Raw genomic sequence first — 72,089 nt, forward strand, 5'->3', positions numbered from 1 at the left:
GGTCAGAATACTGGAGTAGGTAGCCTTTCCCTTCTCCAGGGGATCTTCCCAACCCAGGGATGGAACCCAGGTCTCCCACATTGCAGGCAGAGTCTTTACCAGCTTAGCCACAAGGGAATCCCAAGAGCAGAATAAAGAATGAGGTGGAGGTATCGGAAAAGCAAATTTGGGGACTTCTTGGTAGTCCAGTGGTTAAGACTCTGTGCTTCCACTGCAGGGGCATGGGTTTGATCCCTGGCCTGGGAACTTAGATCTGGCATATCACGCAGCCAAACAAAAAGAATGAAAAACAAAATTTCCCACAATATAAAATGGATATTTCTAAAGATCAAAGATTTGGTTTTCCTATGATAAGTCTTGTTCCAGCAAAGGCCGGTCTCTGTACTTCGTCTGCTATAAAGGGTGTATTCCTGCCCTGGGAGGAAGACTCCCTTTAAAGGATTCTCAAATTTTCTAATTTCTTCCTTATTGCTCTTTGATTTGGTTTCATTCAGCTATGGAATATATATGTAGCTTATGTCTTAACCATCAATGAACTGATCTACTTGGAAATTATGTCAATCAAACCTTTTATAGATGAAATCATATTATAAATATACTTAACTCACTATTTAGAGGAAAACTGAATATAAATCTTTTGTTAAGCATCCTTTTGAGGTGCAAATAATTATTTCCAAAAGGAAACATTTTGATTTCCTTGAATTGGATTTTCTTACACAGAGACATCTGTATAACCCAGCAGTGTGGGATGCCCCACAAGTCATTAAGTGGTAGAGAAATTCTGATTCTGTTGATGTTGGGGATGAAACAGTGAGGCCCCACCCTCCTCCTCCTCTCATTGAATAAACACTTCATTAAAATGTTTCACACTGGAAATATTAACACCAAATTAATGAAATTCAGGGCCATCAGAGAGCTACAACATTAACTTTTTGTGCCCTGTGTGGGAGTTCAACGTCCTCTTTGCCTGAGTTCTATCCCAAGTCTCGTGTTCATTAACTATGGATCTACTTCACCTGCTTGAACTTGAATTTCCTCATCTGTAGAATGGTAGTAACAGCACTGTGTGCCCTTGGCCAGGAGGCTGGCATTCAAAGACACGATCACACATACAGTGTGTAACTTCAGCATGCCCCGGAGGAGCAGCTGTCCTTCTAATCAGAAACAGTTGAATATAGAATCTTTCATTTTTTTTTAAGATTTTTTTTTAAGTACACCATTTTTTAAAGTCTTTATTGAATTTGTTAGAATATTGCTTCTGTTTTATGTTTCAGTTTTTTGGCCATGAGGCATGAAAGATCTTAGCTCCCCAAAGAGGGATTGAACTCTCGCCCCCTGCATTGGAAGGTGAAGTCTTAACCACTGGACCGCCAGGAAAGTCGCTAGAAGGAATCGTTAAAGAAATCTTAAATCCAATGTCAGATACCAAAATATCACCTGGCCACACACTGTGGGGCAGTCATTCACCTCTCATTTCTCCAAAAAGATTAGGAATTAGAAGTATAACCCATCTAGAGAGATGAGTGACAATAAGTTCTCTAAACTCATGTTTAGAGAAGACATTTAACAATATTAACTTCTACTCAGGCAGAAGTTAATATTTGAAGGGATTTACATAAATAAAATTTTATTACATAAAATAAAATTTACATAAGTAACATAAAACCTTTTGATAATTTATAAAATCTTATTTTGGGGGGGGGGATTTAGGATTTTGCTCAGTGGCAGAATCACATTTTGCATGTTCTTGGCACCATTTTTTTTTTTTAATCTTTCTTTTTCTGCTAAAAGGTCTGCATGGCCTCAATGTTGCTGTCTTGGTGAGGTTTCTAGTGAGGGGCAGGTAACAGTATTTTCACAAATATGAATATTTACCCCATCAGATTAATGCCTAACTGGTCTTTGGAATGTCCACAATCACAAATACATCCCAGAATATACAATTAGTTCTGCAACCCAACATTTTATATTTCCAACAACCCAACATCTAGAGTTATTCTCTCTGAATGATGCCTCTCTTTTGTCCTTTCTTGAATAGAACAAGTCTGCTCAGGAAAAGAAAATAGCCATCACAACTTGCTGTGTGATCCCCAGCAGGCCACTGCCTCTCTGGGCCTCCATTTTGTATCTGTAAATGAGGAGGTTGGATAAGACCAGGTGTTGTCAAACTACAGCGTGGGCAAATCCAGACTCCCGCTTGCTTCTATACAAGCTAAAAAAAAAAAAAGTTTTCATTTCAAGGTTATTGATAAACAATCAAAAGAAGAGTATGTTGTGACATGCAAAAATTATAAGGAATTCAAACATCTGTGCCACAAATAAAATTTCCCTGGGACACAGCCGGCCCTGTTCATTCATACATGGCCTACAGCTGCTCTGATGTTGGGCTTTGCAGGTGGCACCAGGGGTAAGGGATCCACTTGCCAATGCAGGAGACATAAGAGATGTGAGTTCAGTCTCTGGGTCAGGAGGATCCCCCTGGAGAAGGGCATGGCAACCCACTCCAGTATTCCTGCCTGGAAAACCCCATGAACAGAGGAGCTTGATGGGCTACAGTCCATGGGGAAGCAAAAGAGTTGGACATGACTGAAGCAACTTACTATACACACTCACAGGCATTCATGCTAAAATGGCAGAGATGAGTAATTATAATGGACCTCATAGGGCCTGCAAAGTCAGAATTATTTACCATCTGCCCCTCTGCAAAACAAGCTCATTGACCCCTGTACAATTACTAAGGCACTTGCCAACTCAAGTCACTCATAACTTCTCACTACCTTAATCTTAACTCTTTCTTTCCTTGAGCTTTAGATGTTAAGAATTATAGAAATAGCATCTAAAGTGAAGAAATACCAGCAAAGTGATACGGCCAAGCCAGGGATGTCATGCAGCCCTCATTTAATGCCCTCCACAGCTTTCTGCTTTTATCTCCACTGGGCCATCTTTCCATCTGAATCTCTGCTCCTTGCCTTTGACTTTTATTGCCTGGGCTCACCAAGGTCACTTCCTATATACCTTTTGTACTGTACTGCAATGAAAGTCAACCCTTAGATTTCTATAAATGTGTCAGACAAAACAAGGGAATGTTATTTTACAAAGATACAGGCACACCTGAGAGATACTATAGGTTCATTTCTAGACCACTGCAGTGAAGGGAATATCATAATAAAGTCAATCATACAAAAATGTTTGGCTTCCCAGTGAATATAAAGCTTATGCTTACACTATACTGTGCAATAGCATTAGTCTAATAAATTAATCAACCTACATATCTAATGAAAAAATACTTTATTGCTAAAAATGATAATGGTCATTTGAGTCTTCAGCAAGTCCTAGTCCTAAAGTCAAAAGTCACTGATCAAAGATCACCACAATAAATACAATAACAATGAGAAAGCTTGAAAATTTTGTGAGAATTACCAAAACACAAAGTGAGCAACTGCTGTTGGAGAAATGGCACTGATAGACTTGCTCAATGCAGAATTGCCACAAACCTTCAATCTGTCAAAAAACAAACAAACAAAACACAAGCAGTGTCTTCAGAGCACAATAATGCCTGCTAAATCACTTCAGTTGTGTCCAACTCTTTTTGACCCCATAGACTGTAGCCTGCCAGGCTCCTCTATCCATGGAATTCTCTAGGCAAGAATACTGGAGTGGGTTGCCATTTCTTTCTCCAAGGGATATTTAGACTTGCTCAATGCAGGATTGTAACAAACTTACAATTTGTTTAAAAAAAAAGCAATATCTTCAAAGCACAATAAAATGAAGCACAACAAAACAAGGTATGGCTGCAATAAACAAAAATGTCAAAGGAATAGCAGTGGGATTAAAATCCTAATCTCCTATACACAAAGGTCCATCTAGTCAAAGATATGGTTTTTCCAGTAGTCATCTATGGATGTAAGAGTTGGACCATAAAGAAAGCTGAGCGCCAAAGAATTGATGCTTTTGAACTGTGGTGTTGGAGAAGACTCTTGAGAGTCCCTTGGACTGCAAGGAGATCCAACCAGTCCATCCTAAAGGAGATCAGTCCTGGATGTTCATCAGAAGGACTGATGTTGAAGCTGAAACTCCAATACTTTGGCCACCTGATGGGAAGAGCTGACTCACTGGAAAAGACCCTGATGCTGGGAAAGATTGAAGGCAGGAGGAGAAGGGGATGACAGAGGATGAGATGGTTGGATGGCATCACTGATGAGAAGAACATGAGTTTGAGTAAGCTCCGGGAGTTGGTGGCAGACAGGGAGGCCTGGTGTGCTGCAGTCCATGGAGTCTCAAAGAGTTGGACACAACTGAGTGACTGAATTGAACTGAATGGAACTGAACTGAACTGAACCTCATCTGAGGCTATTACCTTTGCCTCTTTTGTTCATGACCCCTTCCAGCAATTCAAATGATTATTTTTAATACTCACTGAGTATTCACTATTAAACAGCAAGAAAGTCTTAAATCTGGAAAACAGTCATTTTGGCCATGACCATAGCTACAGCCGGACATCTCTCTTTTCCATCACTTTCAATGCCTTTCTAACTGCTTTATCTGGGGGACAGTTGCCATTAAAAAGCAAACATTCTCCTGTAGGTTGTATAATCAGCTATAAACTATTGCCTGGAATCTTTTACTACTTATGGCATGCAGGATCAAGTTCCCTGACCAAGGATTGAACCTGGGCCCCCTATCGTGGAGTCTAAACCACTAGACCACCAGGGAAGTTCCCGAATATCTACTCTTAATGTGAGCTGAGAGAGCATCTCTGTCAGTGTGTCACATGGATTTTTCCCTGCAAGAATTCTTTTAAGTGAGCAACCAGATTTTTGTTTTGGCTGATGTATGAGGGTCATAAGCTTAAATCTCAATAAAACTCAGTTTTAGACCTTTCTCAGTAATGGGGGAAAAAATAAAAAGAGAGTATATATCATCTCCTCAAGGCCATGAGAGTACATTTGTAACAAGAATTTAGTAGGTCATTGATAAATTCAGCAAAAGCTTATCTGTGGCTTCTGGGTTCAAGATCATATGCCAAACACCATGGGATGCAGAGAACAGTCTACAATGTGAAGGGCAAGGCAATGAAGACAAGGAAGAAAATCACAAGATAACCGTAAGGGGCCCAGTGAAGAAATGCCTATGGGAGTTCAGAGGTACATTTTCTGGAATGAATACAGACTGCTTCTTGGAGAGGTGGCATATGACCTGGGCCTTGAAGGCTTGGGAACAGTTCACCAGGAAATAAGAAACAGGCACTTTCTGACCTGGGTGGAGACACAAGGCCCCAGACAGAGACCCACTGAACTATGTTTCTGAAAATTCCTCCAGTGGATATATTTTTTTCCTCAGTTTATTACTAAAAAAGAAAACGGCTATAGTTTTGAAGTCAGGATTTTTCTACAATGCTATGTCTCACTTCATATCTTTAAAATTCAAGTGTCCTTTGAAGACACTGCTCTGAAGCTTTTATAAACTAATCTGAGGACATTTGTACTTAATTTATCCAGAGATGGTAGGTCCTTGTACTGTACACATGGTCTGCATATTCTGGATTGCTAAAGCCATTTGGATGATTATTTTTATTGTTTTTACGATGGTGATAAAAAGGAAGTGTGTTGCATTTGCAAAGACTTTTTTATACATTACTTATACCTAGACGATCTGGTTGCATGCTCCTAAATAATAAAAATGAATGGATTTATCTAAACTCCTGGCATAACACAGGAGTAACAGAGGAGTTTTCATCTGTCATTATGAGAACTGCTAGGGCAAAAGGATTAGGGGAAAAGATTTTGAAAATCAAGAGTTCTTGTTCAGTTCAGTTCAGTTCAGTTCAGTCACTCAGTCGTGTCCAACTCTTTGCGACCCCATGAATCGCAGCACGCCAGGCCTCCTTGTTCATCACCATCTCCCGGAGTTCATTCAGACTCACGTCCATCGAGTCCGTGATGCCATCCAGCCATCTCATCCTCGGTCGTCCCCTTCTCCTCCTGCCCCCAATCCCTCCCAGCATCAGAGTCTTTTCCAGTGAGTCAACTCTTCTCATGAGGTGGCCAAAGAACTGGAGCTTCAGCTTTAGCATCATTCCTTCCAAAGAAATCCCAGGGTTGATCTCCTTCAGAATGGACTGGTTGGATCTCCTTGCAGTCCAAGGGACTCTCAAGAGTCTTCTCCAACACCACAGTTCAAAAGCATCAATTCTTCGGTGCTCAGCCTTCTTCACAGTCCAACTCTCACATCCATACATGACTACTGGAAAAACCATAGCCTTGACTAGATGGACCTTTGTTGGCAAAGTAATGTCTCTGCTTTTCAATATGCTCTCCTCTTCCAAGGAGTAAGCGTCTTTTAATTTCATGGCTGCAGTCACCATCTGCAGTGATTTTGGAGCCCCAAAAAATAAAGTCTGACACTGTTTCCACTGTTTCCCCATCTATTTCCCATGAAGTGATGGGACCGGATGCCATGATCTTCGTTTTCTGAATGTTGAGCTTTAAGCCAACTTTTTCACTCTCCTCTTTCACTTTCATCAAGAGGCTTTTTAGCTCCTCTTCACTTTCTGCCATAAGGGTGGTGTCATCTGCATATCTGAGGTTATTGATATTTCTCCCGGCACTCTTGATTCCAGCTTGTGTTTCTTCCAGCCCAGCGTTTCTCATGATGTACTCTGCATAGAAGTTAAATAAGCAGGGTGACAATATACAGCCTTGATGTACTCCTTTTCCTATTTGGAACCAGTCTGTTGTTCCATGTCCAGTTCTAACTGTTGCTTCTTGTTACTGCCTCTCAATGGACTAACAATTTAGACCTAATTGATCACAGCTTTAATTGTCCATAATTTCCATATACCAGGTTAGCCTTATGGGATGTTACTAATCAAATTAAAACTCATGCAAAGCAATCCCCAATTATAGAATGTTTTGTCTCTTTTTCAGGCTTGGGGAATCAGGGGCAATGTGGTGCTGATGTCGTTTTGGCCGTGACCATAGCCACAGCCAGACAAGCAGGGCGAATCACAGGCCTGCACAATTGAAAAGACTCGTTTTCACAGAGCTGCCCTGCCTAGCGGCCTTCTGAGATTGAGTGTAACCAAAAAAGGAAAAAACGATGATATAGTTGTGTTTCCAGTTCAGATGGATGGTCTGCTGAACCCTTCACACAGGGTTTGTGGGCTGGCCTCATTCATCCCCAACAGAGAGTCAGTGGAATGTTATGGACTGAATGTTTGTTGCCCTCAAACTTCATCTGTTGATACGCCCCCCTCTCCCAGTGTAAGAGATGGGGGTCTTTGGAAGGTGATTAGAAGTAGATGAGGTCCTGAGGCTGGAACCCTCGTAAATGGGATTGTGTGCTGTTGTTCAGTTGCTGAGTCATGTCCCTATGGACTGTAGCCCACCAGGCTCCTCTGTCTATGGAATTTTCCAGGCAAGTATACTGGAGTGGGTTGCTGTTCCTTCTCCAGGGGGGTCTTCCCAACCCAGGGATTGAACCTGAGTCTCTGCATTGACAGGCAGACCCTTTACCACTGAACCACCAGGGAAGCTCATGGGATTAGTGGGACTAGTGCCCTTGTAAGAGTGCTGGGACAGCCTACTTCTCTACTCTCTGCCACATGAGGACGCAAGGAGAAGACAGCCGCCTACGTTCCAGGAAGTGGGCCCTCATCAGACACTGATTTGTTCTGCCCAGACCCCAGAACTGTGAGAAGTAAACCTTTGTTGCTTAAGCCACCCAGTCTACGGTAATCTGTCATGGCTGACCAAGGCAGGGAGTGATGACAATCCTTGTGAGCCCTAAGAGCACATGCTTTGCTTCTGGTCAGTGTGGAATCATGAGATTTTTATTGTGTTAGGTTACAGACCAAGGGAAAGATGAGTTGGCTTTCAGGACTCTTTTTTTTTTTTTTTTAATGTGGACCAATTTTAAAGTCTTTATTGAATTTGTTACAGTATTGTTTCCTTTATGTTTCATGTTTTGGCCCAGAGGCTTATGGGATCCTAGCTCCCCAGTCAAGATTCAAACCAGCACCTTCTTCATTGGAAGACGAAGTCTGAACCACTGGACCACCAGGGAAGGCCCTGGAATAATAAACTTACCTGCAGTCCATAAGAAAACACACCAGCCTTTCCCACCCCAAACTCACGGCCTAATCCACCCCCATAGCCTTTCTCGGCACATGAAAAATGCTTGTCTATTCAAAGCACTTTCACCAACAAAGGGAGGGACACATTTTGAAAATCTATTCTGCAGTCACTAAAGGCTGCTAAAAACGTCAGAAAGAGCTGCAGGCTTCTACCACATATCCGCTGGCCTTCTGTTGGGACTGACAGCAATTCTCATACTATCCTTAATTGTTCTCCACAATGGAAATGTGAAAGCACCAGTCTCCACAAGCCTCCAAATTCATCAGCAACCTCTTAGTTTTCAGAGAGCCTTCCAGTAAAGGAATTCAGAGTCCCTTTCAGTGTCCCGCCTTCCAACTTCACATTTCCTGTCTCTGTCACCGTGGGAATAGCATCCTGCACAGATACTCCCAAGCACCCTACAATTCTAACTCTTTTTCTAATTCTAACCTACTTTCTAACTAATTCTAATTCTAATTCTAACTCTTCGCACGCAGTTTTTGTCTATTTATGACTAAATTTCTTGGGGACAGAAACATCTTATTTATACAGTATCCCTAATATCTATCCCAGACCATTGTGTAGAGTAAGCATTTGATAAATATGTTGAAAACACTTGTAATTCCTGTGTGTTGGGCCCAGTTTGAGCAACCTCTTTTTTACCTGGCACCTAATTTGAATCGGAATTTAGCTCATGAGTGCACTTTGAAGCTCTAATTCCATGACACATTGGACAAAATGTTTTTAGTCAACGTCTCATGTCGAAGTGGGAAGAAGATTCACACCAAACACTACCTGAATGTCAAATTCTTATTGCTGATTAGACATTTGTTGGTCATCTCACCAAGTTTGGTTTTCTCAACCAATTTCTCATCTCTTACCGCCTTGCTTTCCCCACAGCCTCTAAAAAGAACTCCTTCTATTGTTTCCGCAGCTCAGCTCCTCCCAGATCTCACCTTCCTCAGCATATAGAATGTGTTGGGGAAAAGGAGGAGGAATTCAGAGGGGTTGAACTGATCACAAATAGTGGATGAATGAATAATACTATGCCAAAGCTACCCGGAGAACACATTGTTTACCTATTCAAGCTACTTCATCCTTTTTTTTTTTTCTTAGAACGAAAGTTCTAATTCCAGCCTATTTGCCTTCTTATTGCATATTTTCTTGATCCCCTATAAATATCTTGAGAAATCTATCAATACTGCTTCAAGGTAGACCCTCCCAAAAACTTTACAGTAACTTCTTTAGAATTATTTAAAGTTATTGCCTTGAAGAAATAACTTCTAAGCTTGGGAATCGGTCTCTTACCAAAAGTCCTTTGTTCCTTAATGAAGATGGAATTTTTAGGCAAGATGGTATTTTTAGGCAGCTCTGGGCATTCTGGTAGAATCTCTGGGCACATGATAATAATATCTACATCATTAGGTAACTAGGAGGACAAAATGAGATTTGACACTTTCTAGCATAGAGCAAATAAATATTAGCTTTTACTAATAATAACATTAAATCATGCTAATATTGACTAATGGTCATTGTAATCTTAAAGAGTTGTCTAAAGAATTTTGGCAAAAGGGCTTATAAAAATGGCCTTACTAACCATTAGCTTACTATGCCAGCAACTCAACTTAAAATCAGAGCAGTTTTAATACAATTGTTAATACTCCTATACCCTGAGGCATCTTGACCAAGACCTTCTGAACACCCTTGTTATGAAAGACTCAAACTTAAATTCTCTGACAAGAAACCCAATTGCCATTTTTTTGTTAAGCAGCAAAATCTCATGGTTTCCTTTTTCTTTCCTCCTTTTTGGTTGCTTTATTGTAGGCTCAAAAGCAAGAATGATCATGTTGATGTTTGGTAGAAATCAATGCAGTAAAGTAATTATCCTTCCTTTAAAAATAAATAAATAAAAAGCAAGATGAGAGGCATAGAAGCAACTGATGCATCAAGGGCTAATCAAGTTGGCTAAGAACACGGGTGGCTTTTTTCAGTGTACTTTGGAAGCAACATTGGAGAGAATGTCAAAGAATTTGGGAACTGATTTCAAGAGCAAGATGTTTGTGGTTACCTCTGCAAAGTTAAGGAAGTCTAGCCTCAACAGAGATTATCTGGGTCCACAGCAAAGAAGACAACAAGTGTAAGAGTAGAGATAGAATCCAACGTTTTGACAGTGCATGATGGCGTGGAAGCCAAAGAAAGACTGACCTTTAAAGGACCATCTGGGGGACTTACTGATGGTCCAGCAGTTAAGACTCTGTGCTTCCACAGCAGGGAGTGTGAGTTTGATCCTTGGTTGGGGAACTAAGAGTGACATGCTCCAGAGTGAAGCCTAAATAAATAAATAAAATCAAGGACCATCTGGGAGATGCTACTTGGAAACCTAAGATCAGGGATCCTGAGTTTGAGTTATTTGTGGCTTAGTTCACTGGAAAACCTTGCAAGATCAGACTTCAAGGAAAGAAGGGCTTTAAAATCCTATAAACAAGTGTCCCTACACTTCTAGGAAATCAAATAGCTCTTACCAAACATGTGATGAATTAAGTGCAAATGATTTGAAAACATATGGATTAAATTTTCTTGAAAGTACATATGAGTTTTTAAAAGTTAACAGGAAAAAATTGCTTTATAAAAGTCATTTTGGTTTTTTTTTTAAACCCAGTCAAAGGAGGAAGATCTTTGTTTCCTCCCATGAACCTATTGATACCCCGAACACTCTACTGATGATCAATTATTGTTCAAATTCTATGATTTTCCTTGAGAAAGAGAGAAGAGTGAAATTCTATATTACACATAAGGCAAGACTTCAGAGGTAACCAAACAGAGCGCAGGAAGGTTTGGGCTTCCCTATATCCATCAAAGGACTGCAATAAAAAGAAGTTCAGGACAAGTTTTGAACTAGCCTATATGTTATATGTTATCTTCTTTAGTCTTGTGAAGAAGGACTGTAATGGGAAGGAAAACAAAATGTGCGATCAGAAGTCTCGGAACTCGGTTCTGGCTTTTCCACGGACAAGCTGTGCGATCTTGAGAAAATAACTGGCCATCTCGGAATCACAGTTTACTAATATCTACTTGAAAACACTGTTGTGAAGATAATTCCATGACAGAGGGTCTATAAAGACACTAGGTGAGCTGTTAACATTTTTAAAAGGTATTTTTTCCATGGATTCCATGGATTTCACCTGTGCTATGCTGTGCTAAGTCGCTTTAGTCGTGTCCAACTCTTTACAACCCTATGGACTGTAGCCCACCAGGTACCTCTGTCCATGGAATTCTCCAGGCAAGAATATGGGAGTGGGCTGCCATGCCCTCCTCCAGGGCATCTTCCTGACCCAGGGATCAAACCCACATCTTCTGCATCTCCAGCACTGGCAGGCAGGTTCTTTACCACTAGCGCCACCTGGGAAGCCCTTCAGTAATACTTAGAAGGGTCTAAATATCTACCTAATAGCTAATACGTTGGTAATATTTCAAAACTAACTGAAAATCAAAGATAGTTTTCCTTTAGGTCATCAGACTCACAAGCTAATGATCTATAAAAACTTCACTAAATCATCCTTTGAGCTATTATGCATTTTTCATCCCTAAGAACATTTTCCAAAATATATTCCTTGAATCAACATTTATACAAGATGATATGGTCTCAGAACGACACTGTGTGATTGCAAAATACTGTATATTCTTATAAAAGTCAGATTGCTCTAGCATATCTAAGTCACTGAAAAAGAATGCTAAAAGAGAGAATCATGAAATCTTTTTTTTTTTTTTTGAGACCTATGAAGAGTTTTTTGAACCATGGTGTTGGAGAAGACTTTTGAGAGTCCCTTGGAAACAAGGAGATCAAACCAGTCAATCCTAAAGGAAATCAATGCTTTATATTCATTGGAAGGACTGATACTGAAGCTGAAGCTCCAATACTTTGGCCACGTGATGCAAAGAGCCAACTCACTGGAAGAGATCCTGATGCTGGGAAAGAGTGAGGGCAAGAGAAGGGGGTTGCAGAAGATGAGATGGTTAGATGGCATCACAGATTCAATGGACATGAGTTTAAGCAAACTCCAGGAGATAGTGAAGAACAGGGAAGCCTGGCGTGCTGCTGTCCATGGGTTCACAAAGAATCAGACATGACTTAGCGACTGAACAACAAATATACCATGGAAACATTTTGACAAATCCTTTAGGAAAAAAAATTTTTTAGTGTATAGATTGGGTTTGGCATGTAAGAGTTTCTTTTTATTTTCCTTAAAACAATTTCTCCAAGCTTGAAGAAATGATCCAAGAAGAGAAATTTCCTATTCCAGGATTTAATGTGAAAACTGTTGTTTCACAATCTATATCTTTAAGATTTTATTTTAGCATAAGGCCAACATATAACATGTACTGTATTATTATTGATATAAACATCAGTCTTCTTTTAACTTTCTCTTCTAAATACTTTTTTTTTCATTCATGCCTCATATAAAGTTGTTCTGTGCTCTAGACAATTCTAATTACCTTCTTTTCAGTCTTTTCCAGATGTTTATCTCTTCCTTGATGTAGACAGATCAGAAGAGTTCCTGAGACATTTCAGTTGGTGGATGGTCCATGTGTAGGATTTGTGATTTTGCTTCTGATGATGACCACCACCTTATAGACCTTCTGCGTGTAAACCCAGGAGACAAGACGATTTTCACATTGGACTCTAGTCTGTGCTCACAGCCCTTATGTTTCTGTTTTATTGAAATATTGTATTAAAAAGGAGGCATATTGAGACACCAATATGCTGTGATTTAAGAACACCCCAAATTTCAGGGGAATTTTTGCTACATGTTGCCTGTGACAGCAATTAGAAGGAAAGATTTTTTAAAAACTTCTACTTTACTGATCTGCCTTCTCAGAAGCCAGCTCCTTCCCCCCTGCCTTCTGCCTTTTGCCCTTTCTCAAACTTTAAATTTGCCTGTTTAAAATTCTACTGCCTTTCTCAAACTTTCTCAAATTATTTCTTCCTTCATAGTTTCTATTGTTATCACAGCAGTCCCTATTATGTTTCATTAGACATTATTCACAAAAGAGAATCCTCAAGGAAAGAAAAAAAAAGTTTCCATATTATATACGTTCTGAATTGATACATATTATATCTTTAAGATTGCCAGGGCACATTGGCATATAAAGGCTCTGTGAAGTCCTGTAAAAAAAGAAAACCTGCTGAACAAGGATTCAGTTCAGTTCAGTTCAGTCGCTCAGTCGTGTCTGACTCTGCGACCCCATGAATTGCAGCACGCCAGGCCTCCCTGTCCATCACCAACTCCCGGAGTTCACTCAAACTCAGATCCATCGAGTCGATGATGCCATCCAGCCATCTCATCCTGTGTCGTCCCATTCTCCTCCTGCCCCCAATCCCTCCCAGAATCAGGGTCTTTTCCAATGAGTCAACTCTTCACATGAGGTGGCCAAAGTACTGGCGTTTCAGCTTCAGCATCAGTCCTTCCAATGAACACCCAGGACCGATCTCTTTTAGGATGGACTGGTTGGATCTCCTTGCAGTCCAAGGGACTTTCAAGAGTCTTCTCCAACACCATAGTTCAAAAGCATCAATTCTTCAGCGCTCAGTTTAATTCACAGTCCAACTCTCACATGCATACATGACCACTGGAAAAACCATAGCCTTGACTAGACAGACCTTTGTTGGCAAAGTAATATCTCTGCTTTTGAATATGCTATCTAGGTTGGTCATAACTTTTCTTCCAAGGAGTAAGTGTCTTTTAATTTCATGGCTGCAATCACCATCTGCAGTGATTTTGGAGCCCCCCAAAATAAAGTCTCACACTGTTTCCACTGTTTGCCCATCTATTTTCCATGAAGTGATGGGAGCAGATGCCATGATGTTTGTTTTCTGAATGTTGAGCTTTAAGCCTACTTTTTCACTCTCCTCTTTCACCTTCATCAAGAGGCTTTTTAGTTGCTCTTCACTTTCTGCCATAAGGGTGGTGTCATCTGCATATCAGAGGTGATTGATATTTCTCCTGGCAATCTTGATTCCAGCTTGTGCTTCTTCCAGCCCAGCATTTCTCATGATGTACTCTGCATAGAAGTTAAATAAGCAGGGTGACAATATACAGCCTTGACGTACTCCTTTTCCTATTTGGAACCAGAAACGTTATGGACCTAACAGAAGCAGAAGATATTAAGAAGAGGTAGTAAGAATACACAGAAGAACTGTACAAAGAAAGATCTCCATGACCAAGATAATCACGATGGTGTGATCACTCACCTAGAGCCAGACATCCTGGAATGTGAAGTCAAGTGGGCCTTAGAAAGCATCACTAGGAACAAAGCTAGTGGAGGTGATGGAATTCCAGTTGAGCTCTTTCAAATCCTGAAAGATGATGCTGTGAAGGTGCCGCACTCAATATGCCAGCAAGTTTGGAAAACTCAGCAGTGGCCACAGGAATGGAAAAGGTCAGTTTTCATTCCAATCCCAAAGAAAGGCAATGCCAAAGGATGCTCAAACTACCACACAATTGTACTCATCTCAGACGCTAGTAAAGTAACGCTCAAAATTCTCCAAGCCAGGCTTCAGCAGTACATGAACTGTGAACTTCCAGATGTTCAAGCTGGTTTTAGAAAAGGCAGAGGAATCAGAGATCAAATTGTCAACATTTACTGGATCATGGAAAAAGCAAGAGAGTTCCAGAAAAACATCTATTTCTGCTTTCTTGACTATGCCAAAGCCTTTGACTGTGTGGATCACAATAAACTGTGGAAAATTCTGAAAGAGATGGGAATACCAGACCACCTGACTTGCCTCTTGAGAAACCTATATGCAGGTCAGGAAGCAACAGTTAGAACTGGACATGGAACAACAGACTGGTTCCAAATAGGAGCAAGGATTACTCCAGTGCTTTCAAAGGATTTGATCCCTGCCTCCTTTCAGAAGAACAGTTGAAAAGACTCATGTTAGTAAGCTTATGACCTCCTAACATACCGGGCAGTACCTTGCACTTGATAAACACCTAGAGAGAAATAAGTATTTCTGTCCAGTAACGACAGGGTACAATTGAAGCAAGAAGTGGAAGAGTGGAACTATGCTTTCCGGATGCTAAGTGGCAAAAAACAGAAAGCAACCTTGTCGAATTTAAGCTAAGAGGCTTTTTTTAAAGAGTAGTGACTAGCTTCCAGTAATTCCAGGATAAAAATTTAGACACAACACAGCCAGGAACACCCTAGGATGACAAGGATACTCTCTAAGCTGTGATTGAGTAAATAAAAAAAAAAAAAAAAAGTAGTGTCTTTCCTGGTGGTCTACTGGCTAGGACTCCATGTTCCCTCTGCAGGAGGCTTGGGTTTGATCCCTGGTCAGGGAACTAGATCCCACATGCCACAACTATTAATAAAAATCCTGTGTACTGCAAAGACATGAATAAAATGAATAACATTAAAGTTTACTGTTATTACTCTCTGTTTTTTTCTGTTTTGTTTTGCTTTGCTTTGTTTTAATGGTGGCAGTATGGTGAGTGGCAGAGAGACCTGGGGCTTGAATCCCAGTTGTTTCTAAGCCTCTCGACAGGAAAGTCAATCATCTTGGGTGAGTTGGACAAAAGAAAATGAGAACATTTTGGAGGGCTCTTATGAGGTTGAAATGAGGAAATGTATGTTAAACTCGTGGTACACAGCAGGTGATTCCTAAGTGGAGTGACGGTGGTTTAGTCACTAAGTTGTGTCTGACTCTTGTGACCCTATGGATGCCTTCTCAATAGAAATGTGCATCTAATTCAGAACACACACCTTTTATCACTCGGGGGCACTGAAGGGCAAAGGAGGGCACAGGTTAGAAAGGCACGGGCTTTCCCTGCAAATGTGCGCTCATCACCCCATCTCCCGGCAGGTCATAGACAGGGCCTTGAGGCAGAGGCCTTCCTTGTACCCAAACCCCCGGGACTCTGACCATTTCCTTCCTTCTGGAGAGCCGGCTGAATGTTCGGAGTAAAACACTTCGACTTCAAAATTTAAAAAGAAAAAATGATTTATTGATTCTAATTAAATTTTTTTAATGTATAGCAGAAACTAGTTAACTTTAATTTAGGACTGGCATTTACATCCTGCCTAGGAAGTGGGAATCCGAGGTGGACAATTCATTTTCATTTGGGTGAAAAGCATCATTTAAATGTCAGAAAACTGCATATTTAACATTTGCGGTAATTAAGGGGCTTTAATTTAATAATAAATCTCTCTGTCTTTATCTATTTACACACTTTCCTCTGTCCTGGTCTGGCACTTTCCTTAGTGAATCAACTATCACTAATTGCTTCTTTTTGAAGTGTAAATATGTTTTAATTCTTCTTACAGGCCAAGTAGCACGTTTACTATTTAATTGGTAATTACCTTTTCCATGAATTACTTCCTTTGGGGGGCTTCTCTCAGGGGAGCAAAGAATTCTGTTTACACTTTGTCACCGCAGAAATCAATCTCCCTCTTGTTCTGAGGGAGGCGGCTTTATGATGTCCCCCACAAACAGGGCTCCTCCTGGGTTTGTGTTTCAGCTCAGGGGACACCTTCTGAGAGTCACATTCATTCCAGTCCCAAATGGGGACAGTACAGTGTCTCACAGGAATACTCTGTGGATGAAGACTGAAAGACTATAGACATACTCTGAGATTTTAATTGGCCTTACATTGCAGTATGCGTGTTTAGTATTTTTTTTTAATCTTTTGTTGATTATGGTTAAATTGCATTTAGGGGTGGAGGACTGTCCTAAGGAAAACTACGCAAAGTGCTGGTTTCCAAAACCCACTCACTGGAGCTTTGATGAGGTTCACGGAGTCACAGGAAGGAATAAGAGGCCTCAGTGCCCTTTGCAGAGTAAATGTTAAATTACACATCCCAGGTCGAGCATGAGATGATCATTTCTACTAAAAACAAATCAATAAAATATCGAGGCAGCTTGTACACATGATTTTCTAATCTACTGGAATATACAACAGAGGAGGAACAATATGATTTAGTTAGCCTAATGTGAGCATTACCGTGTAGCCTATTAAATTCTTCTCTTTTTTGTTTTACTTCAACAGTGCATTCACTTGAAACAAAATTCAAGAGAAGCAGACAAATGTTCTCTGATAAATTAATCTCTGGCTAAAATCCTTCAGTCACCTGGATCGCCTCCCCAGACCTAACAGCTATTCCCTATTTTCTTCTGGACTCTTCTGGAGATAATCTTTAACAGAGAAATATATGTGATGCATATTCTCTTGTGTTTTACAAATGGCAGCGAGCGATACACAATGGCACTTTTTTTTTTCACTTGACAAGGTTTCTTAGCTATAGCGTTACATATGGAATGGACTCATTGTTTTTAAGGGCTGCTTAGAATTCCACGGCAAGAATTTACCAGTATTTACTTTGTTGTTGCTATTTAGCCACTAAGTCGTGTCCGACTCTTTGTGACCCCATAAACTGTAGCCCACCTGGATCCTCTGTCCATTCAACATTATAGTGGAGCCCTAATCAGCAAAATGAGATTTAAAAAAAAGGAAAGAAGAGGAAGCCAAATTGTAAAGGAAGAAGTAAAACTCTATTCACAGATGACATGAGCATTCCTATAGAATCTATAAGAAAGCTGCTAGAAGTAACACAAGAATTGAACAAACAGACTACAAGATACATGTAAAAAAAATCAACTGAATTTCTATATATAAGCAATGAAAAAAACAGAAATTGAAAATTTAAAAAATAGCAGTTAAAACAGCATCTAAAATCTTGAAATACTTAGAAGTAAAACGGACGAATAATGGGTAAGGCTTGCAAGCCAAAACTATTAAACAATTTGAGAGAAGTATAAGAAAACTTAAATAATTTGAGAGAGATATCATAGCTATGGATCTGAAAATTCAATATTGTTATTATTTCAGTTCTTCCCAAGTTGACATATAAGTTTAGTGCAATCCAAATCAAATTCACAGCAGGATTTTTTTGTAGAAATTGGAAAACTGTTTCTATAATCCAAACAGCAATGCAAAAGACCTAGAATAGCCAAAACAACTTCAAAAAGGAAAAACAAAGCAGGACTCACACTACCTCATCTCGAGGCTTATTTATAGAGCTATTGTTTTCAAGAAAGGGTGAAATTGGCATACTTATACACAAGTAGATCAATGGAACACAAGAGTCCAAAAATAAATCCATACATTTGTTGTCAATTAATTTTTCAAAGGTGCACAGACATTTCAATAGAGAAAAATCATTTGTCAACAAATGGTGCTGTCAGAACTGACTATGTATGTGTATGATATGTAAAATTGAACTTGCCTATAGAAATAAATATGAAACTTAAAAATATTAAACTGCTAGAAGAAAATCTAGGAGAAATCCTTGTGACTTAAGTAAAACTTTCTTAGACAAACACAAAATGCAAAAGTAAAAGCAAAAAATAATAAAATAATCAATTGAATCTCATCAAAATTAAGAACATTGCTCTTTGAATGAGACTGTTAAGAGAATGAAAAGACAAAGCATTTACCATACCAAGAGAAAATACTTGCAGCTCTCATTTCTGATAACAGACTGTTTTCTAGAAGCAATAAAGAAGCCTTGATTTTCAGTAATAAGAAAATAAACAAAGCAATTAACACATTAAAAGCCAACATTTTAGGAAGGTAAATTTAGAAGCTAGAAGGTAAGCATGGTTGAGCTTCGCAGCACTGTTTATAATAGCCAGGACATGGAAACAACCTAGATGTCCATCAGCAGATGAATGGATAAGAAAGCTGTGGTACATATACACAATGGAGTATTACTCAGCCATTAAAAAGAATACATTTGAATCAGTTCTGATGAGATGGATGAAACTGGAGCCGATTATACAGAGTGAAGTAAGCCAGAAAGAAAAACACCAATACAGTATACTAACACATATATATGGAATTTAGAAAGATGGCAATGATGACCCTGTATGCAGGACAGCAAAAAAGACACAGATGTGTATAGCGGACTTTTGGACTCAGAGGGAGAGGGAGAGGGTGAGATCATTTGGAAGAACGGCATTGAAACATGTATAATATCATGTAAGAATCGAATCGCCAGTCTATGTCCAATGCAGGATATGGCATGCTTGGGGCTGGTACACGGGGATGACCCAGAGAGATGTTGTGGGGAGGGGGGTGGGAAGGGGGTTCACGTTTGGGAACGCATGTACACCCGTGGTGGATTCATGTCAATGTATGGCAAAACCAATACAGAATTGTAAAGTAAAAAAAAAAAAAAAAAAAAAAGAATCTTTAGGTTGTTTTTTTTTTTAACTTCATTTGTAAACATTCCAATATATGTCCTTAAACAATAAGAACTCTTTTAATAAATATAACCACTGCAGGGGAAGGGGGTAACAGAGGATGAGATGGGTGGATGGCATCACCAGTTCAATGGACACAAGTTTGAGCAAAACGCAGGAGATAGTGAAGGACAGGGGAGTCTGGCATGCTGCAGTCCATGGGGTCGCAGAGTTGAACACGAATAAGTGACTGAACAACAATAACAAATACCATTATCACATTTTAGAAACAATGCAATTTGACAATCCAAGCAAAATAGTTGCAATATATTATATATCTACCATGGGGCAGAAATTTTATTAAAGACATTGCTGAACTCATAGCTGCCTTGTAAGATAGATATTAAAATGTCTGCTTCAAAGATAAGGGAACTGAGACTTAAAGACATTGAATGACATGTTCAAGATCACGCACCTCAAGAAGTTGCAGGACTTTGGATCAGACCCAAATCCGTCTATCCTTAATATCATGATCTTTCAACTATAGTATGCAATCTTTTAGTAATTGAAAAAATAGTGAAAAACATTAAAAAAAAATTCCAGATTGTATTAATATATTCTAGCCTCCTGTAATTAATTTAAACATGGTAGAAAACATCAAAAGTATGAATAAGATAGACATTTATTTCTCTATCATTAAGCAGTAAAGAAACGAGTGGTCCAGGACCAGTAAGGCAGCTTTACTCCTGAGGTCATTCAGACACCTAAACTACTTCTGTCTTGTTGCTTTGGTCTCTCCATTGATTTCCAGATCCACATAAGCAAAGCTAGCTAATTATTACCCCTTCCTGCTCACAGCAAGAGAAAAGAGAGAAAAAGCTGATTCCTTTTTGGGAACAGTTTGTTGACTATCCTCCTAAAATCTTTCCTATGCTTATATACACACATGCACACACTTATTTCAGCCATTTACTTTTACTGGCATTTGAAATATATTTCTTCAAGTCTATATTACATATCTGAGAGAAGGCAATGGCAACCCACTCCAGTACTCTTGCCTGGAAAATCCCATGGACAGAGAAGCCTGGTAGGCTACAGTCCCTGGGGTAGCTAAGAGTCGGACACGACTGAGTGACTTCACTTTCACTTTTCACTTTCATGCATGGGAGAAGGAAATGGCAACCCACTCCAGTGTCCTTGCCTGAGAATCCCAGGGACCGAGGAGCCTGGTGGGCTGCCTTCTATGGAGTCTCACAGAGTAGGGGATGACTGAAGCGACTTAGCAGCAGCAGCATATTACGTATCTATCTCATTTACAAATAACTGCATTGTTTCCACAAAATGGATGTACCATCACTGAAGCAAACACTCCCTTCTGGGAGAACAGGCAGACTATTTCCAGGATGAGCTACTGTAACCAGACAAGGAATAAACAGACTTACATAAACGCCTTTAATGTCCTAGGGCTTCCCTGGTGGCTGAGAGGGTAAAGCGTCTGCCTACAACGCGGGAGACCTGGGTTAGATCCCTGGGTCGGGAAGATCTTCTGGAGAAGGAACTGGCAACCCACTCCAGTACTCTTGCTTGCAAAATCCCATGGACGGAGGAGTGTGGTAGGCTATAGCCCATGGGGGAGTGTGGTAGGCTATAGCCCATGGGGTCGCAAAGAGTTGGACACGACTGAGTGACTTCACTTTTTTTTATTAATTTAATCCAGATGTTATACAACTCTCTTATACTAACATCCAATGATTTCAATCTCAGGAATACACCTAGCCACCAAGAGGCTAAGATATGTCTTCTCTAGCTAGATGTCTAAAGAATTATACTGCTAAAAGGAAGAAGAGGTAGAAATTGGAGGACAGTTAATGTCAGTTGACAGTACTTTCTCTAGTCATGTGTTCCTGACACAACAGATCTGACTTCTACCGTGGAATGACATTGGGAGATTTGAGGCTGTCAACTCAATGGCCGTGTGAAAATGGCCAACCCAAGTGGTAGCTCCATAGCTCCTGTACTCATCTCTTATAATTTGTTTCTCTCCTAGCCCATAGCCAGAAAATGGTGACACAGTGAGCCTGGAAATCTCAAGCTACAATTCTTTGTATACAGCCTGTGTTTGTATACATATATATATACAGCCTTTGTATACATAACCAGCCATCCAATTTGAGGAAGGAAGTAAATATAACAGGATGGTCTTGGATTCTCATCAACAGGAAGACACCGAGATTAAGAGTCAGACTTAAAAACTTTTAACTAATAATTTAATAAGGGGTTAAAAAAAAAATCAGACCAGCAGAGGCGGGCTATGAAAGTGAAGAAATGTCTTACTCTGAGCTAATCTCAACTGCTGTGGCCAACAATAATTCAAAATTATTTATTGATTATCTTTAATCCCCATTAAATTATGAATTTTGAATAGAATAAAAGACCAAAGCTAGAGAAAAATCAAAATAAATTCAGAGCTACACTTAAGAGCAATTCACCATTATTAGAGTTATTCAGAGCTTGTAATAGCTTTTTTTTTGTTTTAAGGCTAAGTTGATCTTGATGATAATATGATGCTCTCCTTTCAAAATCCATTTACTTCCTAAACAGCAGAATAATGTCTGAAACACAGAGGAAACCTTCAATTCTGAAAGACAGAAAACCCTAAATTTCCTCCTGGGTAGACATAAGACAAAATTCGATCACAAGATGGAAGGAAGGTCCAACTTACCATACCAAAATAGCCTCAAAGATATTTCAATAATACAAAGTAAATAATGACAGGACGGCCACACACTAAATTCCTGGTATTAATTTTATAATGCAGAAATTTTAATTATGGAGATGACATATTTATTGGGCAATAACTTCAAAAAAAGATCTCTAACTAAGACCTGGGGTTTCTAGAAGTACATTCGAAATTCCTTGAGAGTCAGGGTATGGCTCAAAACTCAAATGCTAAGAGTCTCGTGGAGATGGAAGAAAGGAATAGGGTATGCCATTGAGTTTAAGAGTGTCATTTTGCATCGATTCTCAGAGTTTATTAATTCCATCTTTGCTTTCTGCTCAAATAAAACTTTTCTAAGACATGAACAACATCTTTTAGAAATTTTAGTCAGGCAGAAATTTATTATTTCATTCATCTTCCAGGACAGTTTTGTTATATGAGTCTACAACACATATGTGACAAGCCATGACGTTGTACGTGATGCCACTGGCGGAACTGAGTAGATGAGAAGTGACTGTAGCTACTGGCAGAGTAAACACAGAGCTGTGGGATCCTATTTTCTGTCATGGTTCTGAAGGACAGGCTGGCTGTCTCAATTACTTTTTCATGTATTCATAGCATTGTTCTATTTTTACATACAGAGTAAAATATCCTTCTAGACTAGAGGCTACAAACTAGTGATGGACAGACAGGCAGATTCACACAAAGTCATAGTTTGATGGTCAGTGCAGTGTTTATCTTTTCGAAATTGAATTGGTTACTTTAACAGAAACTTGACGTGCTCTTTATCATCCATTCCTTTGAATACTCCTCTTGTTTTGTTTTCTGCCTTGTAAGTTCTTATTTCTCCAGGAGAGAAGACATATAATCCTTCCCCCAGGCTGCCTTGAAGCAATAGTATGGGTTCACTCGATCAGATACACTAGAGTGAGGCTTCAGTTCAAAAGTAAGCACTGCCAGCCGTCCGCTCTGATGAAGGCGACAACAGCAGCAGCAGCCCTTGGTGCATAGTAGTTAGCATCGATGGTGTGAGTTTCAGCATCAGTGCTTACTGGTAGCTATAGTAGTCTCTTTACTAGCCCAGTCCTGCAGCGTATTTTGGGCGCCATTTTGGCTGCATAATCTCTTAAGACTGGTTGTCTTAGTGGGGTTTAGCTGCCATAACAAAGCATCACCGGCTGTGTGGCTTATGAACAACAGAAATTAATTTCTCACAGTTCTGGAGGCTGGAAGTTCGTGATCGGGGCACCAGCACGGTCAGGTTCCAGTGAAGATGCTCTTCCTGGCTGCAGACCTGTGTCTTCACATGTTGGAAGGGGCAAGGGAGCTTTCCAATGGCCTCTTCTATAAAGGCAGTATTCTCATCATGAGGACTGGCACTCAAGACCTACTCACCTCCCAAAGCCCCCTCCTCCTAACAACATCACCTTATGGGTTAAGATTTCAACATATGAATTCTGGAGGGACACAGACACTCAGACCAAAGCAGTGATTCTCTGGTCTCCTGGAGCCTGTGTGCATATATATTATTTAATAAATCCCTTTGTTTCTTAAACTAGCTAGAGGGGTGTCTGTTATTGGCAACTGAACAGTCCAAATGACACATTTTCTAACCTTAAAAAATCTAGAGAATTCACAAAAATATCAGAATTTCTGGTTTATTTTTAAAAAGCAGTTCTGGCAATCCTACGTTTATATTCCTATAGGCCAACATTCAACAGGATCACTCATACTAAGCTTTGATACTGTGATTTATAATAAGAAGAATATTTTTGGTCTTTGTCCCATTTCTAGCACTGAGGTTTTAAAACCCTTGGAATTTCCTGAGAGATAAGAACAATAGGGACATCTTTTATGATATTTACTCTTTAGTTCCTGAAGTCATAAAGACATGAAAGTGAAACATTGTGTTTTTATCCAAGCAAGCTCCTTTCCACCACAACTGGGTTTTATGTTAATGACATGACTTCTGGAAAGTATCTGAAGATGGGGACTGGTTGCCAGGGGAACCAGGTTGAAACTTTCAGTCCCTCTCCTGGTTTCCAGGGAGGTGAAAGGGGCTAGAGGTGGAATTAACCACCAGTGGCCAATGAGCTAGTCGAGCACATCTCTGTAATGAAGCCTCCATTAAAAAACCCAAGAGAAGGGGGTTAGGAGAGCTTCCAGGTTGTGGAACCAGAAAGCTTCCATGCGCCGTGGTGCCGGGCCCCAAACCACAAGGACAGAAGCTCTTTTGTTCAGGACCATGTCCTGGGTATCTCTTCAACTATCGACTTGTAACTTTCAGTATCCTTTATAGTAAACTGGTAAACTAGGAAGTAAACTAGTTTCCTGAGTCCAGTAAACTGCTCTAACAAGTTAATCAAACACAAAGAGGAAGTCATGGCAATCTCCAGTTTATAGCCAAACTGGTAAAAGGCCAGGGAACAACCTGGACTTGTGATTGCATTTGAATTCGAGGAGCCCTCAACCTGTGGGCCCAGATGCTGTCTCTGGGCAGACAGTGCCAGGATTGAGTGGACTAGTTGGACACCCACCTAGCCTTGGAGAATCTCCTGGTGGAATGAGGAATCCCCCCATGCCACGCCCACCACCACACACGTGCTGAAATGGGGAGGAGAAACCTTACAGGCAAATGGAATTATGACTTGTTGGGACTTCCCTGTTGGGACTTCTCTGGTGATCTAGTGGCTAAGACTCCATGCTCCCAATGCAGGGGGCCTGAGTTCGATCCTTGGTGGGGGAACTAGATCCCACATGTGGCAATTAAAGATCCCACATGCCACAGCTAAGACCTGACACAGCCAAATTTTTTAAAAATTGTGACTTGTTAGAGAGAACTAATGCTTTCAAACTGTGGTGCTGGAGAAGACACTTGAGAGTCCCTTGGACTGCAAGGAGATCAAACCAGTCCATCCTAATGGAAATCAGTCCTGAATATTCACTGGAAGGACTGATGCTGAAGCTGAAGCTCCAATACTCTGGCCACCTGATGCAAAGAGCTGACTCATTGGAAAAGACCCTGATGATGGGAAAGATAGAGGATAGGAGGAGAAGGGAATGACAAAGGGTGAGATGATTGGATAGCATCACAGACTCAATGGGCATGAATTTGAGCAAACTCTGGGAGATAGTGGAGGACAGAAGAGCCTGGCATGCTGCAGTCCATGGAGTCGAAAAGAGTCGGACACAACTTAGTGCCTGAACAACAAGAGAAAAGATAGGAAGAAACTAAAGAAGTCACTGTGCACGTTGTTCACAATTCCCCAGAAGTTCAAGAACTTTGTTTGTGTATCTCAGAAGCCACTGACGAACAATTACTCATTCACTGATTCATCCATTCAGAAGATGTATTTGCTATCTAGGCACAGTGCTTACAGTAAAGTTCTAAAATGACCCAAATGTTCCTGAATTATTTATCTTTTCTTGCCTATCACAAGCACAATTTTTCAGGAATAATCAAAAAATAAAAAGGAAAAGAAAGAAGAAAAAAGAAAGGGGGAGAAATAAAGAAAGTTAAATAAATAAATAAAGAATGAAAGGGAGGGGAGGGCTGAAGATGAGGGAAGTGGGGAGTATTCAAGTCTGTTTGTAAATGTGAGGATCTGAAGGTTACTGATTGTCTTCATGAAAGAAGGATATGCTGGAAGTGGTTTCCTGAACTAGTCTGACCCATGATTCTCTATCAAACTGCCACATTACTCCATCAGATACATCTAATTGTTAATTATGTAGATTGATTATGGAACCCAGCCACAGTAAACCAATTAGACCACATTTAACTGTCTTCTCATTAAAAATTGCCCTCCAGAATGTGTGGTGGCATTGCTATGAAAAAGCAATTGTTATGAAAATCTTAGTACCTGGAGTGGGAATGATGAACGGTTGAAAGGTGACTATAAGTAAACTACAAACAGTGACACTTCACAAACCAGATCAATGGTGGGTGAAATTGATTTATTAATAATAGACACACTTATTGTCATCTTAAATCATTAATCATTAACCATAAGTAAAGATGATATTACACATTTGCTTTGGAATTAGATGTTGGTCTCAAACTTGGCATGATTTTGTTGTCATGAGTCAGGGACTTACTACCCTGGGTCTCAGTTTCCCCATTTGTAAAAGAGAGATTATAACATTTATTGTGAAATGTTTAATAAGAAATAAAAGAGTAAAGATACCAAGCGGGATGGATGTGAAAGGACCCACCCTATAACTGCCTCTTCCTCCTGCCTCAACACACATACCATCCTCCTCAACTCACAGAAATACAGAAATTCTAAAGACCAACTGTATAGCATAGTATTTTATAATAATCTATAAGAAAAAAGAATCTGAAAAGAATATATAGATAGAAACATGTATAACTAAATCACTGTTCTACAGACTTGAAACTAACACATCATTGTAAATCAACTATACTCCAATTTTTTAAAAAAAGTAATATAGAAATTCTGGCTAAGACCTTAGCAACAATAAAAATTGTTAGCATCATGAACATGTGTATTTAGCCTCATTCCTTCCAAAAATTCCATCAAAATAAAGGAATAAAATGCTATAAATCTTTAAAGACCTATTGAACAGAAGAGTCAACAGAGAACAAAGTGTGTCAACTAATGTTAGAAAAGAGGAAGAAGGAGGTGGTCCTAAGATGGTGGAGAAATAGGATGGGGAGACCACTTTCTCCCCTACAAATTCATCAAAAGAACATTTGAGCGCCAAGCAAATTCCACAGAACAACTTCTGAAAGCTGGCAGAGGACATCAGGCACCCAGAAAGGCAACCCACTGTCTTTGAAAGGAGGTAGGACAAAATATAAAAGATAAAAAGAGAGACAAAAGAGGTAGGGACAGAGATCCGTCCTAGGAAGGCAGTTTTAAAAAAGAGAGAAGTTTCCAAACACCAGGAAACACTCTCTCCAGCAGGTCTGTGGTGAGCCTTGGAATCTCAGAGGGCAAAATAACCAGGAGGAAAAATAAATAAACAATTAAAACCCACAGATTAGGTACCTAACAGCAACTTCCAGCGGAGCAGCAGCCCAGACGCTGGCATCCCCCACTAGGAAGCTGGGGTGGGACAGGGAGGAGTAGGTTGCATTGCTTAGGGTAAGGACTGGGCCTGAGTGCCCTGAGGGCAATCTGAGGGAACTAGCTTGAGATAGCAACCCAGACTGTGGGATAGCTATCCTGGGATCCCGTGAAAAGCCCTAACCACCGCCAGGCATGTTCACAGAACAAAGGACTCAGCAGAGCTAGCCAGCTGTGGACTGGCCCATCCCCCACTGGAGACAGGCAGGCAAGGGCAGCCAGAGCCGGAAGAGGGCAATCATCGCCCCAGAGAGGCATCATATACCAAACTGCAAGCAGACTTCTTTGCTAACCAAGACTTCTCTGCTAACCAAGACTGCTTGGGATTCTGGACAGTTGACATCTGCCGGGAGAGTTGCAGCCAGAGATCAGCTTCCCAGAAGAGACACACGGCACACCTGAGAAGGTGCGCCCGTTGTACAGCCAGAAACCAAGCAGCTGCGACAGGGGAGGCGATACGTTACAGCCTTCAACTGGAGGCAACTATGAGCGCCAAGGACCTGGTCACCTGAGCTGCTCGGACCTGGGATGGGTGCAAAACACAGGCCCAACCAAATCTGCACCTTTGTGGAGTACCTGAGAACCTGAACCTGAGCGGCTTAGACCCGGGAAGGGCATGCAAACCAGGGCCCGCATCAGACAGTTCCCGGCAGAGCAACCTAGAGTCTGAGCATTGTAGACTGGGAAAGCACACACACCGTGAGAGGGGGCAAACCCAGTGTGGCTGAATCACTGTGAATACACACCAGTGATATTTGTTTGCAGTGTTCCTCCCTCCCAAAGCACGACTGAACAAGCGAGCCTAAAACAAAGTGACCACCACCGTGCACCGTGTGTCAGGGCGGAAATTAGACACTGAAGAGACCAGCAAATAGAAGAAGCTAAAATAAACAGAGGGAACTGCTTTAGAAGTGATAGGTGCAATAGATTAAAACCCTGTAGTTAGCACTGACTACATAGGAAGGGGCCTATAGACCATGAGAAGTACAAGCCGGACCAAGGAACTATCTGAAAATGAACTGACCCCACACTGTCCGCAATAGCTCCAGAGAAAGTCTTAGATATATTTTTACTATTGTCATTTTTTTTAATTAAAAAAATTTTTTTGCTGTTAAAGTCCCCATTACTCCTTTAATTTTCATTTTTATAACCTACTATTACCTTGCAAAAAAAAAAAAAGACAGACCCTATTTTTAAAGCAAGCTTTGTGTATATATATGTTTTATAATTTCTGTGACTTTGTGTTTTGTTTTGTTTTTTGCTTTTTGGGGTTTTTTGTTTTTGTTTTAATATTGTATTTTTGAGAATCTAACCTCTATACAAGATTTTTAATCTTTGCTTTTTGGTATTTGTTTTCAACTTTGTACCTTAAGAACCCAGTCTTCAGTACCTATTTTTACTTGGGAGTGAGATCACTGGCCTGATTGCTCTCTCCCCCTTTTGACTCTTTTTTTCTCCACCAGGTCGCCTCTATCTCCCCACTCCCCCTTTTCTTCTCTACCCAACTCTGTGAATCTCTTTGTGTGTTCCGGGCTGTGGAGAATACTTAGGGAACTGATTACTGGCTGGATCTGTCTCTCTCCTTTTGATTCCCCCCTTTATCTCCTGGCCACCTCTGTCTCCTTCCTCCCTCTTCTCTTCTCTGTGTAACCCCGAGAACATCTCAGAGGGATCCAGACTGTGGAGAGCACATAGGGAAATGATTACTGGCTAGACTGCTCTCTCCTCTTTTGATTCCCCTTCTTCTCTTCCTGCTCACCTCTATCTCCCTCCTCCCTGTTCTCTTCTCCATGTAACTCTGTGTACCTCTCTGGATGTCCCTCACTGTGGAGAAACTTTTCATCATTAACCTAGATGTTTTATCATAGGTGCTGTATAGATGGAGAAGTCTTGAGGCTACTGTAAGAATAAAACTGAAAACCAGAGGCAGGAGGCTTAAGTCCAAATCCTGAGAACACCAGAGAACTCCTGAATCCAGGAAACATTAATCGATAGGAGCTCATCAAACGCCTCCATACCTACACTGAAATCAAGCACCACCCAAGGGCCAACAAGCTCCAGAGCAAGACATACCATGCAAATTCTCCAGCAACACAAGAACATAACCCTGAGCCTCAATATACAGGCTGACTAAAGTCACACCAAACCCACTGACATCTCAAAACTTATTACTGGACACTTCATTGCACTCCAGAAAGAACTCTAGCTCCACCCACCAGAACACTGACACAAGTTTCCCTAACCAGGAAACCTTGACAAGCCACCCGTCCAACCCCACCCACAGTGAGGAACCTCCACAGTAAAGAGGAATCACCAACTGCCAGAATACAGAAAGGCCACACACAGCAATATAAACAAGATGAAAAGGCAGAGAAATACCCAGCAGGTAAAGGAACAGGGTAAATGCCCACCAAACCAAAACAAAGAGGAAGAGATAGGGAACCTACCTGATAAAGAATTCTGAATAATGATAATGAAAATGATCCAAAATCTTGAAAAACAAAATTGGAGTTACAGATAAATAGCCTGGAGACAAGGATCGAGAAGATGCAAGGAAGGTTTAACAAAGACCTAGAAGAAATAAAAAAGAGTCAATATATAATGAATAATGCAATAAATGAGATCAAAAACACTCTGGAGGCAACAAATAGTAGAATATCAGAGGCAGAAGATAGGACAAGTGAGGTAGAAGATAGAATGGTAGAAATAAATGAAACATAAAGGAAAAAGGAAAAAAGAATGAAAAGAAATGAGGACAACCTCAGAGACCTCTGAGACAATGTTAAATGCCCCAACATTCGAATCATAAGAGTCTCAGAAGAAGACAAAAAGAAAGACCATGAGAAAATACTTGAGGAGATAATAGTTGAAAACTTCCCTAAAATGGGAAAGGAAATAATCACCCAAGTCCAAGAAACCCAGAGAGTCTCAAACAGGATAAACCCAAGGCAAAACACCCCAAGACACATACTAATCAAATTAACAAAGATCAAACACAAAGAACACATATTAAAAGCAGCAAGGGAAAAACAACAAATAACACACAAGGGGATTCCCATAAGGATAACAGCTGACCTTTCAATTGAAACTCTTCAGGCCAGAAGGGAATGGCGGGACATACTTAAAGTGATGAAAGAAAATAACCTACAGCCCAGATCACTGTACCCAGCAAGGATCTCATTCAAATATGAAGGAGAAATGAAAAGCTTTACAGACAAGCAAAAGCTGAGAGAATTCAGCACCACCAAACCAGCTCTCCAACAAATGCTAAAGGATCTTCTCTAGACAGGAAACACAGAAAGGGTATATAAACTCAAACACAAAACAATAAAGTAAATGGCAACAGATCATACTTATCAATTATTACCTTAAATGTAAATGGGTTGAATGCCCCAACCAAAAGACAAAGACTGGCTAAATGGATACAAAACAAGACCCCTATATATGTTGTCTACAAGAGACCCACCTTGAAACAAGGGACACATACAGATTGAAAGTGAAGGGCTGGAAAAAGATATTCCATGCAAATAGAGACCAAAAGAAAGCAGGAGTAGCAATACTCATATTAGATAAAATAGACTTTAAAACAAAGGCTGTGAAAAGAGACAAAGATGGACACTACATAATGATCAAAGGATCAATCCAAGAAGAAGATATAACAATCATAAATATATATGCACCCAACGTAGGAGCACCACAATATGTAAGACAAATGCTAGCAAGTATGAAAGAAGAAATTAACAATAATACAATAATAGTGGGAGACTTTAATACCCCACTCACACCTATGGATAGATCAACTAAACAGAAAATTAACAAGGAAACACAAACTTTAAATGATACAATAGACCAGTTAGTCCTAATTGATAGCTATAGGACATTTCACCCCAAAACAATGAATTTCACCTTTTTCTCAAGTGCACACGGAACCTTCTCCAGGATAGATCACATCCTGGGCCATAAATCTAACCTTAGTAAATTCAAAAAAATTGAAATCATTTCAAGCATCTTTTCTGACCACAATTCAGTAAGATTATATCTCAATTACAGGAGAAAAACTATTAAAAATTCCAACGTATGGAGGCTGAACAACATGCTGCTGAATAACCAACAAATCACAGAAGAAATCAAAAAAGAAATCAAAATATGCATAGAAATGAATGAAAATGAAAACACAACAACCCAAAATCTATGGGACACTGTAAAAGCAGTACTAAGGGGAAGGTTCATAGCAATACAGGCTTACCTCAAGAAACAAGAAAAAAGTCAAATAAATAACCTAACTCTACACCTAAAGCAACTTGAAAAGGAAGAAATTATGAACCCCAGGGTTAGTAGAAGAAAAGAAATCTTAAAAATTAGGGCAGAAAAAAATGCAAAAGAAACCAAAGAGACCATAGCAAAAATCAACAAAACCAAAAGCTGGTTCTTTGAGAAGATAAATAAAATTGACAAACCATTAGCCAGACTCAACAAGAAACAAAGGTAGAAAAATCAAATCAACAAAATTAGTAATGAAAATGCAGAGATCACAACAAACAAAACAGAAATACAAAGGATCATATGAGACTATTATCAGCAACTATATGCAAATAAAATGGACAACTTGGAAGAAATGGATAAATTCTTAGAAAAGTACAACTTTCCAAAATTGAACCAGGAAGAAATAGAAAATCTTAACAGACCCATCACAAGCATGGAAATTGAAACTGTAATCAGAAATCTTCCAGCAAACAAAAGCCCAGGGCCAGACAGCTTCACAGCTGAATTCTACCAAAAATTTAGAGAAGAACTAACACCTATCATACTCAAACTCTTCCAAAAAATTGTAGAGGAAGGTAAACTTCCAAACTCATTCTATGAGGCCACAATCACCCTAATACCAAAACCTGATAAACATGCCACAAAAAAAGAAAACTACAGGCCAATATCACTGATGAACATAGATGCAAAAATCCTTAACAAAATTCTAGCAAACAGAATCCAACAACATATTAAAAAGATCATACACCATGACCAAGTGGGCTTTATCCCAGGGATGCAAGGATTCTTCAATATCCACAAATCAATCAATGTAATACACCACATTAACAAATTGAAAAATAAAACAAATTATCTCAATAGATGCGGAGAAAGCCTTTGACAAAATTCAACATCCATTTATGGTAAAAACCCTCCAGAAAGCAGTAATAGAAGGAACATACCTCAACATAATAAAAACTATATATGACAAACCCTCAGCAAACATTATCCTCAATGGTGAAAAATTGAAAGCATTTCCCCTAAAGTCAGAAATAAGACAAGGGTGCCCACGCTCACCACTACTATTCAACATAGTTTTGGAAGTTTTGGTCACAGCAATCAGAACAGAAAAAGAAATAAAAGGAATCCAGATTGGAAAAGAAGTAAAACTCTCACTGTTTGCAGATGACATGATCCTCTACATAGAAAACCCAAAAGACTCCACCAGAAAATTACTAGAGCTAATCAACGAATATAGTAAAGTTGCAGAATATATCCCTTGCATTCCTATACACTAACAATGAGAAAACAGAAAGAGAAATTAAGGAAACAATTCCATTCACCATTGCAATGAAAAGAATAAAATACTTAGGAATATATCTACCTAAAGAAACAAAGACCTATATATAGAAAACTATAAAACACTTGTGAAAGAAATCAAAGAGGACACAAATAGATGGAGAAATATACCATGTTCATGGATTGGAAGAATCAATATAGTTAAAATGACTATATTACCCCAAAGCAATCTATAGATTCAATGCAAGCCCTATCAAGCTACCAACCGTGTTTTTCAGAGAACTAGAACAAATAATTTCACAATTTGTATGGAAATACAAAAAACCTCGAACAGCCAAAGCAATCTTGAGAAAGAAGAATGGAACTGGAGGAATAAACATGTCTGACTTCAGTCTCTACTACAAAGCCACAGTCATCAAGACAGTATGGTACTGGCACAAAGACAGAAATATAGATCAATGGAACAAAATAGAAAGCCCAGAGATAAATCCACACACCTATGGACACCTTATCTTCAACAAAGGAGGCAAGAATGTACAATGGAGAAAAGACAATCTCTTTAACAAGTGGTGCTGGGAAAACTGGTCAACCACTTGTAAAAGAATGAAACTAGAACACTTTCTAACACCATACACAAAAATAAACTCAAAATGGATTAAAGATCTAAACGTAAGACCAGAAACTATTAAACTCCTAGAGGAAAACATAGGCAAAACACTCTCCGACATAAACCACAGCAGGATCCTCTATGACCCACCTCCCAGAATATTGGAAATAAAAGCAAAAATAAACAAATGGGACCTAATTAAAATTAAAAGCTTCTGCACAACAAAGGAAACTATAAGCAAGGTGAAAAGGCAGCCTTCAGAATGGGAGAAAATAATAGCAAATGAAGCAATGGACAAAGAATTAATCTCAAAAATATACAAGCAACTCCTACAGCTCAATTCCAGAAAAATAAAAGACCCATTCAAAAAGTGGGCCAAAGAACTAAACAGACATTTCTCCAAAGAAGACATACAGATGGCTAACAAACACATGAAAAGATGCTCAACATCATTCATTATCAGAGAAATGCAAATCAAGACCACAATGAGGTACCATTTCACACCAGTCAGAATGGCTGCTGTCCAAAAGTCAGCAAGCAATAAATGCTAGAGAGAGTGTGGAGAAAAGGGAACCCTCTTACACTGTTGGTTGGAATGCAAACTAGTACAGCCACTATGGAGAACAGTGTGGAGATTCCTTTAAAAAAATGGAAATAGAACTGCCGTATGACCCAGCAATCCCACTGCTGGGCATACACACCGAGGAAACCAGAATCGAAAGAGACACCAATGTTGTCTTTTTAAAAGTGTACCCCGATGTTCATCGCAGCACTGTTTATAATAGCCAGGACATGGAAGCAACCTAGATGTCCATCAGCAGACGAATGGATAAGAAAACTATGGTACATATACACAATGGAATATTACTCAGCCATTAAAAAGAATACATTTGAATCAGTTCTAATGAGGTGGATGAAACTAGAGCCTATTATACAGAGTGAAGTAAGCCAGAAAGAAAAACACCAATACAGTATACTAACACATATATATGGAATTTAGAAAGAAGTTAATGATAACACTGTATGTGAGACAGTAAAAGACACACAGATGTATTGAACAGTCTTTTGGACTCTGTGGGAGAGGGTGAGGGTGGGATGATATGGGAGAATGGCACTGAAACATGTAAAATATCATATGTGAAATGAATCACCAGTCCAGGTTTGATGCATGATACAGGGTGCTTGGGCCTGGTGCACTAGGATGACCCAGAGGGATGGGATGGAGAGGGAGGTGGGAGGGGGGTTCAGGATGGGGAACACATGTACACTCATGGTGAATTCAAGTCAATGTATGGCAAAACCAATACTTTATAATATTGTAAAGTAAAATAAATAATTAGGTAGAGACAAGGGAAAAAAAGGAAGAAGATAGGATAGTGATAATTGTCTCAGCACAGAGAAGAAAATTATAGCATAAATGCACGAGTGTGGTATCATGCAAAGCCAGCTCCTTTGTCAGGTAGAAATCTAGAAGGCATCAAGAAACAGAATCACCTGATTTGGTGAAACGTGGTAAAAGGAGAAAGAGGCAAGGGCTAAAAATAGGGGAACTGGTTGAAAATTTGCAAATCCAACAACCCTCCCCACCTTCTCCCCCAGCCAGACAAGGACCCCATTGTCACATTAGGGGTGTATTCATTACTCTGGGGATGATAACAAATAACTAAACTGGAAGGCTTCAGACTTGGAATCCCAGGCCCAGTAGAGGCAAGTGAGTCATCATTGACTGAGCCGAATAGTTAGACATCTACCCCATACCTCTTTCACTTCTCCCAGAGCTAACTTCTAGGAAAGAGAGACTATCATTTCTCTTTCTAGAGAAGGAAAATGGGCATGGAAAGTAGGGGAGCTGTCAGGGGAAAAAATGAGGTCAACAAATTGCTGTGTTTACAAGTTTGAACTTAAATACAAAAACATAACCATCTTGATTACTGTAGCTATGATTGCTGTAGCATGGAAGCAATCTAAATGTCCATCGACAGACGAGTTGATAAAGAAGATGTGGTACATATACAATGGAATGTCACTCAGCCACAAAAAAGAACAAAATAATGCCATTTGCAGCAACATGGGTGAACCTTAAGATTGTCATACTATAATAAGTGAAGTAAGTCAAACACAGAAAGGCAAATATCGCTTATCAGTGGAATCTTAAAAAAAAAAAAGGTGGGGGGGGGGTACAAATGAACTTATTTACAAAACAGAAATAGAATCACAATTGTAGAAAACAAACATGGTAAACAGGGGTTAAGTGGGGGGAGGAATTAATTGGGAGATATGGACAGACATATACACACTACTATATATAAAAATACATAACCAATAAGGACCTACTGTATAGCACAGGGAACTCTACACAATACTCTGTAATGGCCTATATGGGAAAAGAAACTTTAAAAAAAAAGAGTGAGTACATGTCTGTGTACAACTGATTCACTTTGCTGTACAGCAGAAACTAACACAACATGGTGAATCAACTATACTCCAATAAAAATTTTAAAAAGTACAAAAACAAACAATCATCATGTTGTTTAAAAGAAATATTTATGAAATAAACAACACAAAAAGATATTTTATACAGGATATTTAACAAAAGTCAAAAGGAAGCTGCTCTAAAAATATTGATATTAGATAAAATACATGTGGAAAAAAGCACCAAGAGAGGGGCACTAAAAAAATAAAAATGACAGTTAGCCAATGAGTTGATGATCACATTTCTCTTCATTTCAAAAGTTAGCCTAAAGAATTAAAGCAAAAACTGATAGAATTCTAAGCAGACCATGATATAGCCACAATTATAGTAGATATTTCAACACTAGTCTCAGAAACTGAATTCTCAACCAGACAAAAAATTAGTAAGACTATAAGAATTTTGATAAGAATTAACAAGCTAGTAGATGTCATAGATGTTTTATTTTCTTGCAGACTGTTACATGCCCATTGTCTAGAAGAGTGCTTGGTCCATAACAGATACTAAGTATTCCCTGAATGAATTATTGGATGAATATAGAGAAAACTTTACCCAACAAATAGAAAATACACATTTGTAAGTACTTGCATGCATGCCTGCTAAGTCACTTCAGTCATGTCTGACTCTTTGCAACCCTATGGACCATAGCCTGCCCAGCTCCTCTATCCACAGAATTCTCCAGGCAAGAATACTGGGTTGGGTTGCTATGCCCTCCTCCAGGGAATCTTCCCAACCCAGGGATCAAACCCACGTATCTTATGCCTCCTGCATTGACAGGCAGGTTCTTTACCACACTTGTATAAAAACTGACCAGATACTAGGCTATACAGAAAACCAAAAAAAAAAAAATTACAAATGATGGAGTTTGCATCCTATGACAAGCTGGTGTTCATAATGACTTTTTAGAAGAATGTAAATCATTCCTTTCTGAACATTTAAAGAAGTCTGTATTTCCAGAGAGTAAAATATCAACATTATAGAAAGGAAATGTGTGCACATAGTAGTTTCTGCTCTGCCAGAGTAGCTAGATTTGTAACTGGGCCCAAAGGAAGCATGTCACTTAACTCTAAGGAAGCTTCAGTGCTCTGTTTGATAATCTTTCTGAGTTGGCCAATTTGTATCTTCAGCCCCTTCTAAGACTTATCTGTCGTTGTTTAGTCGCTCAGTTGGGTCTGACTCTTTGCAACCCCATGGACTGTAGCCCACCAGGCTCCTCTGTCCATGGAATTTTCCAGGCATGAATACTGGAGTGGGTTGCCATTTCCTTCTCTAAGGGATCTTTTCAACCCAGAGGTCAAGTCTATATCTACCTGCAACAACAGGTGGATTCTTTACCACAGAGCCACTAAGGAAGCCACAAGATTTATCTGCTTATCAATATAAAAGTCCTGTCCATCTTTCCTTTTTGCCTTTCCCAAATTTGTCAACCAAAGAATGTAATGTGGCTTATTTTTAATAATAAAAATCATCTCAATTCACCCTATAGTAGGTTAAAAAGACATCTCCAGTAAAGAAGTTATGGTACATATATACCATGGAATATTACTCAGTCATAAAAAAGAACAAAACTGGGTCATTTGTAGTGATGAGGATGAACCCAGAGTCTGTCACATAGAGTGAAGTAAGTCAGAAAGAGAAAAACAAATATCGTATACTAATGCACATATATGGAGTCTAGAAAAATGGTCCTGATGAACATATTTGCAAGAATATAGACAAGACAAAGAGAATGGTCTTGCAGACACAGCGGGGAAGCAGAGGTTGGGATAAATCAAGAGATTAGCACTGACATGTGGACCTGACCATGTGTGAAATAGACAACCAGTGGGAACCTGCAGTATAGCACACAGTTCAGCTTGGAAAAGAGGATCAAGAGAGGGGCTGTATGTACACACAGAGCTGACTCACTCTGTTGATCAGCAGAAACTAACACAACAGTGTAAAGCACTTATACTCCAATTTAAAAAGTAAATTTAATACTAGAAAAAAAAAGACATCCTCAGAAAGTTTTCACCTTGAGCATATGGAAACATTACCAGGTATAGAGTGAAGCTCAAATAAAATACACCACAGGGTAGGAACTGTCAACTGAAGGAGAGCTGATAAAGACACACATGTATAAATGGTATCCAAATTTAAAGAAGAAGGTAATTTTTGAAATGCCACTCAGTGTTTAAAGTTGGCCTCTCGGGGTTCACAATTTCTTCAGAAGGGAAATAAACATCCTACCTTGATCTGGAATGGTCTTGGCATCCTCTCCTTGCTTCCCAAGTTTAAAGCCTCAGTTCAGTTCAGTTCAGTTGCTCAGTTGTGTCCAACTTTTTGTGACCCCATGAATCGCAGCACACCAGGCCTCCCTGTCCATCATCAACTCCCAGAGTTCACTCAAACTCATGTGCATCGAGTCGGTGATGCCATCCAGCCATCTCATCCTCTCTCGTCCCCTTCTCCTCCTGCCCCCAATCCCTCCCAGCATCAGAGTCTTTTCCAAAGAGTCAACTCTTCACATAAGGTGGCCAAAGTATTGGAGTTTCAGCTTTAGCATCAGTCCTTCCAATGAACACCCAGGACTGATCTCCTTTAGGATGGACTGGTTGGATCTCCTGGCAGTCCAAGGGACTCAAGAGTCTTCTCCAACACCACAGTTCAAAAGTATCAATTCTTTGGTGCTCAGCTTTCTTCACAGTCCAACTCTCACATCCATACATGACCACTGGAAAAACCATAGCTTTGACTAGACGGACCTTTGTTGGCAAAGTAATATCTCTGTTTTCAATATGCTCTCTAGGTTGGTCATAACTTTGTTTCCAAGGAGTAAGCGTCTTTAAAGCCTCAATAGCCATTCAAACTGTCACAGTCCTCCAATTAACTCTGCTTCAAAATATACCCCAGTTCAGTACTGTAAGACATTGTGTGGCTTATAAATGACTTAAGTTTTGCCCTCACTGATAACATTTTTCCAAAGTCAAACAGACTCTGCTTTTGTCTCTCTCCTTTTCTTGGTATAGCTACACTTTAGTTCAATACTTCTCTTGTAATTGAGCAATTCCATAAAATCAAATAAAATGATTTATAATGGAATGATTACTCCAGGGTAACATTTCAAGTGAAATTAAGATTGAAATCTAATTTAAAAGCTTTAATGTAAATGGGTCATTAGAGGAGGCTCTTCAGGGAATTTGCAATTAAACTAAAGTGACAAGGGTTTTGTAGGGGTGATAGACCTAAAGGTGTTAGAATACTGATACATGCTCATTTCGGATGCAGCTGGCCTTATCACAACGGCTCAACAAGATCAGAGTTGCTGAGTGGAGGCTGCAATCAGAGTCAAACAAAAACACTCCAACTCATTACAAGAATTTCTCATGAAAAGAAAAGTTTCGATTTATGGACGGGATTTAATGAATTCATTATGTTTAATTGACATTAATTAATTGAATTAACTGTTGTTAACCATCACTATATTATTTTCATTTCAGTATCTTCCTTTTGCTAACTATAGAACTATTCATTTCACAATAACTAAGTTTTCTATTGATGCAATCTTTGAAATATGATTTGTTACTATATTAATACAATCTCTACACACAAATTGCTGGGAAAGATTGAGGGCAGGAGGAGAAGGGGACGAAAGAGGATAAGATGGTTGGATGGCATCACTGGCTCAATGGACATGAGTTTGGGTAAACTCCGGGAGTTGGTGATGGACAGGGAAGCCTGGTGTGTTGCAGTTCATGGGGTCGCAAAGAGTCAGACTGAGCAACTGAACTGAACTGAGCTGACACACAATAATAGAATACTCTGCCTAGCCTCTCTGAATCCTACCCATCTTCACTTTCAGAGGTTTCCTTTCTGCCTGTGTGGGTCTTTGACAATTAGTCCTTTACTTTATTTTCTAAATTCCTTCTATTTTTGTTCTTAGATTGTCTATTTAATAAGGAAGCTTCCATGTGAATAGGTCCTAGTTCTCCAAAAAGAAACCATGCTGAATTATTTTTTCTGCAGTTGGAATACTGCCATGCTCATAAGAAGGGTAATAAATGTTTGACTTATTAAGAATGTGCTGTGTGCTCAGTCGCTCACTTGAGTCCAACTCTTTGTGATCCCTTGGACTTAGCTCTCCAGGCTCCTCTGTCCCTGAGGATTCTCCAGGCAAGAACCCTGAAGTGGATTGCCATGCCCTCGTCCAGGGGATCGAGGGGATCCAGGGGATCGAGGGGATCCAGGGCGTCGAAGATCACGGGGATCTTCCCAATCCAGGGATCAACCCCGGGTCTCCTGCATTGCAAGCAGATTCTTTACCATCTGAACCGCAAGGGAAGCCCAATTATATAAGGAATTAACTTTTATTGGTCGTTTTAAATCAACAAAGCGATACAGAAGGCCACACTGGATACATTCATCTGGTCTTCTAGTCTTTTCTAATCTGTGACAGTTTCTCCATCTTTCCTTGTTTTTTCACTAGTGGTTGACTTTTAAAAGGAAAAAGAGTTCTCTGTAAGTATCAAACTTGGTGAGCTAAGTCCAAGGGGTCACAAAGAGTCGGACACAACTGAGCGACTGAGCACACAGCACATTCTTACGTTAAGCCCTTAATGTAAATGATCTCATTTAATCTTTGCAATCATTCTAAATAGCAGAAATATTATTATTGTTATTATTATCTCCATTTTTAAAATCTATATACCAAAGTTTAGAAATGTTTCAGTAACTTGTTCAAGGTCACAGAGTTACTGAGTGGAAGACACAGAATTTAAAACCACAATTACATGTAACCAAAGCCCGTGATTGTATCTATTATGCTTGACAGTTGAAGTTTGAGGTGAAATATGATCAACAGGAAAACCAAGGTTATGATGGTTTCTTCCTACAGTGTATATCCATACATCTGATTGATTTTGTACATTACCAGATATAATTGGCCCCAGTTTTTCAAAAGCTGGACTCATTCAGAAAGAATAAAAATAAAATTCCTGAGCCATCCAACAGATGTTTCCAAATGTTTAGATTTATTTTTATGAAGGTTTTCTAAAAATCAATTTCAATTTATACACTTTATTTTTGTGGATGACAGAGATTTGAAAAGCTCTATTGAGAGCAGTGGCTGAAGTTTTACTTATTGCTTTTGAAACTCTCCAATTTTATATATTGATATATGACAGCTTTTGCAGAAGAAGCAACACAAATGGTTCATAAACCACTCTTTTTTCTTGGTTAGCACCTAGAAGGCAAGGGTCCGGTGACTGGAGAGGTGTTCAGATCATGAACCATATAGCTCAATAGCAGAAAATCAAGAGATTGCAAAAGCCTCTTCAAGGAAAGGCATTTGGAGAGAAAATGAACAGTCTGAGATGTATACTTTTTTGCCATCCTCTCAAAAGATACACAGTCTTTCCTTCAGATCATTAAAATAATTATATCATTCATTTCAACATTGTCATATTTGGCAACTTGCATAGATCTGACTGAATGAGCAGTGGGGGTGAGGGTAGATTAAGCTAGGTAATAGTTTCCAGAGAGAAGGAGAGAGCCAACAGCTAATAGATCATTAAGCACCTAGGTAGTTAGAAATATTGGCAACTCCTTTCAGCTTGTTCTGCCAGAACTTCACATGAAAAAGCAGATATTGTTGAACTATCTCCAATAATAGTCAGGTATCTGCCTGCCCTCTCAAGAATGAGCCTGGGTTGGCTTTTACAGTCAGAGAAATGCTGTCTGGTTATGAGGAGTCATAGTTTAATTCCATCTAGATCTGTTTTTTTTTTGGAGAATTATGTTTTATGTTGTGCAAGACACAAGGAAATCTTCCAGGAAAGATGTCACATTTACAACCACAGCCTTCAAGTCACGTACACCCTGGCCCTCCACTCCAACCATCCTAGTCTTCCAATGCTCCTTGCACACATTCAACTTCTTCCTGCCTTGCCTGCCCCAGGGCCTTTGTATGTGCTGCCCCTTCTACCCAGACTCCTCTTTTCTAAGCTCTTTTCACCCCTTGTAACTTCTCATCTTTTAAATTTAAGTTTCTATTCAAGTGTTACCTCCAGAGAAACTTCCCTGACCATTTTGTGTACACACATACACACAAACACAAAATGGTTTGATACTTATAGAGAACTCTCTTTCCTTTTAAAAGTCAACCACTAATGAAAAAACAAGGAAAGATGGAGAAACTGTCACAGATTAGAAAAGACTAGAAGACCAGATGAATGTATACAGTGTGGCCTTCTGTATCAGATCAGGGGGGCAAAAAATATTAGTGAAAAGCCTAATGAAATCAAAATAAAGTCTCTAGTTCACAGAATTATATTGGGTTGGCCAAAAAGTTCCTGAAGTTCCAAAAAGTCCCAAAACAGCACATGGAAAAACTTGAGCGAACTTTTTGGCCAAGCCAATACCAATGTTCATACCTTAGTTTTGTCAAAGGTACCACAGTTAAGATTTCAGCACTAAGAAAGAGCTGGGTAGAAAATATATAGGAATTCTCTATACTATCTTGGCAAGTTCCCTGTCAATCTAAAATTATTCCAAAATAAATAGTATAGTGAAAAAAATTAACTTCTACATTATGTCTATACGTCCCAATAACTTTCTGTGTCATGAAGCATGACAGTCAGCTAGTTTTCCTGTTGTCTTGATTTTCTTTCCCTTTCATCGCTCCTAGCATGTTCAAAGCTCAGTTTTCCAAAGACTTCTGAAAGAGGGCTTGCGTCCCTGGTTCGTTCGGGTAGGGGCATGATGGATGGGAAGTGTCATGAGAAGGTACAACTGCTGATAATCCTGGGCACTGGGCTTCATTTCTTTCTTTATTTCTGGGGTGTGCTCCCCAGGACTCGCTGGGCACAGACATCAGAAGGCTTCCCCTCTCCTTCCCTCAGATGGCCTATATTAGCCAGGTGTTTTGACACACTCGGAGATTTATTAAAAACTGAGGGTGTCACATTCCTGGTGGCAAGTTACAAAACATTCTGTACGGCCAGATGTTCTAAACGTACTCATTTGATATAAAAAAAAGTAAGATTTGGTTACAACAGGTAACAGCAGTGAGCAAGGTGTTTTCTTAACCCTTTGGGGATACAAAAGTTGAATCAGACACTGCCCCCAGAGAATCCATTAGAGAACAAAATATGTCTTCAGAGGGCCAGCTTTTTCGAAAGAGAAAAGCTATGTTGATGACACAAAAATCACAGAATGAGTGGCCCCTTCCAATAATCTATATTTTAAGTAAAAGCTCTCCAACCCGGACTCTGCCAATTACTAGCTGAATAACACTATGCAGTTTCCTTAACCTGTATACTCTAGTTTGTTCATCTGTAAAATGGGAACAATAATGATATTTTCACATGTGGATTTAATGAGGTAATTTCTATAAAATCCTGAGAATAGTGTCTGGTACACAGAAAGGTGTGTGCTCTGGTGGCACAGACGGTAAAGAATCTGCTTGCAACACAGGAGATCTGGGTTCAGTCCCTGGGTCGGGAAAATCCCCTGGAGAAGGGAATGGCTACCCAACCCCATATTCTTGCCTAGAGAATTCCATGGACAGAGGAGTCTGGCAGGTACAGTCCATGGGGTTGCAAAGAGTTGGACACCACTGAGCTACCAACACTCACTTTCACTATTCCCCGAGAATAGTGTCTGATACACAGAAAAGACTCAATAAATGCGAGTTGCTACCATTGTTATTAAAATAAATATGTAAATAGCAAATAATGCTAAATATGTAAATAGCAAATAATGCTAACAGGATTAGAATCAGGTTGAAAAACTACCATCTATTACTGCTCTTCAATAACTTATTGTAAGCCATTCTTCTACATTATAGTTCATGAAACCTACCATTAAAGAAAGAGTATCATTTTATTTGCTGATTTGTGCAAAGCATAAGCAAAAGAGTAATGTACAAATCTATTCTTTTCCAGTAGAATACAATATGTTTCCCCTCGCTTTGCCCAAAAGATGTTTCTCAAAGTAGAGTGCAAAATAATAATTCTGTCGTTTGAGAAAAACTCTCATTAACTTACATTATTAGTTTCATATTTGATTGATCATCCTTCTTGAGATACAAAATTCTGGTATTTCCTGTTTATTTAGTGTTCCTATCAGGTAGCTAATGACATATGTGATTTTATCAGGCATTTTTCCACTACCACTATCATTTCACTCTCCTAGATCAATAAAATGGCTCTGATGATTTGTAACAATCTTCAGGTATTGCAAGATAAAGCTTTTGCCATTTAAACTGGTAGGTTACTTCTGATAATGTTCATGACAGACTGGAATGGGTTCATGATTTCATGAGACAGAATCCCTCAAAATCCCCATGCTACTAGAGAGAGAACAAAACCACCCCAGAAGTAAGGCCTGTCTGTCCTGCCCCTGCCTTACTTTCTGCCATTTTACCTCAAAGGTGGGTTTTAAGGAAAAAACAAAGGAAGCAAAGAGAGAAAATTTGTGTTTTTAAAAAAATATTTATTTATGTATTTACTTCTTTAGCTGCATCAGGCCTTAGTTGTGGGCACACAGGTTCCAGAGCACACGGGCCCAGTAGTTGCATATGCAGGCTTAGTTGCCCCGTGGCATGTGGGATCTTAGTTCCCTGACCAGGCATGGAACCCACATCCCCTGCATTAGAAGGCAGATTCTTACCCACTAGACCACCAGAGAAGTCCCATATAGAAAGCTCAGTGGGCTTTCTATATGGGTTTGTCAAACCTCAGAACTAGGAAAGCAGAGATTATGTCCCCAGAACACTGTCTTGTAAACATAACCTTCTACTTTGCTTAATATGATTAGCTTGATGGAAAGACTTCCACATTATAGAAAAAACATTCTCAAAGAAACAACTGAAGTTGACCCTTGAACAATCCAGGTTTGACCTGCATGGGTCCACTTCCACATGTGTGAAGTCTCTTCAGTCGTGTCCGACCCTTTGTGACCCCATGGACTGTAGCCCGCCAGGCTCCTCTGTCCTTGGGGACTCTCCAGGCAAGAACACTCAAGTGGGTGGCCATGCCCTCCTCCAGGGGAATCTTCCCGACCCAGGGATCAAACCTGTGTCTTTTGCATCTCCTGCACTGGCAGGTGGGTTCTGTACCACTAGAGCCACCTGGGTAGCTTTGGCCAAGGTCACTCAAATGTCATCTGTCAGACAGGCAACATTTCATGTATCAGTGCATAGAAGACCCCTAGGTTCTATGATGACCTGATGTACCTAACTCATTCCAGCAATTCTGAGAGGCCTCATGAGAGAAGAGGACACCGAAGCTGAAGAGAGAGGGCCTTACTCAAGTTCACAGTAATTGCTAGAGTGGGAGATCAAACTGATATCTCATCTGATGCTAAATAACAAAATTAGCTACCCTGCTGAGCTCCTGCAAGAAGCCAGTAAGCACCCTGTACATATTAACTGATGTAAAATTTGCAGTAATTGTTGGAGGTAGTACTCTCATCAGGGCTTCCCAGGTGGCGCCAGTGGTAAAGAACCCACCTGCCAGTGCCGGAGGTGTGGTTCAGTCCCTGGGTCAGGAAGAAGTGCAGGGCAATCCACTTCAGTACTGTTGCCTGGAGAATCCCATGGACAGAGCAACCTGGTGACTACAGCCCATGGGGTCCCAAAGAGTTAGACACAACTGAAGTGACTTAGCACGCATGGGCGCAAGTACTATCGTTATCCTTACTTCCCAGACTACAAAATCCATTCTGTTGATACATTTCTCATCGTGTAGCCCCCTCATTTCTATGTGCATGTATGACATTTTCCTAACGTCTTTGTGACACATTTAAACACAAATGCTAATATAAGCCATGCACATGTTTCCCAAAATGTTTTGAGTGGGTTTTCCCTTTTGCTCTAGCTTCCTATCAAACACCCTTTCTCCAGGCTCCTTTGTGGCGTATGGAGGACAGAATTTATCCTCAACTGACAGAGCTCCTTTAGGTCTATATGCGTATGTGCTAAAATGCCGATCTCATTTACAAGACATCACCATCAGTGTAAAAGCTGTTTGTGGAGTGGCTTCCCCAGTGGTCCACTGGGGAGGAATAGGCCTGTCGATGGAGAGGATATGAGTTTGAGCCCTGGCCCAGGAAGACCACACATGCCATGGGGCAACCATGCCTCATCAGCCATAAAGACAGAGGCTGGAGTGTCTCAGAGCCTGTGCACCGCAACAGCAGAGCAGTCCCTGGTCACCGCAAATAGAGAAAGCCGGAGAGCAGCAGCAAAGACCCAGCGCAGCCAAAAATAAATGAATACAAATTTACAGATAAAAATAAACACTGATTGTGATTTCCTACCACCTCTACATTCCCCTCCTGAAGAACAAGATAACATTTAATTGTTTCAAAACCACCAAGAAGCCACAAATTTAATGAGAAATTAATGACCAGGGGAATGATTTCAGTCAAATTCTGAACCAAGTTGAACCTTCGGGTTTTTCAAATGTTCAATCAAATATCACCATCCTGGTGTGTGAGTTTATTTTTTCTTGGCATCATGTAACTTCCTGTTTCTAAGAAAAAAGGATTAAAGTGTCCCATAAAAAAAAAAAGCTCCAAAAGCTTCTTGGACATCAAAGGGACCTTACACAACAACATTTTGATGAGTTAAGTGTAAAGGAATCAAAAACACATGGATTAAATTTCCCATAAAACCCACATGTGTTTAAAAATCAAGGGAAAACGTGCTTGGCCAAATGCGTTTGGGGTTTTGTCAAACCCCAAACATTTGAGGAATAGTGTGAGATGTTTAAGGAACACAAAACACAGCTGGATCAGCCTATATCATTCCAACAGCATATGCCAGTGGGAGATGATAAGGAAGATAAACCCACAAAACTGTAGCTTGGGCCTAAAAACCACATCCCTGATGATTGATAAGTAAGTTGTGGCTTTCAAATACCTATTTTTTCACTGCCTCCAAACTTAGAAAATTACAATTTATATAACCTGTTAGAAGTCGCTTAGTAAAGAACTCTCTACTTTAAAAAAAAAAAAAAGGGAAAAAGAATCACCATTTTCAACCTTCCGATTTTCCAGCCTAACCAGATGGAATCTTTTCCACCCCTTTCAAACTTTAATCAAGTGGCCCCATGCTTTGTATTATCTTTGATTTAGCTTTGCTAGGCTAAGCACATTATTAATTGATTCTCCTTTTATTTACAATACTATTGCTTAAAATATATACTAGGGTGTATAATTGAATTTGGGGTTTACTGTAATTAAAAAAGTCAAAAGAGCGATAAACATAAACGTTGGTAAATAATTGCCTCTGAGAACCAGCATAAATCATCAAGATTAAATGATTTTATATCACATTTCAACTCCTTAATTTTAATTTATGATCGCCAACCTGCTTCAGTCATTGCTGCCTAGAATTTCTTGTCAGTGCCTTCCATCTTTAGAGGTGATGGCAAGGAACTCCTGCAGATTCTCTTTTTCTGGGGGCTGAAATAATGGGTCCATGTGTTTTCCTTCCTATCATTTTCCTAGAGCATTCTACTTATTTTAAAAATTAGCCCAAGTAATGGGGAGCACAATTTGATTGTGGATTTAAGTACTTTTTCAAATCTACTTTCCAATTTAATAGATAAGCTTTTTCATTTGGGGAAGATCTAGTTTATAGATGTATAAATAAATAGAAACAGTGACAGATTTTATTTTCTTGGGCTCCAAAATCACTGTGGATGGTGACTGCAGCCATGGAATTAAAAGACACTTGCTCCTTGGAAGAAAAGCTATGACCAACCTAGGCAGCATATTTAAAAGCAGACATCACTGCCAACAAATGTCCATATAGTCAAAGTGATGGTTTTTCCAGTATTCATGTACAGATGAGAGAGTTGGACCACAAAGAAGGCTGAGCGCCAAAGAATTGATGCTTTTGAACTGTGGTGTTGGAGAAGACTCTTGAGAGTCCCTTGGACTACAAGGAGATCTAACCAGTCAATCCTGAAGGAAATCAGTCCTGAATATTCATTGGAAGGACTGATGCTGAAGCTGAAGCTCCAATACTTTGGCTACCTGATGCAAAGAACTGACTCATTGGAAAAGACCCTGATGCTGGGAAAGATTGAGGGCAGGAAGAGAAGGGGCCAACAGAGGATGAGATGGTAGGATGGCATCACCAACTCGATGGACTTGAGTTTGAAGCAAGCGCCAGGAGTTGATGATGGACAGGGAGGCCTGGTGTGCTGCGGTCCATTGGGTCGTAAAGAGGTGGACACGACTTCGTGATGGAACAACAACAACAAATAAATAGATGTTTCCTTTGGCTAAGCAATACTGAGTAGAACGTTTTGAGTGATAAAAATAATTATTGAGAGTACTGACATGATTTCCAAGAGGGTACAAAAGTTCATGATCCCATGGTTTGTGCTTTCCTGACCTCCCTCACAATCAGCAATACTGCAAATTCCTCATTCTTCTTTTCAATACAGACAACACAGAGTACTCTGCAAGAATATAATGCAATGAAAATATAAATGAACACAAAGTATTTTTCCCAAATGAAAGCACACAGTTATGGGAACGAAGTGCATGTTTTTCTACTCTCAGGCTCAGTCACTGCAACATGAATCAACAGTTTCTACACACTTGAGTCCAAGTTCTATTCTCCATGTGATAATGTACAGCAAGGTCACATCTCAAGAGCTAACCCTGTACATGAATAAAAACAGCAAAAGCAACCAGGAGAGAATGTATTGCTAATCATTCGCTTACCCCATCATTTGCTAAGATCGGAGTCAGACATTTTAAGACATTAGCTTTAAAGCTCACAACAACGACCGGGACAGGGAGATTTCCATTGCTTCTGTTTTACCACTGAGGATGTTGAATCTCAAAAAGATTAAGCTGCTTGCCCATAAATAAGCAGACAGACGTGTTTGGTCACAAAGCCCATACCCTCTCCTCAACTCTGTTGTCTCTTATATATTTAAGGCAAATAAAAGAAAACAGTGACTGTGTCTTAGGGCACTGAAGAGAGGGACCACAGGAGAGACAAGAGGAATATAATCCTGTCTTAAGAGGTTGGCAGCCTCTCACATCGATATGGTTTGTAGTTTCTGAAATCACAGATCCTGCTCTGCTGCCCACCCTAATGGCTATTCTATGTCCCAGCATGATACATCTTTCTCTCCAGACATGACTTGGATCAGTTTGCTGCATTTATACTCTTTTAAATTTCTTTTGCACATGCTCAGGGCATCATTTTGGAGAGCAGTCAATTGCTCAGGGAACTGATTCCATGATGCTTTCAAGGCTGTCACCTGTTTCTCATTATTTCTTTCCTGAGCTTAGCGAACAGACATGAGTGTTCTCTACGGTGGGAATGAAAAGTCTGTGGCCAGAAAAACAAAATCACACTCACCATCATTGTGCTCTTCCTATTATAGTCTCACCTCCCTGGTCAGCGTGATGCATCCTGGAATGAACAGAAAACCTGCTCAACAGCAAGGACTTTTATTCTTTGCAGCCTTAGAGGCCTTTCCGTTAATGTCCAGGGTCAGGAACTAGGCTGATGGGTCACATGAGATTGGCAGCACATGGTAAAATAATTAGCAGGTCATCCTAGACTGGAGCAGGTGCTGTCCTGTGAATGAGAACCACAGAGAGTTTGCAGCAGGCCAACATCATGCAGAATGGTGCCAAAACCCCAAATCACTACATGAGACCAAATCAACAAAGTGAAATCACGAAAGAGGAACAGCTCCTCCAAAAAGAGATGAGAAAAATGTGCTGTCTTGACAATCAGAGTAATTTAAGTTAAACTAAGATTGGAGGAAATGAGAAGAGATAGAAAAAACAGATACATTCAGCTATAAAATACCAAATACATGCATTTCAGGCAGTTTAAGAAAACTGGAAGCAAATATCTTTAAAAGCCTAACATGAGTAGTCAATAGATAAATGAACAAATAAAGAGAATAGACAGTTTACAAAGAGAAGAAATATAAAGGAAAATATCCCTTTTCACTGGAAATAAATCTATTTTTTCAAATGGTTTATTCTTCTGGTCAGTTAAATTCATACTTTTTAAAGTGTATCATTTCCACTGAAGATGAGAATCAAAGTAAATAAACACTTTCAAACAGTGCTGATGGTACTCCGAATTAGCATAAATCTTTTACAAAGAAATATGGCAATGCATATCAAAGTCCCCCAATATATATATATTTTGGCTGCCTTAGGAACTGACTCTAAGGAAAAAAATCTTTAGTATACATTCAAAGATATTCATTACAGCATTATTTACAGTCAACATACAGAAATAAACCCCAAAATATCCTGAAAAGGAAAAATGACAGATCCAGTCAATGAAATATGACAGCAAAAGTGATTTTGTGTATTTGTTTGTTACATTTATTTTTTTTTTTAGCTTTCTATTTTATATTGGAGTAACTGATTATTAGTGTTGTGGTGGTTTCAGGGACACAGCAGAGCGACTCAGCTGTACACACACCTGTATCCATTCTGCAAAAGTGATTATTATGAAGACTAAACAGTTTGGAAATGCTTTGCGATCATATTGATTGAGAAAGAGCAAGCAAAAAATTCTATGATAATAAATACAAACAAAAAAATTTTGTATCAGAAAAAGGAGACTGAAAAGAAATATACTAAAATAACAGCAAGGTTTGTACAAGCATGGTGGAACTCTCGCTATTCTATATTTTTCCTCACTTGCCACACCTTCCTCAATGGGATGGCATCTCTTTTATTAATGTGATTTTTAAGGAGCAGAGCTCATATTTTTAAATCACTACCTTTTTAAATAACTCATTGAAGGATCAGAGAAAAAACCCCAAACACTGACAAGACATACACAGCATTTATATCTAAGGGAAAGATAACAGGAAGGCATCTAAATAGGTCCCATAATTTATAAAGAGATAAACCTCTTTTATCTGGAAGACAATGTATTGAATGTATTGAAACATCCAGAAACGCTTGGTAAAGAGGAATACACGCCAAAAGAAATGAATTTCCTTCTAAGATATGTTGAAATGTACATAGATAAGGAAGTGAAGAACAGATTTCTATGAGGTAGCCTGGGCTACAGTCTTCTTTTCTTGCCATTTTAGGCCATATGGACTCAGTAAACAAGTCTGTTTGACATTGTCTCAGAGCATCTTCCTTGAGGCCAGAAGGCTCTATTAGACTTCTTGAATCCTATTCTGACTCTGTAATTCTACAGACTGTATTAAATAATAAACAATTAAGTATTAAATAATAAGGAGGCTTCCCTGCTGGCTCAGTGGTAAAGAACCGCCTGCCAATGCAGGAGACGTGGGTTCGATCCCTGGTTCGGGAAGATCCCCTGGAGAAGGAAATGGCAACTTACTCCAGTATTCTTGCCTGGGATGTCCCATTCACAGAGAAGCCTGGCGGGCTACAGTCCATGGGGTCACTAAAGAGTCGGACAAGACTTAGTGACTAAAACAACAACAAATTGGGATGTCTCATGGTATCATATTGGGTAGGTGGTGCTGGAGGCCAGGTGGGGATCGGAGGGGACAGAAGAGGACAAGGTCTTCCACCATCCTCAGAAATACCTTCATCCCACACTTGTAGAGACCACATCAAGACAATATTCCATCTGGCTCCAGAAATGAGAAGTTAAAACGTAGGTGTTTCCAATGTAGGTGGAGCAGACAGGAAACAAAATCAATTGTATAAAGGGCTTGCTTTTTGCAGAGTGTGCCATAGATAAGGGCATCCCTGGTGGCACTAGTGGTAAAAGAAACTGCCTGCCAAGGCAGGAGACTTAAGAGTTGCCGGTTTGCTCCCTGGGTCAGGACGATATCCTGGAGAAGGGCATGGCAACCCACTCCAGTATTTTTGCCTGGAGAATCCCATGGACAGAGGAGCCTGATGGGCTACAGTCCATGGGATCGAACAGAGTCAGACACGACTGAAGCAACTTAGCATGCCCAGCACACCCATAGATGAAGGTCATTAAGAGCTTAGATATTGTCTGCGATATTCTGAAGAGTTAATAATCTAGTTTGGAAGATAAACATAACTGCATAAAGGAAGAGATAGTTAATTTCTAAACAAAAAATAAAAAGGAACAAAGGAGGCAAGAACTATTACAGAATAAAGCCCTTGGTTGGTGTAACATTTGCTCCTGAAATATACAGTCTAACATCTTTGCCCAAGGAACACGTCACAGACACTTACTGGGAACAGCAAGACATCAGAGTGGAGATGTTATTTCTCTCTGGTTGTAGGCATTTGTTCATCAAATATACACCAAACGATAAGACACTCTTCATGTTTTAAAGCACATTCTTATAAGCATCATGGCTCATCAGTTTTATATTCTTAGTGGTATTTTGTTAATTATATTGTTAGGATTCAACATGTTTTTAAGAAGTTGTATTTTACAGGAATTACCCCTGTACTAGAGTCAATAATTTTTCTCTGGCTGATTATGGACCAAATCAAGGGACAAGAGAAGCCCTGAGATTCGATACAGTAAAGTGCTCTGCAGTCCTCAAATTCACAAGAGGACTCATTAAACTCAGTTGTCCATCCTTGACTGAATTCCAAACAGTTTCGATGTTTGGGTGAGAGAGAGGCTGTGTAAAGATAACAGAAGAAAGATGGACTTACACACTGTTCCTCTATACCCTTGTCTACTTGTTTGCTTTCTTGCTCTTAAATTTCAAAACCCTACAGTAACTGAAAAGGGCTTATCTGTGTTCTGCTGAGAGGGGATTTAGGCAATAATGAAAGGAAATTGAGGTTCAGCTTGAAGAATGCCTGTCTGTGCTGGCATGGCAAGTATGTTGTTTTCTGGAAAATATATGCAACTCCCCTTCCCTAAAAAACCCTGTGTTTTGTTATGATGGTAAATATGCCACCTTTTCCTGTGGGCCTGCTGCTACTCTGCTTGGTATTTAGCAGAGAGGACAAAAGCCTACTTTCGTGCCAAGGATAAAGTCTCAAATTGATGAGACTTTGCAAATGAGAGCTCATGGCAGTCTTTTAGAAATATTGTTATTGTCCCTGAAAATAGAAGTAGACGTCTCCTCTTCATCCAGACTTTCAGAGCATCTATTGTCCCCAAATGACTCCACCAGCCTGGAATTTACAGAGTTGGAGCCATTGATTTAAGGTGCTATATGTAGCTCATACCTGCAGTTTTGGGTAAGGTGAAAGCAATATTTTCAACCAAACAATAATGTGCTTGAATTACTCCTTCTGTCTTCTTTAAAATACAAAAGATTGCTCCTCAGACAAGAAAAATTACTATAAAATACACTAATTGATTAAATATCTACTAGAATAATACATCTACTTGTAAGCTGTGCACTTACTTTTCTAGCAATCCCGTCTTAATTCAGAAAATATTATAAATATGACACTTTGGCCAGAAGAGGACCTTAATTTCAATGATATCAACCATTATTTCCTGAAATCTAAGTGGCAGGAACTGACATTTACGGGGAACTCACTCTGGAAAAGAGATGATATCAAATGATTTGGCGACAGAAGATGAGATGGTTGGATGGCATCACTGACTCAACGGACATGAGTGTGAGCAAACTCTGGGAGCTGGTGACGGCCAGGGACGCCTGGCCTGCTGCAGTTCATGCAGTTATCAAGGCGCTGGACACAGCTTAGTGAGTGAACAACGACAAATGTCTGTTATCTCCGCTGATTATCAAGACCTACTTTTGAAATGAATGTCATTATCCCTATTGCACAGGTTAGGAAACCAAGGCAGGGAAATATTAGGTAACCTTCCTAAGGTAATTCAGCTGATAAGTGAAAAATCCAATAATGACTCTCAAATTTTACACTATTTACTACATCATTGCTAGATAACTATTATGGAAGTGCTGGTGGCTTATAGAATTCATTAATTCACCTCTCCTTTAAAAAAAATTATGCATCTATGAGCACAAAACTGAGAGTATTCAAGAGGTTAAAGAACAAAGAAAATAAATACAGAAGGAGCCTATAAAGTTTCTAAAAAGTCAAAGATCAGGATTAGCAGGTGTTACAATAGGATGTAATTAAGACATACCGTGGAGAAGGCAATGGCACCCCACTCCAGGACTCTTGCCTGGAAAATCCCATGGACAGAGGAGCCTGGTAGGCTGTAGTCCATGGGGTCGCGAAGAGTCGGACACGACTGAGCGACTTCCCTTTCACTTTTCACTTTTCTGCATTGGAAAAGGAAATGGCAACTCACTCCAGTGTTCTTGCCTGGAGAATCCCAGGGATGGGGGAGCCTGGTGGGCTGCTGTCTATGGGGTCGCACAGAGTCGGACACGACTGAAGCGACTTAGCAGCAGTAGTAGTAGTAAGACATACCATGATAAGCGCCAAATATTTCATCCTGAAACATTTAAGAGAATGATGTATCTAGATTAAGATATTGATAAGAAAATTATTCATATGAGACAAGTTGTACTGGAATTTCATTTTGAGGTCTTTTTTTAAAAATATAATTGTGTAAAAGTTCTGGTGTGATGGGTTTCACTGGGATGGAATTTTTCTGCCAATAAGTGAGTGTCTGATGTGAACATCCTGCTGTCAAGATGGTCACCACTGGAGGGCAGAGGGCACACTTGATTGATTTTTGATGGAGAAATTGATACATTGATAAAGCAATCTAGTTGATTTTGCAAAGCCCCTGATGGGATCTACCACGCTTGGAGAAAAATGGCTTTGACTTTGGGATTTGGTGACAAAAAAGTAAGAACCTGCCGCACCTGAGGCTGAGCTCATTCTGGTTCCTGGTCAAAAAGGTGGAGATGTCTTCGGCCTGATGGCGTGTTGCAATGCCAACGTCGGCTTCTCTTGGTTGAATTCTGTTGGGTTCTGCTGGCCCCAGTCCATGCCTAGCTACTGGCACGGCTCCTCCTCCTTGGTTAAGTAGGGGGTTTTAACACTTGCAGATTACTCCTATCCTCGAGCCCCCCACCTTTCCCAGAATCTTCCTGTTAAAACTATTATCTGGCCATAATAAGCTGGGCAAGATCCATGAAATCCCCACACACAATCCAAAAGCATTTTGTCATATTTCTCTGCCTAGATGGTGCAATGCACAGCAAGGTGGGTTTGAGGGGCTGGGCAGAAGTGGGGGAGCATTCTTTACATTCTTTTTCTCAAGCACCTTCTGGAGTTTTTTGCTTTTCTGTTTTGCTTTTCCGTTGTCACGACTGCTCAGAAATAAGAAAGCATCCCAAACATTTCGACTTACATTTTCTTACATGGAGACATGTCAACCACGCGTTCAATGACAGACGGTTGTGTGTGTGTGTTTAAATAACTTTGCCCCGTTCTCTAAATCACAGATAATCACGAGCAGAGTTGGTGGTTGCTTTTTTTTTTTTTTCCAATGGTTGCAAATCCCCAGCCCATGTGATAAAAGATGCTGACATTAATATTCTGGTGTGCAAGCTAATTCCTTCAGCCCAGCTGTGAGGCAGAGGCTCTGTGACCGAGGTGAGACTGCGGCAATGTGCAGTGTGTGCAGGGTCCCCTGAAAGGCTGATCTGTTACTGCACCTTGTGCAAATTATGGCAGCTCGACTGTCTCCATGGATGAGCAGAAGTGGCTGTTTTCTTGCTGCTGCATTCAATTTACTGGCTGCCTCGCAAGGTTCAGACCAGGCCCTAGGTTTGACTATTAACTGTTTACATCCTGTCACTTTCTAGACTTCAATCATCCTTGACCCCTCTAACTTATAGAGGAGAGATCAGTAAACATAATAGCGTGAAGTCCTTCCCTGGTAGCTCAGCTGCTAAAGAATCCGCCTGCAATGCAGGAGACCCCGATTCACTTCCTGGGTCGGGAAGATCCCCTGGAGAAGAGATAGGCTACCCACTCCAGTATTCTTGGGCTTCTCTGGTAGCTCAGTGGTAAAGAATCCACCTGAAACTCAGAGACCTGGGTTCGATCCCTGGGTTGGGATGATCCCCTGGCGAAGGGAACAGCTACCCACTCCAGTATTCTGACCTGGAGAATTCCATGGACTGTACAGTCCATGGGTCATAAAGAGTCAGACACAACTGAGCAACTTTCATTTTCGGTTTTTCAAGGAGCATTTAGCTCCTGTCTCTGCAATGTGTTCATTAAGCAAATCTCTATGTCGCTTGAGATCCCACAGATCAAGCCACCCAGTGTTCTAAAAAGTAACAGGATGCTAAGTTGCAGAGACTACTTGCAAAGGAAAAGGACCCCCACTTTCCTTATCACTCGTGGGATATATACCAGCAATTAACCCTGTACTTTCTTATATTATCATGTAGTTATTATTTCTTGCACATTTTCCTATCTTCTCATATAGATTTTTAGGTCCTTTTGTGTATGTGTGTGAGTATGTGTGTGTGTGTTTCCTTCTCCAGCAGACAGGAAGTCATTTAAGATTTTTAAGGAAGAAAGATCTTTTATTTATTTATTTGTATTATTTTTGGCCACACTGCAGGGCATATGGGATCTTAGTTCCCAGTAAGGAATTGAATCCATGCCCCCTGCATTGGAAGCTTGGAGTCTTAACCGGAGAAGTCCCAAGGTCTTTTTCCAAAAATTCATTTTTTTTAATACAATCTTAAAAGGTTATACTCCATTTATAGTTATTACAAAATATTGGCTATATTCCATGTATTACACTTTAGCCTTTAACCTGTCTTACACCCAAAATAGTTTGTAAGTCCCACTCCCCCATCCTTATATTGGCTCCCCACCACTCTAACCACTAGTTTGTTCTCTGTATATCTGTGGGTCTGCTTCTTTCTTGTATCTGGTGTTTGTGTGTGTGTGTGTGTATGTGAATATATACATTCACAATGCAGTACTACTCCGCCATGAAAAAGAATGAAATGTTGTCATTTGCAGCAATATGGATGGACTTGGAAGGCATTATGCTCAGTGAAAAAAGTCAGATAAATTTTCAGGTACTCGATTTTAAAAAGTAGTATCTCCTTCAAATCCTCTTCAGCTTCTAACCGTACACCTGGTTTAAACACAACCCTTACTGCATGAAACATAGTGTGAGGCACACAGTAAATGCTCCATATACGCTTTTTGCTACTGAAATTAAAAATTGAAATGACTGGGGGGAAAGCAACAAGCTTTGACATGAATAGAGAGCATCTGGGTCACTGGGGCAGAGTCCTCTTTTTCTTCCCACTCCTCCTCGCCTCTGGATTGCCGTGTGGAACTCCAGGGCTCTGCCCTGGCTCTGGGTACAGCTAAACAAGGCCCTCTGCAAACAGCTCTGCCCATCAAGCCCTCCAGCCCAGTCTCTGTGACTTGCACCCTCTGGCACCTCGTTCTCCTGCTGCAACCGGCTCTGGGTCCTGCCTGTGCCTTTACTGCTTCCTGTTCTCATGTTCTACCTGAACATCGTTCTCCTCCTGACCCACAGCCAGGTGACTCCTCCTCGCGGAAGGCTTCTGTGACCTACTCCAGCGAACTGATCCCTCTTTCTGTGCGCTCCGGCTATCTGTACTTTCTTTAGCATTATTGAACTCATGTGTAAGATCACTCTCTCACCTATCAGATATACGTCCTCAGCAAAGAGGGCTGTGTCTTGTTTATCCTTGAGTGCTTGTGTGCTAAGTTTCTTCAGTCGTGTCTGACTCTTCTGTGACCCCATGGACGGTAGCCCACCCAGCCCCTCTGTCCATGGAATTTCCCAGGGAAGAATGCTCCAGGGGTTCTTCCCAACCCAGGGATCAAACCTGCATCTCTTGCATCTTCTGCACTGGCAGGCAGATTCTTTAGCACTGAGCCACATGGGAAGCCCTAGTTTAAATGTAAGCAAGCACATAACTGGAAAGCATAACTGGAGAATGTTATAAGGGCTCATCCTACTAGATGAATCAAACCAGATTTGCTCAGACCAGAATCCCTCCACCCTCCCAAATCTGTAGCAATGGCACAGCACCACACATGAAAAAAAGTGCTAGCTCTGTTCTGATTGGAAGTAAATCAGAAGTTTTAATAAGATGTTGACCCATTATTAGAAGAGCTGATGCCTTTTTAAAAATCAAAACAGTGGTGGAATAGGTCAAGAGACATAAAACAGAGAGGCTTGCATTGTCTCTGTTTAATCTTGGACAATTAACTTAACATCCCTCAATTTCTGGTTTCTCAGGCAATCAATGAAGATATAATTCCATCCACCTTGTAAGGTTATGATGGAGAATTAAGTGCCAAAAAGTATGAATTTGTTGAATGCCAAGTCCCTTCCCTATCTTCATCCTGAGTTTCCTTGCTATAGGTTTTGGGATACTGAGTGGAGATAATCCAACTGTTAAAGGGATCGTTAAAAGGATGACCTGAGAGGCATATACCGTGATCACACTCTAATATCCCCTGTGAAAAAGAAGACTTGAGGAATTTAATGCCGTTTCTGCAATAAACAACCTTTATCAAAATTTAAGTTGCTTTCTATGCATTCCACACTAGAGAGAGGTTTAGCTTCAGTTGCCTTTTCATCTGCAAAAGCAATGTTGCATCAGTCAATCAGTTGCTGAAATGGTCTTATCTAAGCCTGATGATTCTGATCCAACACAAGTCTGCAGAGATTAACTACCATGGGAGTACATCATGTCAACTCATTCTACTTCCACAGACTTCCCCACAATGCTTCATCCCTCTATCAGCCAGCTGTCATTGAAAGCCTACCAGGTACTGAGGCCAGAGGGTATGAAGTGGCATCATCATTTCTCAGAGATGCATGATCTCGTTGGAGAGAAAAACACAGCGATTACAAGATAGCTCACAATGCCCAGCTATACACGAGGCACTCAAAATGAATGATAAAGACCACGTGTGCTCTGGGAGGTCAGAGAGGAGCACAGCCCTGCTGGGCAGCACTGCAAGCCCAGGCTGCACCGAGAATGGGAGGTTTACATGAGGCCAAATACGAGAGACCGCATGGAAAGAATAGCAGGGAGAGAGAGTGGGTTACTGAAAAGGCAGGCAGCATGCAAGCAGGCTTGCGTGGGGCGGCACACGATCTCACGTGGACACGGTGAGAATGCAGGGCTCCTTGGGGCATGCATGACCCTCAGGCACAGTGAGAGACCCAGCGGCCAAGCCGGGAATCCCTGAATGCTTGAGCAACAGATCTTGGAGAGCAAGTGCTGGGGGAAATGGAATTTGCAATCCCAAGAACAACAGGTACCAACCGTTCTGGGTGAAGCTGTATGTATCGCCCTTCGCACCCTGACTTCCACATACCTTAAATTTTGCTTTCAAAATGACAGCTCCTGCTATGAGCAGGTCACAGCACTTATAGACAAAACCTGTGTATTGGTGATCTGTAATTCCCTGTCAAGTTGAACTGGGAAGTGAGATAACTAAAACAGCCTTCTAGAACTTGTCTTACTGAGCCCTATCAAAGATGTTTCCATCAGCCATTATCATCTTACTCCATTTCCTAGAAATGCAGTTTCCTAGAAATGCCAAATATGGAGACTAAACAGTGGTCGAGATATCAGTGGGAAGACCAGAAAAGAAAAAAAAAATGAAGGGAATAAATGAAATTTTAATATAAATTTTTTTCTCATTCACAAATGTAGCATGATGTGAACACGATACCCAGAAACAGTGAGGACGCTACGAGTAGACTCAATCTGCATGTGACCTGAAGCTGGGAAAAGAGTCCAGAGAATCTGCACCACTAATCTAGAACCTACCTTCAGAATCCTGGGCATGGAGGCGTTCTCAGTCGAAGCAGACGAATTGACTAAATGTTTACTCTTGAACCTCTTTGAACACTAACTTCTGCTTTTCAGTTTGTCGTGTCAATTTGTCTGAAATGGAAAACTGAATAGTTATTTCAAAAGTACAGATGGAGCCCCTTGTTTATAGTATAATTCTTTACACCAAATGGAACTGCAGGAGGTTCAAAATTTGTAAAGGTCTTCCAAAAATCCAAACACATTATTCATTTCAACAAATCTGACAATTTTTGAACTACAGAAATTTTTGAACAATTTTTTTAGTCCATTCGTGTTAACTGAGGTTAATTTGAAGATACTGCTACTTTCCAAAAAGAAGTAGTTGAATTCCAAAAGGCAATTTAAGCCAGAACATAATTCAGTCAGACTCTTCTATCCTGGGTGAACAAAGAAAATACCTGTACTAAGGACATTAAAATAAAAAAAAAAAATCTAGTTGAACTCATTTTATAGTTAGCAGATAAATGCTTTTAACAAGGTGGTAATGGGTTTTAATCCACTTGCATGAAAGATATAATACAGACATTAGCTTTTCCCATCTCGTTAATTCTTATACTATTATAATTACAATTGTTATAAGCATTTAGTTTTGTGCTTTAAAAAAATGATTTTTTTTTTTTTTGGTGAGGTGGGAAGAATGAAATTTCATGGAAAAATAAAATGATTTTAATTTATTTCAGTAAATCATGTTGACTAGAGAGATTATGGCCTAAACTAGCTGTTGACAATCCACCATGGACAAGGTGTTCTCATTAAAGGGAATTTTCAAAGCATGTTTTTGGAGAAAGTGCTGGAAATGTACTTTTTTTTTTTTTTGGTTCTGGGGATTTGGGGCATATTTTTAAATTTTAATGCTAAAGTTGCTACCTATAAAGAAAGATGAACATAGAACAGGGAAAGCAAGAAGTCCTGCCAACTGTGGGACTTTTAGACTTTTTTTTTCCCCTCAATAGAGAAATACAAATTGCTGCTTGAAATAAAATTAGTATCTATCTTTGGATGCCCTCGATGAGACAGTGTTCGATCTCTTTTAGAGGGGAGAGAAATCCAAACCTGAGTTTTCCCAATCACCTTTGCATTTTACTGCTGACGGACACAATAAAAATAAGAGCACTAAGCCCAGGAGAGCAGGTTCCCAAAGGAAAAATAGATGATTTGCAAAGAGACTTCGATAATGAGGTGAACCTGCCACTTCAGTGCACCTTTCTGATACCATCAAAGATCTTGTAGAGAGAAGAAAATCTAACCCTTTTTCTTCTTAAAAATGAATCTCCTTCAAAACAACAAAAGAGAAATTTGGAATTTCATGAGGATTACTCAGAATCCTCCAAAATAGTCTTACTTAGCTTTGTCAAATCTGGATTTCAATGTCAGTAATTTAGGGCTAGCTTTATGAATACAATGTCTATCTCCAGCAGCTGGGCCATATTATTTCAGGACTTTTTTTTATGCTGAAGTTGCCTATAAGTTCTATGCTTGATTTATGAAGCAAAACACTCTATTTACTGTACAATGCTATAGTGCTGACATGCGGGGTCAGTCCATAATGCATTTGGAGTGGAGCGTGGGAACAGGGTTAAATGAGCAACATGCAATGGTTTATGAATGTAAAATGTGGCTTTTACAAAAAGAAAGCAAGATTCGAAGGGCCCACATGAAAACTGGGACAAACAGTAGCAAGCTGCTTGAATGTATTTGTAAGCACAAAGATTATATTTGACTAGGCAACTTTGGACAGAAGAGCGGAAAAATGTAAAAAATAAATAAAAATGAACATACAGACTTCCCAACAACCCTCAGGGTAGTAGGAAGACTTCTCCTGCTCATCCATCTCTTCCACTGTAATAATTGCTTCCTATTTTAGGAAGTCAGAAGTATGGGAAATAAAAAGGGTCAATACAAATATTTTTAAAATCGATCGGAATTGTCAAATATGGGCCATCCGTAACCTGAAAAGCCTTAGACTTATGCACTAATATAATACAGAGATAATTTCATCATATTCTGGATTTTAATTCTAAAATAAAAATGAGGCACTCATGTAGCTCCTTTCTTACAGAATCAACAAAAGAGATAAAGGGATGAAAGGAAGAGAGAGCCACTGATTTTCTCTCCTGTGAAGATTTCTTCTCTTTTTCTGAGAGGAGGGGAGCAATTTTCCAACTGTTACCAAATGACCATGAAAACCATGTGGAGCCCAGGTGTGAAATTGTTGTTGTTCACTCACTCAGTCATGTTCGACTCTTTGCGACCCTGTGGGCTGCTGCGCGCCAGGCTTCCCTATCCTTCACTATCTCCCAGAGTTTGCTCAAACTCATGTCCACCGAGTTGATGGCACCATTCAACCATCTCATCCTCTGTCGTCCCCTTTCCCTCCTGCCTTCAGTGTTTCCCAGCATCACGGGCTTTTCCGATGAGTTGATTCGTCACATCAGGTGGCCAAAGTATTAGAGCTTCAGCTTCAGCATCTGTCCTTCCAATCCATCTGTCCCTCCACATCTTGATTTGAATATTCAGGTGTGAGATGGGAGAATATCAAATGGGAAAGAGCTCATCATATGATCTGCTGGTTCATGGATCTGTGAATTCCAACCCCCCCACTCCCCAGCCATTCAAATCCTTCTAAAATCCCGTATTTAAGTAGAGAGAGCAGAACTTGGGAATGAAACCCTCCAAATCAGTATCACATGAAAGCTGAAGGGTGCCTTTCTTCACATGATGAATGTCAGAGAGTGTACCAACAGGGTCAAACTTGTTTTAGGACTATAATACTGGAAGATGTGAGTCCCAGATATTCAACATCATGAACAGAAAAACAGGCAAGAACTTGGCCAGACCTGAGAAACAGCTGCAAAGTCATTGGGAAAAAGGACAGAAAATGTGAATGAGAAAAACACCTTTGTAGAAACCAATCATTTTGGAGGCCAATTAATCTTATTTTCATTCCAGATTAGGCTGCAACTACTGCTTAATGTCTAACAGAACTGGACACTATTTTACAGTGAAAACAAAACGTACTCGAAAAAAAATTCACCTGATAACTTTTCAGAAAACATTCACACAATTTTTTCCAGATTCTCCTCTGACATGAGTGGCAACTATGCCAGGGTTACCACGTGACTACACGGATGCTGCGCCTTAAAGTGGAATGGCCATTTGCAAAACATGAACGCTGCCTTCAACGGGTTCGCTCTATGAAGAAAGTAATCAAAAAGGATAATGCCCTAATGCAACTGAATACTGTAAATATATCTTGCAGGGAGATTATTCCTAGATATGAAGGGTGTGACCCAAATGCTTCAGTGAAACTTAATTTCTTGCTAGCTAGGGAAAGAATGACAAATACCTTCTAATTTGATTAACTCAGGATGAGAGCTGGTGGGTCTCCTGCCGTCGTTGTGACTCATAAGAGTCCAGCTTAACAGCTGCAGTCAGGGAATAGCACTGCCTTTATTTGAGACAACACTTTCACTATCAAAGTGAAAATGGTATCAGTCTAAGGCAAGAAGAAAAGTGCAGGGGTCCATGCCCCCAAGAGTCTTGGAAAGCCTCCACATCTTGACTTGAATTAAAGGGTCTGATATGGTAGGGTCTGCAGCACCAGTAGATGAGTTGTGGTTGTTTAGTTGCTGAGTCATGTCTAACTCTTTGCGACCCCATGGACTGTAGCCCACCAGGCTCCTCCATCCATGGGATTTCCCAGGCAAGAGTACCGGAGGGGGCTACCATTTCCTTCTCCAGAGGATCTTCTCGATCTGGAGTGAAACCTGAGTCTCCTGCATTGGCCAGCAGATTCTTTACTGCTGAACCCTCAGGGAAGTCCCAAGAGATGAGTAGATAACCCAACATCAGTGAGGCTGATGCCAACCCAGCCTACAGCACCATGAGATAACTGTTCTTTCTGTTGAGACAAAGTAGGGAGCACAATGAGACTTCTGTAATACTAAAATGTGTGATTGCTGTTTCTCCCCCTGCTCCCCCACTGACATTCTGAGAAGCCATTTGATATTTTGCATCAAGTGAAACAGACTGAAGGAGCGCAAGCCCACAGACGGGTACTGCCTGAAAGTGAAAGTCTCTCAGTCGTGTCCGATTTTTGCAACCTCATGGACTGAACAGCCCATGGAATTCTCCAGGCCGGAATACTGGAGTGGGTAGCCTTTCCCTTCTCCAGTACAGCCTGCCACAGTGCAAGCGCTGACTCTGCTCAGCTTCCTGTGAGCCCGTGTCAACACAGTAAAGGACCAAGAGAAGGAGCTGCAATAACGTCCTAACTTTTTTGAAAGAAAACTTTAAAAAAACTTAGAGACAAAATAATATTAAATAGAAAACATGTGAAGGAAAATACAACATCAAGCAATAAAGATGGAAAGAGTTTTCCAGAGGATTCAGCTCTTCACCCCTTTTCCCCTCTCCCCTCTGCATGCTGACACCAACTGACTCTTCCTGATTAACACTCAACCTTCCAGTCACCTTTGACTTCCTGTATGCATCTCCTCCAAGTCGTGAAAATTCTCAACCACGATCCTCTTTTGTTTCCTCCATTTTCAGTCTTATCACCTTTGTTGAGGCTCTTGTCACATCTTATAGTGTCTCTTTGTCCCCTCTCTTCTCTTTTCACTTCAATGCATGCCATAAACCAGCGCCAAAGTGACCATCTTAGGAAGGATGTTGGGTGTATCATGCCCCTGCCCTGAAATCTCCAGGTACTCCCAGCTCCCTAAGGACTTGAACTGCTGACCCCTCGTCATTGCTTTCATGGGTCTGTATGCTGCAGCTCCAACTTATTTTGGAGTCTCCCTGTACACTAGGTCCTCCAGCCCAACACTAATCACCAGACTTCCCTACACCTAACATTTAATGCCTACAATTGGTTTTTGTTTTGTTTTACTGAAGTATAGATGTTTTACAAGGTTGTGTTAGTTTCAAATGTACAGCAAAGTGATTCGGGAATATATATATATATATATATATATATATATATATATATATATATAATCTTTTTCAGATTCTCTTCCCTTATAGATTATTACAAAATAGTGAGTGTAGTTCCTTGTCCTACATAGTAGTCCTTGTTGGTTATAAATAAATAATAATAGTGTGTATATGTTGAGCTTCCCAGGTGGCTCAGTAGTAAAGAATCCACCTGCCAATGCAGGAGTCATGGGCGATGCAGGTTCGATCCCTGGGTGGGGAAGATCTGCTGGAGAAAGAAATGGCAACCAGCTCCAGTATTCTTGCCTGGAAAACTCCATGGACAGAGGAGCCTGGCGGGCTGCAATCCATGGGGTTTCAAAGAATCAGATACAATTGAGTGACACCCATGCACACATGCAGTGCGTATATGTTAATCCTAAACTCCTAAATATTTTTTGGGGGGAGGGCAGGAGAAATATCAATAACCTCAGATATGCAGATGACACCACCCTTATGGTAGAAAGTGAAGAAGAACTAAAGAGCCTCTTGATGAAAGTGAAAGAGGAAAGTGAAAAAGTTGGCTTAAAGCTCAACATTCAGAAAACTAAGATCATGGCATCTGGTCCCATCATTTCATGGCAAATAGATGGGGAAACAGTGGAAACAGTGTCAAACTTTATTTTTTGGGGCTCCAAAATCACTGCAGATGGTGATTGCAGCCATGAAATTAAAAGATACTTACTCTTTGGAAGGCAAGTTGTGACCAACCTAGATAGCATATTCAAAAGCAGAGACATTACTTTGTCAACAAAGGTCCATCTAGTCAAGGCTATGGTTTTCCCAGTAGTCATGTATGGATATGAGAGTTGGACTATAAAGAAAGCTAAGCGCCGAAGAATTGATGCTTTTGAACTGTGGTGTTGAAAAAGACTCTTGAGAGTCCCTTGGACTGCAAGAAGATCCAACCAGTCCATCTTAAAGGAGATCAGTCCTGGGTGTTCATTGGAAGGACTGATGTTGAAGCTGAAACTCCAGTACTTTGGCCATCTGATGCGAAGAGCTGACTCATTGGAAAAGACCCTGATGCTGGAAAAGATTGAGGGCAGGAGGAGAAGGGGAAGACAGAGGATGAGATGGTTGGATGCCATCACCAACTCAATGGACATGGGTTTGGGTGGACTCCAGGAGTTGGTGATGGACAGGGAGGCCTGGTGTGCTGCAGTTCATGGGGTTGCAAAGACTCAGACATGACTGAGCAGCTGAACTGAACTGAACTGAACTGAACTGAAACTCCTAATTTAACTTTCCCCCCTAATGCTTACAACTGTTAAATTTTACTCATCTTTAAGACACATTTCGCACATCATTTCCATCTGATAAAATTGCTCCTATTTATTAGGTAGTTGTAATATCCCTTCTCTATTAAATCTTCTTTTTGGCAATTATTTTATGTTGTCCACTTCAATAGCTACCTGGTTACTTATCTCATTGCACCAAGTTTAAACTCCTCGAGGGTAAGAATCTCTTACAGATTTCTGGTATTCCCTGTAGCACTCTGAATAGTGCCTTAGATATAATAACATACTCCAACTACTTGTTCCTTGGAAGAAAAGCTATGATCAACCTAGACAGCATATTAAAAAGCAGAGACATTACTTTGCCAGCAAAGGTCCATCTAGTCAAACCTCTGGATTTTCCAGTAGTCATGGATAGATGTGAGAGTTGGACTATAAAGAAAGCTCAGTGCCGAAGAACTGATGCTTTTGAACTGTGGTGTTGGAGAAGACTCTTGAGAGTCCCTTGGGCTGAAAGAAGATCCAACCAGTCACTCCTAAAGGAAATCATACCTGAATATTTATTGGAAGGACTGATGCTGAAGCTGAAGCTCCAATACTTTGGCCCCCTAATGCAAAGAACTAACTCATTAGAAAAGACCCTGATGCTGAAAGGTTAAAGGCAGGAGAAGAGGAGAGGACAGAAGATGAGATGGTTGAATGGCATCATCAATTTCATGGACATGAATTTGAGCAAGCTCCAAGAGTTGGTGATGAACAGGGAAGCCTGGCATGCTGCAGTACATGGGGTGACAAAGAGTCAGACATGACTGAGTGACTGAACTGAACTGAACTTCATAAAATGTACTCTGTCTTGAACAAGATGGAAATATAAAATTCAATAAGAAGGAAAAATAAAATTTTATGGATTTTCCATAAAAAAGAGGTAGATTTTGAAAGGCATTATGTTTCACAATAGCTGAGACATTCATAAATATTCATTCAAAAAAAGAAAGTAGAAAAACTCACTTTAGGGGAAAGTCTTAATGAGTATATATCAGTCAACCTTCAGAAGTAGAAAATGCTACCATTGTTCCCAAATAAAAAACCATAAAAATGAAAATGGCAAGAACTATCAGGTCATCTTGGTTTTCACCCTGTCAATTCAGATCTTGACTTATTCCATTCCTCACCATGACTGGAAGCAGAGGTCAGTTTTGTTCTATTCTCAAGGATGACAGAGGATGAGATGGTTGGATGGCATCACTGACTCAATGGACACGAGTTTGAGTAAACTCTGGGAGTTGGTGATGGACAGGGAGGCCTGGTGTGCTGCAGTCCAAGGGGTCGCAAAGAGTCAGACACAACCGAACAACTGAACTGAACTGAACAAGTCTTTTCACAAATGAATATGAAAATGAACCCAATTACTTTAAAAGACTGGGGTCCTCAACAAGTAATAATTTATTCTGCTTATCAACCAAAGCATCTCAACATGTTTAAGGTCACTGGTTGCAAGTGGAGGCTGCCACTCTCATTCTGTTTCCCTTGAATAAGTTGATCTGCTCTTCCTTCACTTCCTTTATCCTCTAGAACTTACGGAATAAGAAACAGTCAAAGGGGCATCCCTGGTGGCTCAGTGGTAAAGAATCTGCCTGCCAATGCAGCAGATGCAAGAGACAAGAGTTTGATCCGTGGATCAGGAAGATCCCCTGGAGTAGGAAGTGGCAACCACTCCAGCATTCTTGCCTGGACAATTCCAGGAATAGAGAAACCTGGCAGTCCATAGGGTCACAAAGAGTTAGACTCAACTGAAGCTACTTAGCATGCCTGCACACAGACAGAATAATATGACTTACAAATATATATATCACAGCACTTCAGATATTTGTAGGAACCACTGTCACAAGTAAAATAAGAATTTATTTATAATTTTTTTTAATGTATGAATGCATGAATTTTAGAATTGTAGACTTTGAGAGCAGGATGGGACCCTGGAAATCCACTCATCCAACTCCATCCTTTGATAAATATGGAAGCTGAGTTGCATAGCTACTTAATGGAATGTGTTCTCTGGGAATGAACCTACTGCATGGTGCTAATTACAGTAGGGTTTATGTGGCTCTCATAGAACTGTGAGGAAGTCCTGTGGGGATATGTGATCACCAAGTTGCTGTCTGTCTTCAATGGTATTAACTCCTCCATCCTGGAGTCCAGCGAGTGGAGTCCAGCAAGAAGGGCCAAAGACCTCTGCCCTAGACCTGTTCTGCCCACCAACTAGATGAGTGAACTTGGGCAAGTCATTTGCCAACTCTAGGCTTCAGTGTGCTTACCAAGAAGGAGGAAGGGACTGGTCAAGATGATATCTGAGTTCCCTTTTCTCACTACCATTCTATGTGCCTGTAAACTATTACAAGAACTTCCTTAATCAAAGCTTAAGAAAATTGGCCCCTGGGATTTTAGCAGAAGCCAGGATTACACAGCCAGCCAATGGCAGTCTTACAGTTAGAACCTAACTCTTCAGACTTCTTGCCTGTCTATCTACTTTGGTCCCCTATAGTATATGTAATTAAGTTTGCAGTGATTGCCATCTGTCCCTAGGAAGTGTGGAATCACAGATCAACACCACTATGGAAAACCAGTAGGAGACACTGATGAAGTCCACACTTGGTAACTTGAGGTCTTCTAGTTTGGGAGCTCTGTCCAAGTAGTGGCCATCATTGGTATTACTGTTGCTGTTCTGGTCATTACTAGTGACTTATATTTGAGGGATGCCTCAGAGTTTATGAACCGCATTGCATGTATGATCTTAAGTCGACAGTTATACTCTGAAATATTTAGAGAGGTTGCTTTTATCATGATTTTATAAGCATGGTGACTGACGCTCTAAGACTGCACTCTCCAAAAAGTTAGCCCTTAGCTACATGTGCTTATTTAGATTTAAACAAATTAGAATAAAAATATAATTCTGTTTCTTGGTCTCATAGCCCCATTTCAAGTGCTTAACAGTCGTGGGTGGGTAGCGGCTGCTACACTAGATATAACATATCTGGAGCATCTCCATCACTGCAGAATGTTCTATTGGAGAGCACAGCCCTAAGAGATTGCAACTCATCCATTCCACCTAGCTGGTACCTGGCAGAGCCTGAGCTTGGTCTTCTGACCTCAGGTCACAGGGCCTCATCCCAGGGTTGCTTCTTCTCACCCCCTAGCCTACAGATAGTTCCTTTGCCCTTTAATTAACTGTGTTCACTAAAGAAATGCAAGCCAACTTTCAAAATCTCTTTAAGGGATTCACAGTGAGGGAGCACCATTCTCGTTTACAGAATGTACTGGGAACTCTGACTCAAGAGTTGAATCAAGCACACCCACTAGCAATCTAAAAATTAAGTGTTTGTTGCTCTGGGCCTTCTAAACACCAAGGGATTTTTAACTTGTATCAGTGTCAGGGCCTCTACATTTCAAACACCAATTCTGAATCTTGAGTCCATCAAAAAGAGGCAAAAGCAAAACTGGAATTCCACCACTTGGAAACGATAGCCAGAGTGATTTTACTCACATTTATCATCCATGTTTTCCTTTAAAAAGAAACAAATATCAATAAATAGATGTATTAAAGGAGCAAGCTGAACATGATCATACTTTTGCCTGTACTGAATTTTACACAGTTATTAGACTGTACACAAACAGTTCAAAACTGGGAGCATATATTAAAGCACTCCCAAAAGGGCAACAAAGCTTAGGGAATTTTTTTGCAACCCATTTTGAAAAACCAAAGGTATATCCTAACATGGAAATAGCATGACATCTGGAAAATGTGAGTTCTGAGGCTCTTTGAGGTCTTGAGCAGACTCTTCTTTGACTGTTTCCTAACTGTGTGGCCTCTAGTGAATCCCTTAGACCCTGTGGGGCTCAGTTTTCTCAACTGGAAAATGGAATCAATATTAGCAACCTTACAGGGTTCCCTTGAGGACCGAAGATGACGCACACATGTAGTACTCAGCACGGTGACTGGTGACAGGCAGGAGGTATTGTTATTACTATTAGGACTTTCAAGGGGAAAAGACTCACACACCACATGGTACAGTCACTCCCATTATTGCTTTGGTTGAAAAAACTCAAGCCATTAGTAAGTGAAATTTGTTCACCTAAAAAAATTACCAATCTAAATTGTTACCTAATTGCTAATCTCCATCCCATCTCACCTGAACTATATTTATTTATAATAAACCTCTCACTGAGTAGTTAACAAAACATTGGATCCAGAAAAGCTTGTTTTTAGATATCAATTACATACATGTATGTTTATATATTTTACCCTGGGGAGAAAATACAAATGCTCATCTTGTACCTATGTTTTAGAAGAACAAGTTCTATAGTAACTTCTAAATTCATTATTAGCAAAGGTTGTATTTAAGATTCCTGTGTCTACTGCTTAATAACCCCCAAATTAGTCTCGATGGAATTAGCTGTAATTAAGGACATTGTGAAATATGGTGGGGCAAACAGAATTACACTGTATTACTTTATTAATAATATTCTTTAACTACACTGTAAATTGCTATTAGGCCTACATATTACTGCCTGGATATGGAAATAGTCTTTTGCTATGCTAATCTAACACAATTTTCTTTTAAATGTAAACAAATTATACTCTATTAATATGCTGTTCTACTTGCATAGTTAATTATTGTAACAGTAAGGAATAAAATTGTTCTGCTTTCTCTGTTTCTGATGGAAAAAGGGCTACATAAATAGTTTAATAGGGAACTAATTATGCAAAAAATTTAGATGCCTAAAATGTGTTTGTAATTACATTAAAATGGTCTTCTGTTCAAATATTGGAAAGCCTGCTAATTGGAGGCTAGCTGAAAATTTAAATATTGTGAATCAATGATTTTAATACAGTACATGTTTGGTTGTGTTTCTGTTCATATTTGTCTTGAAAATGAAGTGAATATTTAACAGTGTTTAATAAGAGGGGGTCCAAGTTTCATACCAATGAAATTAGTCTTCTGAAGACTGGAATTTTAAACATGCATTTTACAGAATTCTTTTTAAGGGGTATGGGCAACTTTTGGCTCAATAACAACAAAAGTATCCTCCAATACTGCTTGGAGGATAAGTTGATATGAAAAGAAAATGTGACGTATACCAACCAAATCAAAGAGTTCAAGAAAATGTCCCACGACAGGCAAACCCGAGTCGATACCGTTGTAAATTACTAAATTGTTTTAGATAAATAAACACATGTAGCACATCGCCTGCCTACTCTCCAAGGATTTCCAAGGGCATCACCTTATCCAGCTGTAATTAAGGAGTGTTAAAGACACAGAGCCTTGTTCTAAATGATTTTTTTGTGGCAGCCGAGCTTTTATTTTGACGCGAGATGGAGGATCTAAATCTGAGAAAAATGGCAATGCTAAAATAAGCCTACTCTTTTGGAGAGAATTTCAACAACCTGTCCTGAATTTTAAACTATTTTGGAAAAAAAAGAAGGGCAAACTGTTCATTATAATTTTTACGACAATACAAATGAGAGTACTGCATATGCAACCAGGATTAATTGCACAGATAATTGGGAGCCCAGAAATAACTTTATAATTTAAAATTCTTGCTTACTTAACAGAGCTGTTGTGGGGATCAAGAGATAGAACATACTTGAAAGCATGTTGAAGACTATAAAGCCCACAAGGAAGGTAGCAAGACAGTCACCATGGTTATTAGTAATAATGAAGATGAAATGCAATTTGTCCCATAATGTAATCCCCTCTGGATAGCTCCTTCCATACAAAGTTCTCTAGTTAGCAAACTTCTCTAGCTGCCTTGTGGTACAAGGCAATGGTTAAGCTTGAGCTCTGGAAGTAACAGACCAAAGCTGTGACCTCTGGATCTATCTTTTAGGGCCCAAAGGACTGATAGATTGCAGGACGATCTGTTTTCATCTCTAGTACCAGGAACAGTCACAAACTGTCAGTTGACCCATTTCTCATAACACTGCCACATTCTTTGACCAAAATGATATTTTTTGCTGATTTTGAAAAAGAAAGAAAAAAGTCTCCAACATTAGATTCAAATGTGAACCCTCTCAAGGACATTCACCAACCATTGGGCAAAGCCAACACCGTACATGGTCAAGACTTTCTGCCCTCTTAGCAGTCCAGACCTACTACCTCTGTATGCTCTCTGCTTTACTCAGCCTAGGGGACCCCTTGTTGTTAAGTCATGTCTGATTCTTTGTGACCCTATCAACTGCAGCACGCCAGGCTTCCCTGTCCTTCACTATCTCCCTAAGTTTGCTCAAACTCATGTACATTGCCATCCAACCGTCTCATCCTCTGTCATCCCCTTCTACCCTTGCACCCAATCTTTCCCAGCATCAAAGTCTTTTCCAA

The sequence above is a fragment of the Oryx dammah genome, unplaced genomic scaffold (genome assembly GCF_014754425.2).
Source record: "Oryx dammah isolate SB20612 unplaced genomic scaffold, SCBI_Odam_1.1 HiC_scaffold_22, whole genome shotgun sequence".
In the NCBI taxonomy this organism is placed as follows: Eukaryota; Metazoa; Chordata; class Mammalia; order Artiodactyla; family Bovidae; genus Oryx; species Oryx dammah.